The 72,089-nt window shown below is 47.4% G+C and overlaps 1 pseudogene; it reads right to left on the bottom strand.

Moving 5' to 3' along the window:
* Positions 1-30,837: 30,837 nt before the first annotated feature.
* Positions 30,838-60,106, bottom strand: LOC125554763 (annotated as a pseudogene).
* Positions 60,107-72,089: the final 11,983 nt, after the last annotated feature.

The following is a 72,089-nucleotide window of genomic DNA, read 5'->3' as shown; positions in this document are numbered from 1 at the left end:
CAAGCTCCTGGAGGATTGGCGGTTCGGCAAGGAGCCGTACTCCCGCGCCAACCCCCCGCCTGTGGTGAGTTGCCTTTCCTTTCTTTCTTTGGATTGTCTTCTTTCTCGCCGAGTTTGTTTTAACCAGTCGGCTTTGGTCAGAATCCCCTCCTCCAGCCGCCAGCTGGCACCTCGAGGCCGGCCCGCGAGTTCCTCGCCGACCGGGCGGAGAGCGACGTCGACGACCCTGATCTCGGGGCGGCGGCTCTGGAGGAGGACGCCGAGGGAGGAGGAGCAGCAGGCGACTTCAGGCCTTCGGCCACTTTCGCCGACTGGCCTGACGACGACACCGAGGGAGAAGTCGCCCCCCGCCATCGGCCAGGAGCCAGCCAGCCTGGCGCGGGCTCTTCTGCCGCGCCGGGTGCTCCAGGCGGAGGGAAGAAGCGCAGGGCCGTGCCGACCTTGTTCGGTAGCAGGCCGAGCAAGCCCAAGGGTTCGGCTGCGGCGACCCGGCGGGACGAGGCGGCTGCGAAGGCCATCCGCTTCCGTAAGGAAGTGAAGAAGCCGCCATTGGTCTCCGCGTGAGTATTCTGTCTCAATGCTTTATTCTTTCTTTGTGGCTTTGTCTGAGTCTTTTGCTTGCTTCCCTTGCTTCAGGGCTCCCCTCACTCTTGAGAGGGTCACCGCCGCCTCCGTCATGGGGTCAGCGGAGACGTCCGCCACCACTCGGCGGATTGACCCCGCTGCTGACCTCCAGGAGGCGACAGAGCGGAATGCGCAGGAGAAGCGCAACGAAGAAGAGGCCGCTCGCCTGGAGAAGGCGGAGGCCTCCGCCAAGAAAAAACTGGCGGAGGCCGAAACCACCGCCGCGACGAAGCGGCAAGCTGAGGAGGCCGCACGCCGCCAATCGGCGGTGTTCGTCACCCCACTGAACTCTGCGCCGCCGCCTCCGGAGTTCACGGGGCAGACTGGGGAAGCCGGCAGCGAGAACCCCATCATGGAGAGGGAAGGCGGCGACCCCTCTACGCCGGACGTGATTGTTCCGCCGCCGCCTCCGCCGCCGTTTGAAAGTGCACACGGCAAGCAGCCAGCGGACCCTCTGGTGCCGCCGACCGAAGACGAGGCCGTGGCGAGGTTACTCCTCCAAGTCAGCTCGCCAATGCACCGCCGTCTGGAGAAGGCGACTTCGGCACCCCACCCCCTAGAGGCCGGCACCGCCAGCTCGGCGATCCCAGACACCGAAGCGATGAGCCCCGTGACCATTGGGTGGGTGCGAGGAGGTGGCATAGGGCTGCTAAACCAGGCGCTTCTGGACGTCCAGGCGAAGCTTCATGCTGACAACGACGCTCTCCAGAATTGCACCAAGGCATACCTGGCGCCGCGGGCAGCCGTCCGGGTATGTTTTTTTCCTTTGGTCCTTGTTTCCTTGTTCCTCTCTGTGGGGGCGCGCCAGCGCACCCACTGGGTGTCGGCCCGGAACTCCAATTGATGAACTCTGGGTATTAACTTTTTGTCTGAAACGCTTGACGCATGATTACCACAACCTCCGCGTCACTGCCTTCAACTGTAACATTGAAGAGCTGGGCAAGCGGACCGCCGATTTGTCGGAGAGCCGGAGTAAGTCTTTCTTCTTCTCTGCGGGGGCGTGCTGGCGCACCCGCGGGCTGTAGACCCCAAGATTCAGGCCGACTGCTGAGTAGTCGGGCCGGATCTCCCCGGCGATCTTCTTTATTGATGACTTAAGGCCTTCTTTCTTCCTTCTTTTCAGGAGCCAACGCTACTCTTCAACAGCAGCTGAGGGAAGCCAACTCCGCATTGCGCGCAAAAGGGGAGGAGTGCAGCAAGCTCGCCATAGAGCGCGATCTGCTGGCCACTCAATTGGCAGAGCAGAGGGAGCTGCTTGCGAAGACGCAGAGGGAGGCGGAAGAGACGGAAACCGCCCTCCTGGCCGAGTTTGCGAGCAAGCGCTCCTCCTGGTCTAACAAGGAGGCGATGCTGGCCTCCGGCTTCCATGAGATTGAAGACATCATTGATGGTGAGTTTCTTTACTTTCTTTCTTCAAGTTGCCGATTATAAGTCGTGCCAACTCCTGGTTTTTGAGTTGCTTCTTCGTTTCTTCCGTCTTGGCAGACTTCTTTCCTAGGCACTCGCAGGCCGCCATCCAAGCCATCGAGGCTCACCGTGAAGGTCGGAGGGCGGAGGGCGCAGAGATCGCCGCCGACGCCCCCCGAACCCTTAACGAGCACATCCTGAGCATCGAGGCTCGCCTTCGGCCGACTCACCGGATGCTGTGCCGGCTTCAGCGTGTCGGTGCCGAGGCGATTGCCGCCCTGTGGCCGGATATGCTGGCTCCGCGCACCCCAGCCTGACGGCCGACTGGCTGGAGGTCGCGGCTGGTCGTCTTGAGGCCTGGAAGGGTTCCTCGGCCCGAGCTGGAGCGTGCCGGGCCTTGGAGTTTGTCAAGGCGTGGTATCCGGGGCTGGATCTAGACCGGCTGGCCACACTTCGGTCGGAGGCCCAGCCGGAGCTGGCAGCTACGGAGGACGCCCTCGTCAAGCATGCTACGGCCATCACCGAGTACACCGACACCAGCATCTTCATCCCCGAGCGGTCTGAAGACGGCGAGGAGGTACCGCTGGAGTGGTTTGGGATGAACCCAGACTACAGCGTTACAGCGAGGACTTGGCGGAGGTGATTGGTTCCAGCGTCGAGGATGAAGGCGAGGCGGAGGACGGAGGCAAGACGGAGGCACCAGAAGACGGAGCAGACGGCCAGCCTCAGCTCGACCGCGCCTCCAGCAACGAGCCGCGTGTGACCGAGCCGACTGCCGCCGGAGGCGATCAAGCCGAGACTACCCAGCCAGCCGCCCCGACGCCTGACGCCGCCGCCTCCTCCGACCCTCTGAATCCGTCTGCTGCTTCCTAAGTTGCCGCCTTATCTTTATTTTATCTACTTTAGTTGTCTTTGAAGAACTTGTTAATTCGCACAATTCCACCCGCGGGGTGTATTTTGAACTTCTGCTCGAAGATTCGGCCAAGGGCCTACGTTATGTAAATATATTTATCCGAGTTCTATCTTTTCTTGCTCATTGCTCTTTTGGCTTTTTTCCTTTGCCGCTTTCTCTAAGTTGCCTGCCTTGCCAATCGGATAGCCACTCTGCGGACTGCCGCTGGATCAAATGCTTGGCTACTTTGGGAAGGCAAGTACTTAGCCGTTTTTAAGAGTTTTTGAACAAGTTGAATAGAAGGTGGCAATCCGACAGTTCAAGAGTCAGTTTGTGAAAAAAGGCTGGAAGCCGTCTTGAACTATGTTTTATGCTTTGAGTCCTTAGCCATTTTTCATGCGAACGCCCACTCTACCTTACTTTTGCCCACCGTACAGTCGCTCTGCGAGCTGCGGCTTCTGGCAGGAGACGGTTTAGGCGTTTACACACTACTTGTCCGGCTGCAGGAAGCATTTCATAGTGCAAGGCGGCAAGTCCCCGGGCCGACTTGTCGAGCCCGGTGCCAAACGGCATAACAAAGAGTAACATACTTGTAGGCATAATTTTTATCATATAGACAAAAGAGGGCAGTCCCCGAGCTCGTCTCGGGGGGCCCGAAGTCTTGGTACTTTAATACAAAAGGTAGCGTGGCACATACTGCATCAACTGTAAAATCTTCGGAGGAGATTTGCATTCCATGGCCGCTCTGTCTCCTTGCCGGAGTCGTCCCTCTTGCGTGCTCGGGGCTTCTGAGCATCAATCAGGTAGTAGGAGTCGTTCCCCAGTACTTTGCTGATGATGAAAGGGCCTTCCCAAGGCGCCGACAACTTGTGCTGGCCGGCTGTTCGCTGGATCAGCCGGAACACAAGGGCGCCTTCTTGGAAAGGTCTTGGCTTGACCTTCCTGTTGTGGTATCGGCGCAGGCTCTGCTGGTAGATGCTGGACCGGCTGAGTGCCAACAGCTGGCCCTCTTCCAGCAGATCGACGCCGTCTTGTCGTGCTTCTTCTGCTTCCTCCTCGGTGTACATGGTGACTCGTGGGGAGTCAAAATCTATGTCCGTTGGGATGACGGCTTCGGCACCGTAGACGAGGAAGAAAGGCGTGAAACCGGTTGACTTGTTTGGAGTTGTGCGTAGACTCCAGAGGACGGCTGGTAGCTCGTCGAGCCAGCAGCCAGCCGAGCGCTCCAGAGGCTCGATCAGCCGGGGTTTGATGCCGGACAGGATGAGGCCGTTTGCTCGCTGCACCTAGCCGTTTGAATGTGGATGGGCGACGGACGCTAGGTCCATTCGGATGCCTTGTGTTGCGCAAAAACGGGCCAAGGCGCCTTTGGCAAAATTTGTGCCGTTGTCGGTGATGATGCTGTGTGGTATGCCGTACCGAATTGTGATATCGGAGATGAAAGTCATGGCAGTCGGACCGTTCAGCTTCTTGATTGGCTTCGCTTCTATCCACTTGGTGAACTTGTCCACTGCGACAAGTAAGTGAGTTAAGCCACCTCGTGCTGTCTTGAATGGTCCCACCATGTCTAGACCCCAAACTGCGAAAGGCCAGGCAGTGGGGATGGTCTTGAGTGCAGAAGCTGGCTGGTGCGGCTTGGAGGTGAACTTCTAGCACCCTTTGCATTTTGGGACCAACTCCTTGGCCTCTTCTAGGGCAGTCGGCCAGAAGAAACCGTGTCGAAAGGCTTTGGCGACGAGTGCTCTTGAAGCCGCATGGTGGCTGCACTCGCCTTGATGGATGTCTTTGAGAATTGCTTGGCCTTGCTCTGGCTCTATGCAGCGTTGGTAGACACCAGTGACACTGCGCCTGACCAGCTCTCTGTTGATTATGGTGTAGGCTGCCGCTCGGCGTTGTATTTGCCAAGCTGAGGTCTCATCATTCGGCAGCTCTTTGCTTACCAGGAATTTGAGGATGGGCTGGGCCCATGAGGGTGCTACTATTTCTTCGACTGCCAGAATTGCGACTTGGACAAGGGCGGTTGGGCTGGGAGGTGGCGGGTTGGAGTCAACAACTGCTTGCTGGGTTAATGAAGTCCCCAGGCCGACTGGCGCGGCCCTTGGGTCGAGTTCTGGAGTCTTTGAGTCCGCCGCCGGAGTCCCCGGGTCGAGTTCGACTGTGGCGGCTTTGGAGCCATCTGCCAAAATCCCCGTACCGTCTGCCAGAGCTCTGGAGTCGGATCCGACGTCTTCGGGAGGAGCCGACACAAAAATGGAGTCTAATTCTGGTGAAGGCTTGACAGACGGCTTGAGGAGGCGTTGAAGGGTGATGCCAGATGGTATTGCTTGGCTGGTAGAGCCGATTCGTGCCAAGGCGTCTGCTTGGTCGTTGTCATTTCTTGGCACATGGAGGAACTCGCACCCTTCGAAATACCCGCTAAGTTGCTGCACGAGGAAACAGTAACTCGCCATGTTTGCATCTTTCGTGTCCCAGTCGCCAGATGACTGCTGGACCACTATGTCTGAGTCGCCATAACACAAGATCCAGCGGATGCCAAGTTCTTTGGCAAGCCGGAGCCGGTGAATGAGCGCCTCGTACTCGGCGACGTTGTTGGAGGCGGCAAAATGGATTTGCAGTGCGTATTTGAGCTTGTCGCCTTTAGGAGAGGTGAGGACGACGCCAGCTCCCAAGCCGGTGCGCATCTTGGAGCCGTCGAAATGCATCCGCCAATGGGTGGAGTCAGGCGCTGGAGGTAGGTACTGGGTCTCGGCCCAGTCGACGAGGAAGTCGGCCAGTGCTTGTGACTTGATAGCGGTGCGGGCCTGGTAGTGGATGGTGTAGGGAGCCAGCTCTATGGCCCACTTGGCCACCCGAGCAGAAGCATCTCGGCTACCAATGATCTCGGCAAGCGGGGCCGTGCAGACCACCGTGATTGGATGCTCTTGAAAGTAAGGCTTCAATTTCTTGGCAGTAAAGTGTATGCCATAGCACATCTTCTGGTAGTGGGGGTAGTTCTGCTTGGAGGTCGACAGTACTTCGCTCAGGTAATATACCGGTCTCTGGATAGGTAGTGCCTTGCCTTCCTCCTTGCGTTCCACTACAATGACCGTGCTCACTACCCGGTTGGTGGCGGCGATGTACAGGAGCATAGGTTCCTTGGGAGTCGGAGCCGCCAGGATGTGTGGAGTAGTCAGCATCTTCTTCAACTGGAGAAAAGCTTCGTCCGCCTTATGGTTCCACTCGAAAAAAGTGGTCTTCTTCATGAGTTGGTATAAGGGGAGAGCTTTCTCGCCCAGCCGACTGATGAATCGGCTGATGGACGCCAAGCAGCCGGTGAACTTTTGCACATCCAGCAGTCGGCTAGGTACCTCCATTCTCTCAATGGCCTTGATCTTTACTGGGTTGCATTCTATGCCGCATTCAGAGACCAGGAAGCCAAGGAGCTAGCCGGCTGATACTCCGAAGACACACTTCTTGGGATTGAGCTTGATCTGGAATCGGCGCAGGTTCTCAAAGGTCTCCTTGAGGTCTTCCAGTAGTGTTCCACGCTTTTTCGTCTTCACCACCATGTCGTCCACGTAGACGTGGGCGTTCCTGCCGAGCTGCGTGAGGAGGCACTTCTGCATGCAACGCTGAAAGGTGGCACCGTCATTCCTTAAGCCGAACGTCATGGTGAGGTAGCAGAAGGCTCCAAACGGCATGATGAAGGCGGTCTTCAGTCTGTCAGTCGGGTTCAGCTTGATCTGGTGATATCCTGAGTATGCATCCAAAAAACTCAACAGCTCGCATCCGGCTGTGGAGTCTATCACTTGATCGATTCTTGGTAGAGCAAATGGGTCCTTGGGGCAGGCCTTGTTGAGGCTCGTGTAGTCAATACACATTCGCCACTGCTTGTTCTTCTTCAGTACCAGGACCGGATTTGCTAGCCATTCTGGAAAGAACACTTCCATAATGAAGCCGACTGCTAGGAGTCAGGCTATCTCTTATCCGACAACTCTTCTCTTCTCTTCTGATAGGCGGCGCAGGGGCTGCCTGAGCGGCTTTGCATCAGATCGGACATGTAACTTGTGCTCGGTGAATTCCGTCGGTACACCTGGCATGTCTTTGGGGGACCATGCGAAGATGTCCCGATTCTCATGGAGGAAATCGACGAGCTCGCCTTCCTATTTGCTGTCGAGGTTTGCACCTACGATAGCATACCTCTTTGGGTGCTCCGGATCCAAGGGTATCTTCTTTGTCTCTTTGGCCGGTTTGAACGAACCTTCAGCCTCCGACTCCTTCGGGTTGGGTGATACCTCTGGCTGCTTGCCGGCCATCGCCACAACTCGCTCAAGGAGCCGCTTCTCGGCCGCAATTACCAGGGACTCGGCCAGTCGACTGCTCTCAGCCGCGTAGGCAGACGACTTCCGGTAGTCGCCGGCCACAGTCAGAATTCCCCTGGAACTGGGCATCTTCATCTTGAGGTAGGCATAGTGGGGGACCGCCATGAACTTGGCCAAGGCGGGTCAGCCGAGTAGCGCATGGTATGGGCTCTCGAGGTCCACCACCTCAAACCAAACAGACTCTCGGCGGAAGTGATCTTTGTCTCCAAAGAGGACGTCCATCAGGATCTTGCCGATTGGTGAGCAGGAAAGCCCAGGAACAATGCCGCGGAACACAGTCCGGCTGTTCTGAAGCTGTCTTTGCTTGATTCCTAACTTCTCCATGGTGTCCTTGTACAGGATATTGATGCTGCTGCCTCCGTCTATCAAAACTCGCAAGAAACGCGCGGCTCGTCTATCCATAGCGAAGGTGGCGTTCAAGACCAAGGCATAGGAGCCCGGACTTGGCATCACCTCTGGGTGGTCATCCCTGCTCCAGCTGATGGGCTTCTCGGACCAGTGCATGAACTCTGGCGTCTCTGATGCTACCGCATTCACCTCTTGTCGCTGCAGCCGCCTGCTGCGTCGATCATCAGCCATACTGGTAAACACCACATAGGCTCCGTGTTCTTCAGGGTATTCGTCTTGTGCTGCGCCGACTGGCCTGACAGCCGGCTGCTGGGGCGGAGGCGGAGGCGGCTGCCCAGCAGGTGGGGGTGGCAGGAGGCCGTCTCCCTTGGTGATCCTGGCGAGCCAGTGGCACTTCCGGGTGGTGTGATTAGACGGCTTCGTGCCGCTATGGAACTTGCAAGGTTCATCCAGGGTCTGCTCGTAGGAGAAGGCCGGCAACCAGTTTGGCTTGCCGCCTTTCTGTCACTTGGGCGGAGGCTGCCCATCCGACTGCTGGGCTTCAACGGTCGCAACCTGCCGGCTGCTGGAAGCCGGCTGCGGGGCCTTGCGCTTGTGGTCGCCGTACTGTTGTCGCCAGCTGGCGTCTCCCGCCGGAGTTCTTGGAGCTTGAGGGGCCACTTTGCCAGTTGTGCTGATTTGAATCTCCGCCTTCATGGAGGAGTCGGCCGTGGCGTACTTGTCCGCTATGATCAGCAGCTCGTCGAGGGTTTCTGGCTCGTCGCAGAGGAGCTTGTGCTTGAGGAGGGTGCCTTCTCTGCACCTGGCTGTGAAGTACTCGATGACCGGCACCTCGTGCACGCCCTCGCAGGAGTTCTGAAGCTCGGCCCAACGCGTGAGGTAATCACGAGTCGACTCATCGGGGCCCTGCACGCACAAGGAGAGCTGACGAGGCTTGGGAGGACGCTTGTACGTGCTGGTGAAGTTGCGGACGAACGCTTCGGTGAAGTCGACCCAGCTGTTGATGCTGCGGGGCTTCAGGCTGTTCAGCCATGTCCGGGCCGTGCCCTGGAGCATGAGCGGAACATACTTTACGGCGACACGCTTGTTGCCGTTTGCTATGCTGGCAGCCATGGAGTAGTCGACTAGCCAGTCTTCCGGCTTCACGGAGCCGGTATACTTGGGCGTGTCTCTTGGGAGCGTGAATCCTCTGGGAAAGGGCTCGTCTCGAATGCGGGGCCCAAAACAAGGCGGACCCAACTTGTCTTCTTCTTCCAGCGCTAGGGATCGGTGAAGTCGGTCGATCCAGTGGCGGGCGTCATTTACTCCTATTCCCTCTCGGCAGCCAAGGCGGTCGCCGAGAGTCGGATGGTCAACAGGCGGCAGGGAGACTCGCCTCTCCTTGCGAGGAGAGGGAGGCGGACAGTCGTCCCGTCGTTCCACTGCTCTCGGGCAGCCGTCTCGGTCGCGCTCTATGGTAATGCGAGTCCGACTGTGGCTGACAGCCGGATCCTTGTCTCTTCTTCCTCGGGCGCCACCAGTCGGCGTCCGAGACATCGCGCCTTGATCTCGGTGAAGGTCGTCGTTTTGCCGCTGCGGCGCCTCTGTGCGGCAGCCGGCCTCGTTCTACGCAGCAGCCGTGTCGAGGAGCCGCTGGACTCGCTCCATCATGAGGCGACGTTCTTCGCCCTCGAAATTGTCCAGCTCGTCCGCCGCTGCCTGGGCGGCTCGGATGTTCTCCGCTGGTGTAGCGTACACATGGCGGCTTGCCCCAAACAGGTTGGCGATGGCTACGCCGCGCTGCTGGACAGTGCCAAGGCGGCTGGGCCCCGCCGGGGCCGGCGAGCCGCTGACGGCGCGATCCATCTCCCGTTGGTAGGCTTCTGACAAGCGTCTCATGCTGGCCAGCTTCTTCGCGCCTTCAACGAGCTGAAGGTGGCGCGCCTCCAACGTCTCTGTGTCAGCGTCTTCCGGAATGGGCGCAGTTAGGTCTTGTAGCTCCGAGCCGAGTGAGTCGTGCGCTCCTCCGCCGGGGAGCTCGTCATGACTGATGACGAGCACCTCGGTGACGGTTCTTCCGTCGCTCTCCGTGCGAGGGAGAGGTTCGTCGTAGACCACCACATTAGTGGGGAACGCATCGAGCGACACGGTGTCGGAGTCGACCAGCATCGGGTCGGTGGAGCCTACAGACTCTAAGTCTACGGCGGGCTCGCCGGATACGTGGAGTTGATCGAGGAGGCCCGCGAGGAGGCTCTCGGAGCCGCCCATGCCTGCGTTGGATGCTGGTTCGTCGGAGAGGTGAACCTCGCCGACAAGTTCGGCCAGGCAGCTAGCTGCGCAGGCGATGTCAACGCCGCGCAGCGCGTCGGCGCAAACACCAACTGGCGTGCCTGGCTGGCTGCGCTCGCCAGGGAGGAAAAGGGTTCCCGTCCAGAACAGGTCTTCGGACAGTGGTGCACCAGGCCCCACGGTGGGTGCCAAATGTCGGGGGTTAGGTGCGACATATGCCAAAGGATGGCTTATGATGGTGGGGGCGAGTAGAACGTCGCCGGTTCCTGGAAACGGGATGAGGCGAAGACATGCACGCCGGCGAATCTTACCCAGCTTCAGGGCTCTCCGGGGAGATAATACCCCTACTGCTGCTCTGCGGCGTCTCCGCATGATCACTATGGCAAAGTGTTTACACGATTGCTCCTTGAGCTGTTTCCTGGAGGTAGGAGAGGGCAAGGCTAGCTCTCTCCCTCCTATATGATCTGGTCTAGAGCTAATGGGTTCCAACCCTTTGCATGGGTGCCCTGGGGGTTTATATAGGCCTACCCCCAAGGGGTACAGTGGTAATCTGGCTGGACGCGGGCCCAGCCGTCAGTGCCTCTGGCCTCCGTCTTCCCTGCCGACCGCTGGGGCCCGCCCTCTGGTGGGCACCGCCGACTGGCATGGTACGGAGCCGACAGGCCGCGTCCGCCGCGGGCAGGTCTTGCCGGCTGTTGATTACTGTAGCCGTGCTTCTGATGACACGGGCTTGATCATGAGGTCGTGGCAACAGCCCCGCCGCCTGGCGGGTGATCACTATTGCCACTCTCCATCACATCTTGATTAATGGCGCGTGGGCCCCGGGGGAGGGCCCGCCCGACTCCCCGGGGCCGGCTCCCGACGGGTCCGACTGGTGGTCCTCTTGCCGTCTCCTGGGGTCTCACTGACTAGTGCGACCCGCTACCTCTGGGCCGCACAGACAAGCCGTCATGGGTGCAGGATTCGGTCCTGCGGTGCTGATGTCAGGGCCGGCATGGCAACAGTTCCACGCCGCACGGAGATCTTCCGGGGTACGGCATGCTGTGGCCATGCCTGCCCTTGGTAATGGGCGGGAGTGGGCTTCATCGTTGCCACTCCCCTGCCCCGTCCCACTTGATGAGGTCGTGGGGTTTGTTGGAGTCGCAGGCCGACTCCCCAAAGCCGGCTTCTCTGGAAGTCGCCAGTCAGGAGTCGGCTTTCCCTGAAGTCATCCCTGGGACTCGGCCGTGAGTGGTCAGTCGGCCATCTTGCCGTCGACTTCTCGAAAGTGGCTCTTCGTCCTGGGGTCTTGAGGGGCGCAGCCTGCCCTGATGTCTTGAAAGGTTCTGGGCCTCGGGTTGGCCTACCCGTGGCCCATTACTCCGACACATTTAGTTTTCATTTTTTCTTTTATGCACCATGCTGGTATGAGATAGTCCTTGGTTGATTTATAGAATGCTCATTGCACTTCACTTATATCTTTTGAGTATGGCTTTATAGAATGCTTCATGTGCTTCGCTTATATCATTTGAAGTTTGGATTGCCTATTTCTCCTTACATAGAAAACCGCCATTTGTAGAATGCTCTTTTGCTTCACTTATACTTGTTAGAGCGTGGGCATATCTTTTTTAGAAAGAATTAAACTCTCTTGCTTTACTTATATCTATTTAGAGAGATGAAAGGAACTGATCATTCACATGGTTAGTCATAAAATCCTACATAAAACTTGTAGATCACTGAATATGATATGTTTGATTCCTTGCAATAGTTTTGCGATATAAAGATGGTGATATTAGAGTCATGCTAGTGGGTAGTTGTGGATTGTAGAAATACTTGTGTTGAGGTTTGTGATTCCCGTAGCATGCACGTATAGTGAACCGTTATGTAACGAAGTCGGAGCATGATTTATTTATTGATTGTCTTCCTTATGAGTGGCGGTCGGGGACGAGCGATGGTCTTTTCCTACCAATCTATCCCCCCAGGAGCATGCGCGTAGTACTTTGTTTCGATGACTAATAGATTTTTGCAATAAGTATGTGAGTTCTTTATGACTAATGTTGAGTCCATGGATTATACGCACTCTCACCCTTCCATCATTGCTAGCCTCTTTAGTACCGCGCAACTTTCGCCGGTACCATAAACCCACCATATACCTTCCTCAAAACAGCCACCATACCTACCTATTATGGCATTTCCATAGCCATTCCGAGATATATTGCCATGCAAATTCCATCATCATCATATACATGACTTGAGCATTCATTGTCGTATTGCTTTGCATGATCGTAAGATAGCTAGCATGACGTTTTCATGGCTTGTTTGTTTTTTGATGTCATTGCTACGCTAGATCATTGCACATCCCGGTAGACCGCCAGAGGCATCCATATAGAGTCATACTTTGTTCTAGACATTGAGTTGTAATATTGAGTTGTAAGTAAATAAAAGTGTGATGATCATCATTATTAGAGCATTGCCCTAGTGAGGAAAGGATGATGGAGACTATTATTCCCCCATAAGTCGGGATGGGACTCCGAACTTTACAAAAAATAAAAGAGGCCAAAGAAGCCCAAATAAAAAAAAGAGGCCAAAGAAGCCCACCAAAAAAAACAAAAAAAAACAAAAAAAAGAGAGAAAAAGAGAGAAGGGGCAGTGCTACTATCCTTTTTCCACACTTGTGCTTCAAAGTAGCACCATGTTCTTCATATAGAGAGTCTCTTGAGTTATTACTTTCATATACTAGTGGGAATTTTCATTATAGAACTTGGCTTGTATATTCCGATTATGGGCTTCCTCAAATGCCCGAGGTCTTCATGAGCAAGCAAGTTGGATGCACACCAACTTAGTTTCAAATAGAGCTTTCATACACTTATAACTCTAGTGCATCCGTTGCATGGCAATCCCTACTCACTCACATTGATATCTATTGATGGGCATCTCCATAGCCCGTTGATACGCCTAGTTCATGTGAGACTATCTTCTCCTTTTTGTCTTCTCCACCATCATATTCTATTCCACCTATAGTGCTATGTCCATGGCTCACGCTCATGTATTGCGTGAAAGTTGAAAAGGTTTGAGAACGTCAAAAGTATGAAACAATTTCTTGGCTTGTCATCGGGGTTGTGCATGATGTGAGTATTTTGTGTGGTGAAGATGGAGCATAGCCAGACTATAGGATTTTGTAGGGATAACTTTCTTTGGCCATGTTATTTTGAAAAGACATGATTGCTTTATTAGTAGGCTTGAAGTATTATTGTTTTTATGTCAAATGATAGACTATTGCTTTGAATCACTCATATCCTAATATTCATGCCATGATTAGATACATGATCAAGATTATGCTAGGTAGCATTCCACATCAGAAATTATCTTTTTTTATCATTTACCTACTCGAGGACGAGTAGGAATTAAGCTTGGGGATGCTAATACGTCTCCGTCGTATCTATAATTTTTGATTGTTCCATGCCAATATTATTCAACTTTCATATACTTTTGGCAACTTTTTATACTATTTTTGGGACTAACATATTGATCCAGTGCCCAGTGCCAGTTCTAGTTTGTTGCATGTTTCTTGTTTCGAAGAATATCCATATCAAACGGAGTCCACACGGGATAAAAACTGGCGGAGATTTTTTTTGAATATATATATATATATATATGATTTTTTGGAAGAAAAATCTACGTGAGACGGTGCCCGAGGTGGCCACGAGGCAGGGGGCGCGCCTGCCCCCCTGGGCGTGCCCCTGACCCTCGTGGGCCACCCGTAAGGCGGTTGGTGCCCTTCTTTCGCCGCAAGAAAGCTAATTTCCGGATAGAGACCGTGTCAAAATTTCAGCCCAATCGGAGTTATTGATCTCCGGGAATATAAGAAACGGTGAAAGGGAAGAATCTGAGAACGCAGAAACAGAGAGAGACAGAGAGACAGATCCAATCTCGGAGGGGCTCTCGCCCCTCCCGTGCCATGGAGGCCATGGACCAGAGGGGAAACCCTTCTCCCATCTAGGGAGGAGGTCAAGGAACAAGAAGAAGGAGGGGGGCTCTCTCCCCCTCGCTTCCGGTGGCACCGGAGTGCCACCGGGGGCCATCATCATCACGGCGATCTACACCAACACCTCCGCCATATTCAACAACATCTCCATCACCTCCCTCCCTCTATCTATAGCGGTCCACTCTCCCGCAACCCGTTGTACCCTCTACTTGAACATGGTGCTTTATGCTTCATATTATTATCCGATGATGTGTTGCCATCCTATGATGTCTGAGTAGATTTTCATTGTCCTATCGGTGGTTGATGAATTGCTATGATTGATTTAATTTGCTTGTGGTCATGTTGCTGTCCTTTGGTGCCCATCATATGATTGCGCACGTGGATCACACCCTAGGGTTAGTTGTATGTCGATAGGACTATGTATTGGAGGGCAAGAGTGACAGAAGCTTCAACCTAGCATAGAAATTGATGCATACGGGATCGAAAGGGGACCAATATATCTTAATGCTATGGTTGGGTTTTACCTTAATGAACATTAGTAGTTGCGGATGCTTGCTAATAGTTCTAATCATAAGTGCATAGAATTCCAAGTCAGGGATGACATGCTAGCAGTGGCCTCTCCCACATAATACTTGCTATCGGTCTAGTAAAGTAGTCAATTGCTTAGGGGCAATTTCGCAACTCCTACCACCACTTTCCCACACTCGCTATATTTACTTTATTGGTTCTTTATCTAAACAGCCCCTAGCTTTTATTTACTTGCTCTTTATTATCTTGCAAACCTATCCAACAACACCTACAAAGTACTTCTAGTTTCATACATGTTCCAGGTAAAGTGAACGTCAGGCGTGCGTAGAGTTGTATCGGTGGTCGATCGTACTTGAGGGAATATTTGTTCTACCTTTAGCTCCTCGTTGGGTTTGACACTCTTACTTATTGAAAACTGTTGCGATCCCCTATACTAGTGGGTTATCACTGATGCAGTCCGGGCAAGACTCCTGCTTCTCCGAATCATTGAACGGGCCCGTGCCGCTTCTGGCCGCTACCGCCATGCCGCCAAAGGACGGCGTCGCCGGTGGCGCGAACCTCGCCTTCTTGTTGCTCGGGGCACCTGGCCGGATCTCCATCTCCGTCTTCGTTGCTGGGTTCGCGCCGCCTGTGAGCATCGCTATATGTGTCATGGATCTGGAAAAGGCTAGGTCTTTACTGCGAGCAAATCCCACGTGTGAGGAAGGTAGGGGAGGGGACGTCGACCAGTTGGACGACAACTATAAATTATCTTTTTCCTTCACTATTGTGGAAGAAAACAAAGCACGGTCTTTTTCCTTCACTATTGCGGAAGAAAACAAAGCACAGTCTTTTAGATACAGAACACACTGTCCTACATGCATCGGACGCACACAAGTCGACCAAAGAGAAAAGAGCACGGCTCTGCTTTACATCGCCGTTCTCTGTACTATAAGCAGTTACGGCTTGAATCGAGTCTCCCCGAATTCAATAATTTTCGCTGACATGAGCACTCCGTGAGCAGTGCCATTGAGAATAAACAAACCAGACACACGGTACTGCCTCAGTGATCCAAATGTTTTTCGCGAACATCATGTCTACATTGTGAGGCACGGTGCTTCCACGACAAGCACGTCTCAATTTCCAGTAACAACACTGTAATGAATCTACAGGATGCACAAAAAACCTAACTGTCTTTACGACCACTCGCGTCTTCTCTCTTCCATGCTCATCTTTAACTCTCACTTGGATCCACCCGCGGTGAAGACCTAGCCGTCTTTCCAGATCCACGCCACAAATATTCGCGCTCGTAGGCGGCGCGAACCCAGCAATGGAGACGAAGATGGAGGTCCACTCCGGTGCCCCGACCACCAAGAGGGCGAGGCTAGGGCCACCGATGACGGCCTCCTCTGGTGGTTTGGAGGTAGCGGCTAGAAGCGGCGGCCGGCCGCAAACTGATTCCGAGGATCAGGAAGAGGAGTTTGCTCCGGACCGCATCAGCGACCTCCTGGACGCCATACTCGGTGAGGTCATCTCCCGTCTCTCCACTAAGGAGGGCATCCGCACTCTAATGCTCACACGTCGGTGGCGCCCTTTGTGGTGCGCCGCTCCTCTGAATCTGGACTGCCTTGAGATCCCTGTCCCACGTCTTTTTAACCCTCTAGATCAAGTACATTTCGAGGTTATCACCGCGAACTCCGCCACACCGGAGGAACTCATCCGCATAACATACACTGAAACTTTTTTTAGAGAAGAACATGTCGGTGAAGATGATTCGTACGTTCCAGAGGCCATCCTCTCGGGCCGTGAGAGCGCAGTTCACTGCCTCTGCATTCCGGCGAGCTACCTCCACTGCAGACACTCCACAGTCGACGCCTGGCTTCAATCCCCAAGACTGAACAATCTCCAGGTGCTTGAGTTTTACTACCTGTTTCCACCATGTTTGAGACAACATGACATAGTGCCATTCTCATGCCCTTCGCTCATGCCATCACCACCAGCATTCAACCCTCCGATTTCCTCCTCTCTCCAAACCGTCGCCTTTGCTCTTTGAAAGTTACTAGACAATTATGTACGGGCGCTTAAACTACCTCTGCTCAGGAGACTTTCGCTAGTGGATGTTGATGTATCAGACGTCTCATTACAAAGCATCATTAGCTCTAGTTCTCCTACACTCGAGTCTCTGCTCCTTGTTTAGACAATCAGGCACCATTGTAACAGAATAAACTCACCTAACCGTATAAGCATTGGCATTTGTGGTTCCTATGGGAAAGTTGTTATAGAGGATGCCTCCTCACTTCAACGGTTGCTTTGTGATGGTCATAGCAAGAACTTGCGGATAGTTATCACCTCTGCACCTAAACTGCAGATCATGGGCAAATTTTCTTACATTTTCTATGAAACCAACATTCCAAATGACCGTATAATTATTCCGGTACCTACTTTCAACAATACTTTCACCTCCATTCGTTCGTACAAACAAGTTCCATGTAATCCAACCTTTGTTCTAATAATATTATGTTTTATTATACATGAAGTGTTTACCGATAGTCAGCACATCAACAACAGTTCATTCTATCAAGATGTTATCTATCAGCATGGATTATGACATGCATGCAGTCTTTGCCTTGGTGCAACGCTTCCGAAGCTTGGAGAACTTGTATATCAAGTGACGCTTCTCACAAAAATTGTAAACACATACCATGCATGGTGTAGAACTCCATTCATAAAAAACGTCACTTACATTTGTATGTAATGGACAAAGTTTTATATGGTCATGGACCAGTATTAGGCACATCTATGTGTAGACAAAACTAAAAAAAAGCTTTTATGACAATGGAGGTTATAGAATTATTCCTTCACTTGCTCTCCCAACAGAATCACTCTTTATGGAGCCTAACCATTTCAAATCTTCATGTTTAATTAGGGAAGAGCCTGTAATGGAGAAAGTCTTACGAACGATTGTTCTTGTAAGCACAATCACGATGTTCGTTTGAAGTGACTGACGCTAGAAAGCTATGTACAATGCGAGGAAAGCATTCGATTTGCGACATTCTTTATTCTCAACGCAGCACAGCTGGAGACTATCAGGATCAAGTTTCTTCTTCAAGAAGACTTCATGGAACAATTCTACACACAACAACAAGAGGTGCTTCAGTGGGACAAAAAGGCTTCTAAGCATGCTTGCCTTAGGTTGTCGCCAAGTTGCAAGCACGGGAACTTGGATCTAAGGCACGCATGCATTGAGCACCTGGATTTAAAGGATCCATTCACTTGTAAGTGCTGAAAACAGTGCTGGGGTGAGATGTTGCCGCCACTTTCTTGTTTGGGTTTTACATAGGTGTGGTGAAACAATGCCCATATCTTTTTGCTCAATCTGTAACCTTGCCAACTGTGAACACGGTATTTCGGTCTCTGGCTAAACGTTCTTTTGCTCAAGCCGTACATTTCATTAGCTAAACGAGCTTGAAGTCTCTGCAGCCACGGCTATGTACATTTGTGACTTTCTGTGATTCAGTGAAAAGGGTCACATACACGGGTGTCAAATCCACAAAGACATCGTGTGGTGTTATATAGAGTCATGTTTGCTTGTGTTTGTTTTCTGAATGATTCCGTCGACTCGTTCAGATGGAGAGGCACGGACGAGAATCCCATGGAGGCATACTTTAGTATTAGGCAGAGTCACGTTCATGCATTTATTGCGCAAACCGAACAGAATTGGGTTCTGATATGAATACTCGCTATTTACTTTGTGAAGCAATGAGTAGCAGATTCGAGAGACGCTGTTTTTGAAGCGCTCAAAAGGCATGGTCGATGGTATTACATGGAGTCATGTTCACGGAGATGGACGGGCGTTTAGCCCACAGAGCTGAACCTTTGTCTTACGCACAGCCACATGCGTTTACTCTGTGGGGCACGGAATAGCCTATGTGAGATACACTGTATTTAAAAGCTTATTTCCTTGTATTTAAAAGCACGGACGTGAACTCCCTACGGACACGGTTTCGTATTGAGTTACGTCATGCTTCTTTCTTGATGTTACGTATATTATTCGATATGAAAGGCGTGGACGTTCATGGATGTCTGTGTTTCATTGTTAAGGGTCACAATCACGGACATAAAGCCCTTAAAGGCATGGCATGCTATTATACAGAGTCACACACAAAGGTTTTCTGCTTGTATTCCGAATGAATCGGTTGACTCGGTCAGAAGGATAGGCACACACGTGACTGCCACAAAGACATGGTTTGTTCTTACCCGCAGTCATGTTTGTGCGTTTATTACGGAAGCCTAACAGAATTGGATTCAGATGTCAACACTTTTTGTTTACTCTATGAGGCACGTAATGGCCAATTGGAGAGACAGAAAGAGGCACACATTTATTGGCGCATTTCCACATGACTGGCGACTACGACATAAAGTAGCATAAACATAAAAAGACACGAAGGTAGATTGATTTCATCAGTTGGAAGCTCCTTCGTGGCTGCACACAGCACAAAGACAAACAAATCCCACAGACAGTGCAAAGAGTACAACGGTTGTTTGACAAGATTTACACAAAATGCGAACACAAAAAGTTTACAACAACAAATAACTCCCAAGAACTTGACCAACCAACTCAAGACCTATTTTTAGCATGCACATCTGAATGGATCCGTCAAATCCAGATATTTCACACTTCTGCTTTCTAATTCCGGAAAAGCGTGCCTGCAACTTGATGATAACCTAAGACGAGCACATTTAGAAGCCTTTTAGCCCATTTGAGAACCCTTTGATGCTCTCTGTAAAATGCTTCCGTGAACTTTGCAGGAGGCGACCGAAACTTAATGTTGATGGTGTCAAGCTCCTTTGCACTCAGAACAAAGAACCTTGCAAATTCAATGTTACTCGGCAAGGTATCGTAATCTTCCAGCGTTACTGTCTTCAGGAAAATGTCATGATGTTTGAGAAACTGCCCGTGCTTAACACGCCATTTGTTTTTTACACCATGACGAATGCATCCTCCCTAATAATATACATGAAAGCAGCAAATACCTGGCATGTATAAAAAGAGATAGCCCATCAAAAGACCAACTGAAACACTTAATTCTACCAACTTCATCCCGAAAAGCTTGTCATACACTTGTCAAGATACGGGTGTAACGATTCCAGTCAAATGTAACACAAGGTTTTTGAGACGAAAGGAGTACTACAGTACAAACATTTATGAAGATAATCACCTGGATAAACAAGTTCTACAGATTTGGAAACAACTGCAACAAGGGGACAACCAAGTTGACTGTATAAGGCATGAGGATAAATAAGGTCTTGACAGAATGCCGCAATTGTGTTAGCCCGAATGCCCCAAAACCCTTCATGAAAATTAGCAGAAGATGGATCACAAAACTAATATAAGAAAGGTTGGATCACATAAAACTTGTTTGTAGCTGCAAGTATTAGGAAAACTCAGTACCGCAAGGCATGACACACCCCAAGCATCCGTGAATTTATCAAGGATAGTTGCAGAGACACCAATTTTCACCAAGTCCTCCATCTCCGTGAAGCATAAAACATAGATCATTCAGATTAAATAGAAACAAAGACCCAAACAAGTACAACTGAAAGTATCATGGAAAGTCAGTACCTCAATAAATTTATTGACTTTCACAAACACAAATTGACCCAACATCTCTAGTTTAGGTGCAGAGACGACGGTTATTGAATATCGTGGATCAACCGTCGAAGCAAAGGGGCATCCTCAATAATGAGTTTGCCGTGTGCACAACGAACACCAATGCTTACAAGGTTAGACGAGTTTATTGTGATCTGATGACCTCCTCCACTGCAAACAAGTAGGAGAGTCTCAAGTGCAGGGCAACTAGAGTGGATTATGCTTTCCATTGAGATGTCTGATATATCAACCTCCACAAGCGTGAGTCTTTTCACCAGTGGTAGCTTAATCTTCCCTACGTAATTGTCTGGTAGTTGGCAAAGAGCAAAGGTGAGGGTGTGCAGTGAGGAGGAAAATCGAAACACGGACTCAGGTGCTGAGGGCGTACATGAATTGCATACATCCAGTAGTGTGACCTCTTTCGTCAGGAATCCTGGGAACATGTAGTAGAACTCAAGAACCTAGATATTGTTGAGCTTTGAAGATTCGAGCCAGGCATCAATGGTGGAGGATCTGCATTGCAGGTAGCACGCTGGGATAGAGAGGCGGCTAACCAAGCCAGCATGACTGGACATGATGCATTCCGGAAGACTGACAACATCAGGGAAACATTTTGGAGAGCACCGAGTTCCAGAATAGCATTTATGGACGCGCTCCTTGGTGAAGGTAGACATCCTAGACGTAGTCTCGATATGAACTGTTTCTCCATCGTTAAAAAGATGAAAGACAGGGATCTTGCGGCAGTCGAGATTCAAAGGAGCGGTGGGCCATAAAGGACGCCACCGATGAGCGAGGATTCGAGTACGGATGCCCTCCTTGATGGGGAGATGAGAGATGATCTCACCTAGGACGGCGTCGGTGAGATTGCTGATGCGGTCCGCACGACATCCCTCTTCTTCCTCCTGGGATCGAGAGGGAGCACGGTCGCCGCTTCCATCCCCTCCGACCACCAGCACACCACCAGAATGCGACGTCACCGTTGGCGCCACTCTCGACCTCTTGATGCTACGAACAGCACTTTCCATCTCCACCTCCGTTGCTGGGGTGGCACCGCCCACAACCAGTGCTCACTGAGGTGGATCTGGAGAAATGGATTACATCATGTCGACCCACGAAACGACTTAAATACCCATGACGGGGAGCGAAGGGGTCCAGATTAATAACCTGCTTTTTGACGCGAGGGTTCGGGTTAATTACTACTTGTAACAAGTAAATGGTAGGTGGCTGCTTGAAACATTAAATAGAGCATGACTTTCAAGGTACGAGATGCACAGTTGAACACACATACCAGGTATGGGTGTGCCCCTCCGTGTTTTAATTAATTATTTACGACACACATTCAATAGAAGAATCTATTCGACGCTGGAAACACGGTTGTATAGTCATCTTGCCTCTGCGAGCGGCAAAATTTTCCATGGGCACGTTGACAATTAAGTCACTAGAAGATTCAAGGCTGTGGCTTTGCTTTGCAGATGATTCTGCTAAAACGCTCACGGACAAAACCAAGGAAGCGAAGTGATGGCAGAGGCACGGCTTATCACATACCAGACACACGGTCCTGCCTTCGGCATTGTAACGCACTGTTCTACATGCCACACAGGAACGACCGTGATTCCACATGCTTCAGTAGCATGTAAAGACATGATTCTCTCACGGGAAACACCGTGAACCTACTGCCAGGCACTATATCCATTTGTGAAATAGAAACACAAACACAACCGTGACCCGTTGTGTTTGAAATCTTTGCATGACAGAAGCATGGCGTGAAGGCACATGGGGCACGGTTGGACACGCATCGCAATCAGGGTTATGTGCTCTATATTTCAATTACTTACAGACAATCATTGATTCCAGAAGAACAGCCGTGAGAACACGCGATTCTATAATTGCTTCAATTATATTCGTAAACAAATGGTCATTAAGTCCCGCAGAGTGACGAGCGACTGTCTGTGTTACAATTGTTTTCGTTTGGAGATTTTAACTCAAATGCACAAAGGCTACTTTCTGTGTTTAGTAGCATCACGGTCCTTTACACATGAAGGCGACTTTCTGTGTCTCAGAGTTTCAGGTCACAGGCACAGTTCTCTAGCCCACAAACGCATTGACCTGTTATTATCCAGTGTCACGTTCGTGTCTCTTTGTGTTCCAAATGATTCCGTTGACTCTATCACCAGGAGAGGCACGGTCGGGAGGCCTAGGAAGGCCTTCTTGCATTTTACACGGAGCCACGCTTGTTCGATTATTGCGGAAACCCAATGGCTCGATGGGCGTCTCCTCGTATTCGGGTCTGAACGCCACGTCGCGCCGCCTCGGAAAACCCAAGGGCCCGACAGGCGTCTCCTCCGGTGGCTCTGGCTCTTTGCCCGAGGCCAGGCTCCGGCTATTTAAGCCGGGCAGAATCTCGAAACCCTAGCCACACACTCATCCCCCCTTTGCCCGCCGCCAGGCCATCCATTCCTCTTGCTGCTCTCCATCCTGACCCTCTCCGCCATGGATGGGCAGGAGGAGACTACTGCGGAACCCCGTGTCCAGACACTGCAGAAGATCCAGGCTGGCGAGGGTTCCTCATCTGTAAGTTCACTCTTCTTCCGCTTCATTCATTTTTCCTTTCCTTCGGCTACTTGATTTAGTTGTGAAACGTGAGTAAGCCAGACGGAGTCTCAAAACCCTAGCCACATCCCCTTCCTCCATTTGTCCGCCTCCAGGCCATCCAGTCATCTTGCTATTCTCTATCCTGACACTCTCAGACATGGCTGTGCATAAGGAGACTACTCTAGAGCACCATCTCCAGTCGCAGGAGGAGATCTCGACTGCCGACGCTTACTCAGCTATAAGTTCGCTCTGCTTCGGCTTCATTCGTTTTTTCTTTCTTTCAACTACTTGATTTAGTTGTGAAACATGGATTATTGTGGTGAGCTTCCTCCTAAGTTGATGAGGGTGTGTCTTGCCATCAATGTGACACCTTGTCCTTTTTCCAGGTGAAGAACCTATTCAAGACTGTGGAAGCTCACCTATCCAACCTCGTGGAGATAAAAAAGAAGTTGAATGACGAGAACAAAGCCATCATTGCACGTCTTATGGATGAGAAGGCGCAGATCGAAGTTCAGTGTGACAAGCTGAAGCTGGAATCATATGTTATGAAAAAAATAGATCGAAGAACTTCGCGCTGAGCAACCAAAAAAGAAGTCTCGCCGGACTAAGTAGACAACAGCGACCGTGATCTTTGTATCTGAAGCTATTAAGCAGTGCACAAAAGGTTTCTTATTTTGTCTTGCGTTACCTCGTGTTGTCAGTAACTTTAATAACAAATGAGTTTTGGTTTCCTGGGTCACGTTCATTCCAAGTTTATGGGTACAGATGTGAGCATTAACGTAATGGACGATTCGAGAGACGCTGTTTTTAAAAGAACGGGCGTGAAGTCTCTGCAGCCAAGGTTCTTTGAACCAACTAGACTCATGTCTTGTGAACTGATGAAGGCGTCGACGTTCCTGCCTTTCCTTGTTTCAGTTTAAAATGATTCTGGCACTGCTTCTCTTACACACAGCCATGGGTGTTTACTCTGTGAGGCACGGAATGGCCTTGTGAGAGACACTATTTTTAAAAGCTTATTTCCTTGCATTTAAAAGCACGGACGTGAACTCCATATGAACACGGTTTCATACTGAGTTGTGTCACGCTTCTTTCTTGATTTTACGTATATTATTCGATAAAGGCGTGGACGTTCGTGGCTATCCATATTTCATTGTTAAGGGTCACAAGAACGGGCATACAGCCTTCAAAGGAATGGCGTGCTATTATATAGAGTCACGCACAAAGGTTTTCTTTTTGTATTCCAAATGAGCCGGTGGACTCGGTCAGAACGAGAGGCACGCACCTGATGCCCATGGAGGCATGGTTTTTCTTACCCAGAGTCACGTATGTGCGTTTATTACGAAAACCTAACAGAATCGGGTTTAGATGTCAACACTTTCTGTTTACTCTATGAGGCACGTAACGACCAATTTGAGAGACAGAAAGAGGCACACATTTATTGGCGCAATTCCACATGACTGGCGACTATGACATAAAGTAGCATAAACATAAAAGACTGAAGGTAGATTGATTTCATTAGTTGGAAGCTCCTTCATGGCTGCACACACCACAAAAACAAACAAAGCCTACATATAGTGCAAAGAGAAAAATAGTTGTTTGACAAGGTTTACACAAAACGCGAACTCATAAAGTTCACGACAATAAATAACTCCCAAGAACTTGAGCAACCATCTCAAGACCTATTTTTCAGCATGCACATCTGAAATGGGTCCGTCAAATCCAGATATTCAACACTCCTATCTCTTAAATACTGACGCACGTGGGTGCAACTTGAATGTTGATGCTCTCCAGATCCTTTGCACATAGAACAAAGAACATCGCAATTTCTTCGTTACCCAGGCAAGGAATATAATCTTCTAGCGTTACTGTCTTCGGACAAATGTCGTGATGTTTGAGAAACTGCTGGTGCATATGACACCATATGTTTTTTTGACAACGACGCCTCAATCGTCCCTAAAATATGACCAGTGCTCAGTGAGGTGGATCTGGAAAAATGGATTATGTCCTGTCAACCCACGAAACGACTTAAATACCGAGGGGCACGGGAGGGGTACAGATTAATCACCTCTCCTTTATTTTTTCTATAAATGGTAGATGCCTGCTCAAAACATTTAATAAAGTCACGGCTTTGATTATACAAGATGCGCTGTTGAACATGCAAACCAGGCACGGGCGAGCCCCTCCGTGTTTTAATTTTTAATGACACACATACATTAAAAGAATCTGTTCTATGTCGGAAGCACTGTTCTACAATCATCTTGTCTCTGTGATATATGAAGTCAATGGAATTTGATTCAGATATATTCATATTCGTATTGATGCAGAGAAGCACAGAAAGATCCGGAGTAGCATACATAGAGATATTCATAAATAATTTCATAGTACCACACACATTGATTCTCATTCAGATCTTACAAAGAACACCACTTATACATAGATAGGAAGATAGATAAATAGATAGATAGATACATAGAAAAAACAAATCAGTCATAACGCTGGAAGAAACGATCCCAGTTTGCCCGAGTAGCTCGATGAGGAGCCATGACTGCTCTTCTCCTCACCCAAGCTGCATGAAGCTCCTTCCGCTTCCATCACGGAAAACAAGCTCGAGCTCTTCATCGCTACACTTCCACATCACCTTATCGGAGAGCCGGCGGTTGTACTCTTGCTCCTGCTTATCCTGGGCGGCCACCTCTTCCCTCTGCATGTGCCTCCTCCACCTCCTCCTCCTCCTGCTCCACTGCTGTGCTGCCGGAGGCCTCACCTCCATGGCCTCTCCCTCCTCCTGTGTTACATCTCCCAAATTAGGATCAGGATCCATCTCTAGGGTTTGATGTGGGTGGTGGCTGATGGAGTGGCTGGGAAAGGGTGGCCGGTGTGGGGAGGCATTTATATTGACACTGGTGAAGGGATGCAATGATCCATTCCAGAGACGTTGTTCTTAAAAGCACGGGTATGAACTCTCTACAACCATGGTTCTGTATCAAGTAGCCTCATGACTTGTGGACTCATGATAGCGTGGACGTTCGTGGTTGCCTGGCATTCTGTGTTTCAGTGTTTCAGCTCACAGGAACATGTGGAAAGCCCACAAAGGCATGGTGTGGTATTATATAGAGTCATGTTCGCTTGGGTTTGTGTTCCAAATGATTCCGTCAACTCGTTTAGACGGAGAGGCACGGACATGAACCCGTGGAGTCATGGTGTGCTATTACATAGAGTCACGTTCATGCGTTTACTGCAGAAACATAACAGAATTGGATTCAGATGTGAACCCTCACTGTTTACTTTGTGAGGCAATGAATGGACGATCCGAGAGACACTATCCTTAAAAGCACGTGCAAGAACTCTCTACAACCATGGTTCTGTACCAAGGATCCACTGTCAAATGCATGGAAGTCAAGCAATGAGGGCCACACTTTTAGTAGTAGAAAAAGCACTTTATCAGCTGGCGTTGCTCCTTTGTTAGGCGCACAGTAGGGTGGCTGTGGAAGGCATGTTTTTCAAGCACAGAACGAACAACATGATGCCACGACAAGGTCAAAAGCATGGTTGCGAGTCTGCAGTCTCACGGCTAGAATCCTCGAGACGCATTTGGGTGTGGCCTGTTGAGTAGAAACTCGGTTGTGCGGTCACCAGAGGCACTACGTAACGCCCCGCAAAACATGTTTGGTTGACCTGTGTGGTGGCTGTCTATGATTTTAGCTCTTTTCATCTCTCCTGTGTTACAGCAGAGACGCATGGTTGTATTCTTACACCATCCAACTTCATAAAGAAAGGGCTGTAAAAATTTACAAGCAAACCTATCGCCCTTATAATATTTTCTCAGCTGAGTAATAAAAATACCTAAACAAGCAAAATCCGTTCTGCCTAAATTTATATTGTTTCTACAACTGCACCAAATAAACTTACAAGCCGTTTTTATAACCACAGTATGAGGAGCAGAAACAGTGCATCGGCTCAAATGCAGCTCCATCAGTGCAAGGCTCAACTGCAGCTCCTAAGTGTGTATGGCAGGTACATACGAGAAGCACTGCTCTACCTGCAACATAGGCACAGTTGTGCATGCATTCTGTGCATGACAGGTACATACGATAGGCACTGTCGTACATACAACACAGGCACGGTTACACATATAGCGTGCTTCTCTCCACTGAAAATTAAATCTACTTATATCTTTTAACCTTGGTGCCACAGCATTTTATAGTCCTTCGGCCCGTACAAAGCCGCAAAACCCCACATTTCCTTCATGGCTGCATGCAACACAAAAACAAACAAGCCTACACATGGTGCAAAGAGTACAACGGTTGTCTGATAAAGTTTACATAAAACCCTAGCTCAAAAGAATGCAACAACAAATAACTCCATACACCTGGACAACTAACACAAGGCGTGATTTTAGCATCCAGACCTGAACGGAACCGTCAAATCTAGGTATTCAACACTCCTCTTTCTTAAAAGCTAACGCGCATGGCTACAACTTGATGATAATCTAAGACGAGCACGTTTAGAAGCCCTTCTATGCCACTCCAGAACCCTTTGTTGCTTTTCGTAAAATACTCCCGTGAACTCTACGGGAGGGGAGGTAAACTTAATGGTGATGATCTCCATATCCTTTTCACTAAGAACAAAGAACATCGCAAATTCAGTGTAACTCTCGGAGCGAACACAATCTTCCAACGATACTGTCTTCAGACAAACATCGTGATGTTTGAGAAACTGCTAGTGCTTACGTCGCCATTTGTTTTTTTCACCACGACAAATCAACGATCCCTAAAATATAAATGATAGGTTGAAAATACTTAGTGTCTATAAAAAGAGATACAGACCATCGAAAAACCAAATGAAACAATTAGTTCTACCACCTCCGTAATAAGAAGTTAGACATAGACTTGTCTATATATGGATGTATCCAACAATAAATCATGTGTATATACGGGTGCATCAATTCCAGTCAAAATTAAGACAAGCATTTTGAAATGGAACGAGTACTACAGTATGCACATTTCTGAAGATCATCACGTCGACAAACAAGTTCTCCAATTTTGGAAAGCATTGCAACAATTCAACAACGATGTCCACTTTATAATACATGTAGATAAGCAAGGTCTTAACAGATTGACGCATTGTTGTTAGACTGACTGCCTCCAAACCCTTTATGAAAATTAACAGAATATGGATCACAAAACTAATAGAATAAAGGTTGGATTAAATAAAACTTGTTTCCTCAGAAACAAAGTGAAGCTGGAAGTATCGTGACAACTCAATACCTCAAGACACGTGATACGACATGGATACGGTTCAGGCGCAGAGACACCGGTTACCTCCAAGTCCTGACTCTGCATGAAGAATAGAACATAGACCATCAAATTAATAGGAAAAAACATCGGAACAAGTGCAGCTCTGTTCCAGTATGAAGGAAATTTAGTACCTCAAGACACGTTGAGGGAGACACGAACCGGAATTCACCCAACGTCTCCAGTTTAGGTGCAGAGACAACAATTATCGAACAGTCGTTGACCAGACAATCAACAATCAACTGTGGAAGCAAAGGGGCATCCTCAATAGCGAGTTCTCCGTGTGGACAACAAATGCCAATGCTTACAAGGTTAGACGAGTTTATTGTGATGCCAATGCTCTATTGCAAACAAGTAGGAGAGACTCAAGTGCAGGGAAACTAGAGTGGATTATGCTTCGCAATGAGGCATCTGATATATCTACTTCCAAAAGCGAGAGTCTTTTCACTAGTGGTAGCTTAAGCATCCCTACGTAATTGTCTGGTATTTGGAAAAGAACAAAGATGAGGGTGTGGAGAGAGGAGGAAAACCGAAACACGGACTCCGGTGATGAGGGCGTAGATGAAGAGCATAGATCTAGCAGTGTTACCTCTTGCGTTAGAAATCCTGGGAAGAGGTAGTAGAACTCAAGAACCTGGATATTGTCCAGCTTCCAGGATCAGAGCCAGGCATCAACGGTGGAGGGTCTGCACTCGAGGTAGCATGCCGGGATAGAGAGGCGGCTAACCGAGCCAGCATGGCCGGACAGAGTGGATTCTGGAAAACTGACAACATTACCGATAGGATTTCTACAGAGCCGCGTTCAGGAATAGCATTTGCGAACGCGCTCTGTGGTGAAGGCGGACAGCTGAGATATGGTCTCGATATGAACTGTTTCTCTGTCGTTCAAAAGATGAGAGACAGAGATCTCGCGGCAGTCGTGATTCAGAGGAGCGATGGGCCACAAAGGACGCTAGCGACGTGCGAGGATTCAAGTACGGATGCCCTCCTTCATGGGAAGACGAGAGATGATCTCACCTAGGATGGCGTCGGCGAGATCGCTGATGCGGTCCACACGACATCCCTCTTCTTCCTCCTCAGATCGAGAGGGAGCACGATCGCCGCTTACATCTCAAGACTTACATCCCCTCTGACCACCAGCACACCACCAGAAGGCTGCATTGCTGGTGGCGCCACTCTCGACCTCTTGGTGCTACGAGCAGCGCATTCCATCTCCAGTTCCATTGCTGGGGTGGCGCCGCCCACGACCAGTGCTCAGTGAGGTGGATCTGGAAAAATGGATTACAACCTGTCAATCCATGAAACGACTTAAATACCCACGACGGGGAGCGGAGGGGTCCAAATTAATTACCTCTTTTTTAGCACGACGGTCCGGGTTAATTACTACTCGTAACAAGTAAATGGTCGGTTGCTACTTGAAACATTAAATAGAGCCACGACTTTCAAGGTACGAGATGCATGGTTGAACACGCACACCAGGCACGGGCGTGCCCCTCCGTGTTTTAATTATTTACCGCACACATTACTTTGAAGAATCTGTTCGGCGCCTGAAGCACAATTCTACACTAATCTTGCCTTTGTAAGCTGCAAAATTTTCCACGGGCACGTTGACAATTAAGTAACTATAAAGACCGTTTCAAAGTTAAGTAGATTCAAGGCCGTGCCTCTGCCTTGCAGATGATTCTGCCAAAAAGCTCACAGACAAAAGCAAGCAAGTGAAGTGATGGCAGAGCCACGGTTTGTCAAGAACCACACACATGATCATGCCTTCGTAGGAAAGTGATATGAGACGCACTGTTCTACCTGTCACACAGGCACAACCATGGCAGACGCATGGTTTGCCACGTACCACACAACGGTCATCAAGTGATATGATGCACACTGTTCTACATGCCACACAGGCACGCCCGTGATTCCACGTGCTTCAGTAGCATGTAAAGACGTGATTCTCTCATAGGAAACTCCATGGACCTACTGCCAGGCACTATATCCATTTGTGAAACAGAAACACAAACACAACCATGACCCGTTGTGTTTGAAATCTTTGCATCATAGAAGCACGGCGTGAAGGCACATGAGGCACGGTTGGACACACATCGCAAGCATAGTTATGTACTTTATATTTCAATTACTTACAGACATGCATTCATAATAGAAGAGCAGGTGTGAGAATAGGCGAGGCACTGTTACCATGAAAGCCACGGTTATGCGGCCCCAGAAGCACGACCCAGATTCTATGCTTAAAAATGTTTTCATTCCATAACGGTGGGCATGACCATGCAACCATGAGAGTCACGGTTGAACACTCACCAGTGGCATGGCCGTGGCTGCCTGTGCCCATCAGTTATTTTTATCTCTCTGTCACGAAGTAGAGAAGCATGCTTGTATGCTTACAACATCCACGTTCAAAAATCGACGCGGCTGCGGAAAATAACAAGGAAACATGTGCCTTTGATATTTTTCTCCGACGAGTAAAAATACATAAAGAAGCAAAAGGCGTTATTATTTAAATTTGTTTTGTTTCTATAACTACAGCAAATTAACTTACAAGCCATTCTTATAACCACAACACGAAAAAAATAAAGAATCGACACCCGCCCGCCCTCCTCACCGATCGCTTGCTATCTCATCGCTCCATCTGTGGCCTTGTTCTTGAATGTTCAGCGATCCATTCTTCCTTGTCCACCATTGTGCAACCCCACCCTTGTGCATAGCTATTCAACCTATTTACCTGTAAAATTAATATACATACATAAAAACAAAGCGAAAGATTGCGGTCATCACTGTTTTTTGCTTATGTCCTGTTTAAGTTGCATTATTACCTTTTAATTTTTCTATTCGTACTATTCTCCGGTACCAAAAAGTCACCACTTAGATCTTTCCTTTCTGGAAATGGACTACGCAGATTCCGTGCCTTGTCCCGGGCTTCCCTATGCGCATTCTGTGTGCCTGGCTTGTGTGATGTTCGATTCTGGCGTAGATGCAAGACTTTGGTAAATGCTCCCTGTTGTCAATGGGGTCGTTGGAGTTGCTGGCATCTGACATCTTCCTCTTGGGCTTGGAGTGCATTCTCCTGAGCCGTTTGATGTCCTCGATGGTGTTGTCGGTGTTGTCGGCCATTTCATTGACCTTGCCCTATTCTCCTGCTGCGATTTCCTCTTCTCCTGTTCAATCCTCATCCTCTCCTGGACTTCTAGGTTTTCCTGGCAGTTTGTTTTCCTGTGACCCGTTACTCCACAATGGCCGCACTTGGATGCGGCTTTGTTGCCTTTTGCTTTCTTCTCAGAACCAGCTTTGATTCGATCTCCTTTTTTCATGCCCTTTGAGCCACTCATGGGAGGGTTCTTGAGTGTTCCGGCAAAAATGCCTGTGTATGGTTCCTCAGCAAGTGCCGCCATGACTTTTATTTTCATATCTAGTGTACACTCACGCAACACACTGTATGCCTTCTCTTTTCTGCAAGCATTTGAACAGATATCCGACAACTCAGCGTAAGCGAGGCCAAATCTCATAGTTTCATTGTCTTGTGCGGTCATGCTATCACCTTGACTTGTAGATAGAACTTTCAGACTCTCTGATAGATTCCTGGTCCATCTGAGGATGATGAAGGATTTTGGAAGTTGATCGATCATGCCTGTTTGGTCCATCACCTTAAGCACATGGCAGCACTGAATGCCATCCATGCTTATTTTCTTGCAGCTGCAACTGTCTATTTCATTTTGCTCATCCACATCTACCCTAAACTCAGACCTATCAAATTCCTCGCCCGGATATGGTTTCCACTCTTCTGTTCCAGGCTCAATAATCCTTTTTTTTAAATACTGCCTCCCCTTTGCCAGGTCAGAGCACTTGTAGTATGTCCGGTTCCGTAGCTCCAGCTGGAATTTCCTGAAAATTTCATTCGTGTATACTTCACTTGCTTGTCTCTCAATCGGAAAACCCATCTCTAGTGATAGCATTTTCTCAACTGTTCGGTGTCTTTTCCTGTCAAGCGTCGTGAGGCAATTTTGCTGAATCATGTGATATGCACCAACAAACCTTTTTATAGTGTCCTTGTGGTCGACGTATGTAACATCCCAAATTTTCAATTTGGAATGTTATTCATTAGATCATCATGCATATCATATTTTTTTTTTGCATTTTGGTTGATCCTAGAAAATTCTACGCAACTCAATGACCCACGGAGAGAGTTGGGGATTTCGTTATTTTCATATTTGAGTTTTCTCAAATTTTGAGAATAGGATCATTTGATTTTATTTATTTTATCATCAATTATTTCTATTACAAAAATATGAGAGAGGGAATAAAATGACTTTCCCAAAATAAAGAAATAGTGAGGATTTAATAATAAAATCAAATAAGATTTTATTTCGGAGTTTTTCGGTGTTTTATTTGAATTTAGGAAAAATGTGCGTTTTTCAAAATTTATTTTAGGTCCCAAATAAATGTTCACCTTGTGCGGCTTGATTTTAGAAGCCCGTGAAAATTTATTTCGGAATTTTTGGAGTCCGTTTAGTATTTCTTTTTATTTTTCTTCCGAGCGGAATAATTTAAAAAAAACGAACCGACCTAGGGGCCGTGTCCGACCCGGACTCCCGGCCCACTAGGCTTTATAAGCCGGGGGGGCCCAGCCGAAGCCAGCCACCCGCGCCCCAACCCTAGCGCCGCCCGCCGCCCCAGCACCGCCGCCGTCCCCCGCCGCCGCCGCGCCGCCGCCCTCCGTCGCCCCACGTCGCCCGAGGTCCGCCGCCGCCTCGTTTTCCGTGCCGTCGTAAAAAAAATCGGCGTTCGTCGTTTTTTTTCTTTTTCTTGGATTAAATCCGCGATATTTCTGATCGCGATTTCTGATCCGATTTTCGTTTTAGTATAACTTTTCGCTCGTTTATCGGAATCAGGCGATTCAAGCGCCTAGAGTTTTGTCTCGAAACCCTCTATCCGTTTAACCAACTTAAACAAGATTTTGCTTCTGTAAAATTTGCCTTAGATCCAGATTACTAGAACGATGTTGTTTTCTTTCGCTGTTTGACTTTCGTTGCTTCGTTTGATTTGATTCTTTTTGCCAACCGGAGTTCTTAAGTTGAACCTTCTGGTTAGATCTCTTATTTTAGTTTTACCCGTGCATTAGATGAGTACTTCTTGTATGCTTGTTTGTTTGTCTGCGATAGAATACCCGGAGTGCGCCGCCTGTTACTTCGAATCGTTAGCTTTCGTGGATCATCAGCAAGGCAAGTAACACTTTGATCATACCTTTTCTACTACCCAGTTTTATTGCATTAGATCAATCCTCACACATTGCATGATTAGGATCTAATTAAATTGTGGGATGGGAAGTAGATGAGGTAGTACCTATTACCTGTTATTATCAAACCTTTGGGAGTTACTTCTGTGTTTGCTTATTATGCCATGCTATGCTAGTAGACGTGGATTGGGTGAGTGATATCCATGACAGATGTGAGATTGTTAATTAATGGTTTTTCTAAGGTGGCAACTTAAACACACATCTGGGTGGATTGAGGCACCTGGGTATTCCAGGACTTGCCTGTTTTCTTTTGGACCACCACCCAGGTTCAAAGGGATCATGAGACTATTCATACTAGAAACTTCCGTGTGCAGCCACAAGCTATTATGGGCTCTAGCATAATTGACTAAGTCATGCAAACTCTTACAGTGGTAGACTAGCAGATGTAGGGGATGTAGGTGGTATGGTCTACCTGATCGTAAGGTGCTAGCGCTTCTGAAGGACTATGTCTCGGTCATCCGTCTTCTCAAACACCATGTAGTGCGAGAAACCAAACGGAGGCGATCGAGTCTTGTGGGAAAAAGTGCGCAAACCTCTGCAGAGTGTAATAAACTAATCATGGTTAGCCGTGTCCCCGGTTATGGACATCTTGAGTATCTAGTACTTGGATTATCATGTGAATCTCAACATGTTACTCTAAATTAATTTTGTTGGGTTATGTTTAATGATGATGCTGTAACACCCTCGATGCGACTATAGCTCCCACATGTCGAGGCACGACTTAGAGACATAATCGCATTGAAGGCATATGTTGCAAGTTAGGCAATCTTCGCAACATCCCATGTAATATAATAATGAAAGGGGAGATAACATAGTTGGCTTACACTCGCCACGTCAATCAAATACATAAATAACATTACATCATCCAAACACTCAAGGCCCGACTACGACGCCAAAATAAAAGATAACCCAACAAGCGACACGGTCCCAATCACCCCCAACTGGGCACCACTACTGATCATCGGGAAAAGAAACATAGTAACGTTGAGAGTCTTCGTCGAACTCCCACTTGAGCTCAAACTCGTCTCCTGGAGCGGAATCATCAGGCCCTGCATCTGGTGTAATAGTAATCTGTGAGCCACAGGGACTCAGAAATCTCGCACCCTCGCGATCAAGACTATTTAAGCTTATAGGTAAGGCAAGGTAAAATATGAGTGGAGCTGCAGCAAGCGACTAGCAAGTATGGTGGCTAGCTTATACGCAAAAGAGAGCGAGAAGAGGAGGCAAAGCGCGAGCAAGAAACTAGAGAACAACCTGTGCAAACATTACTCCAACACTGTGTCCACTTCCCGGACTCCGCCGAGAAGAGGCCATCACGGTAACACACTCGATTGATTCATTTTAATTAAGTTAAGGTTCAAGTTATCTACAATCGGACATTAACAATTCCCATCTGCCCATAACCGCGGGCACGGCTTTCGAAAGTTCAAATCCCTGCAGGGGAGTCCCAACTTAGCCCATGACAAGCTCTCACGGTCAACGAAGGAATAGACCTCCTCCCAAGACGTTCCGATCAGACTCGGTATCTCGGTAATTCAAGACACTTCGACAGGTTAAAACAAGACCAGCAACACCGCCCGAATGTGCCGACAAATCCCGATAGGAGCTGCACATATCTCTTTCTCAGGGCACACTCAGATAGGTCAAGCTACGAGTAAAACCAACCCTCGAGTTTCCCCGAGGTGGCCCCGCAGGCTGCCCGGTTCGGACCAACACTCAGAGGAAGCACTGGCCCGGGGGGGGGGTTAAAATAAAGATGACCCTTGAGTCTGCAGAACCCAAGGGAAAGAAAAGGCTAGGTGGCAAATGGTAAAACCAAGGTTGGGCATTGCTGGAAAAGCTTTTATCAACGCGAACTATCAAGGGGTTCCCATTATAACCCAACCACGTAAGGAACGCAAAATCCGAGAACATAACACCGATATGACGGAAACTAGGGCGGCAAGAGTGGAACAAAACACTAGGCGAGAGGCCGAGCCTTCCACCCTTTACCAAGTATATAGATGCATTAAGATAACAAGATAATATAATCATATCCCAACAAGTAAATAAATGTTCCAACAAGGAACGGCCTCCAATGTTCACCTGCAACTAGCAACGCTATAAGAGGGCTGAGCAAAGCGGTAACATAGCGAATCAACGGTTTGCTAGGACACGGTGGGTTAGAGGTTTGACATGGCAATTTGGGAGGCTTGAAAGAAAATGGTAGGCATCGTAACAATGGCATAGCAAAAGAGCGAGCAAACTAGCATATCAAAGATAGTAGTGATTTCGAGGGTATGATCATCTTGCCTGCACAGTTGTCAGAGTTGACTGGATCCTCGAAAGCAAACTCAACGGGCTCCTTGTTAGCGAACTCGTCTCCCGGCTCTACCCAAACAAGACAAACAAGCAACAAGGATACAATCAACCACGTGCAAGGATCAAGCAATATGATACAATGATGATATGCTATGCGGGATGCGATGCGGGATGCAAAATGCAAGATATGACAGGAAATGCATGAACCTGGCCTCAACATGGGAATCCAAGTGTGCCACTGGAAAGATGAGATGAAATCGCTTGAAAACGATATAAAGAACGCCGGAATCGGAGTTACGGTTTGGAAATGGCAAGCGAAACAAAAATGACTCCGATATCTAAATGCAATGAGATGAACATGCTACAGCACCCAAACATGACAACAAAATACATGGCAGGGATGCATAAAAGATGCTTAACAAAAGTCTAGCACTGAGCTATGGCCAAATCATCCATTAACAGGTTCAAACAAGCATGGCAAAAATGGATATGACAAACAGATCTCAGACTTAGTGAAATTAACACTTGTCTGGAATTTCAAATCAGGTAGCCCTCTTCGGAGCAACAAAACTACATGCTACAGGACCTGATCATGGAAAAGTAAAGCATGGCATGGAGATACTCAAAGATCTTAACAAAAGTCCCTTAGTGACCTTGAGCCAAAAGGGATCAAAAAATACAATTGCAAGCATGTGAACATAGCAAAAACATAATCAGTTTTCAGACTTAGTGAAAAACTGACACATGCTGAAATATAACTCAAGTAGGCATGTTTACGAGCTCGATGCACTCACTACGGTGCAAGTCATGGAAAGACAAGAATACATCCATCAAGAAGGAACAAAATTCAATCTAGACATGGCAAGAACAATAGCATAGCATGCACGGAACAACTACAACATCATCGGCAAAATCGCAAACAAGTTGACAAACTGCCCAGATTCACAAAGTAGCAAAAGTAGAGCGCGATTGTCTCAAGCTAGGGTTCTCCATAATTGCAAAAAAATACATGGATTGGTATATCACTACAAGATTAACAAAACATCCTTACTGATCATCCTCAAAAGAGGCACGGATCACTAGGAAACAACATGAACATATGGCAACATGAGATAAACAGATCAAGGACTTAGTGGAATTGCTAAGTCCCTGAAAACAGAATTACTAAGTGCACCACTTTGCAAGCTTGCACAAGTCACCACACACATCACAAAAATACATGGGTTGCACCTCTGGAAAGATGACAAAACCCTTAACAAAGCATATGTAGAACTCAAGGGCATATCATGCACACATTAATCATGGCAAAAATGACAAAAACCTAAATGGAATAGCAGATCTGACAATTATCTCAAGTAGCCCTCTTCTAACAGCATTTCGGGCATCAATATGAACTCAAATGAAAATGATGCAATGGAATGAAATGATGTACTCTCTGAGATGAACATTTTGATATGCTATATGCATGAATCGCAGCTACGGATGCAAAGTTACGGGGCTACGAACAGGAGCACTTGGATCTGCAATTTCAGGACTTGGAAGAAAAAAATGACCTAGGGTTACTGTTCACCCTGATCCAGATCTGGATCCTCACGGTCACTGTAGCGGCGGCAGCGAGCCGACGAAGAACGGCCGGCGTTCGAGGTGGCCGGCGACGAGGGAACTCCGATCCGGCGAGGGGGGACGCCGGATCCGGTGCGGCAGGAGGCGGAGGCGGCCACGGGTGGACGTCGAGGTGGCCGTGGCAGCCTAGTGCGGCGGGGCGGCGAAGGCGGGGCGGCGGGACCGGCCGGTGAAGGGGGGCTGAGCCCGGCCGAGCTAGGCGGCGGTGGATCGGGGCGGCGCCGGCGGCCGTTGATGGAGGAGATGGCGGCACGGGCGGTGAGGCGTCTCGGCCAGGAACGGTGGCGGGGAGGGCCGGAGATGGGCTCCTGGGCCTGGCGGCGGGGACGGCGGGCGCAGCCAACGGGGCGGCGACAGGAGGAGGTGCAGTTTTTGGGGTTTCGGGGAGGAAGAAGATCCAAAAACGGAGGGGGTCTTTAAATAGCCATAGAGGGAGCTAGGAGAGTCCAAATGAGGTGCGGTTTTCGGTCATGCGATCGTGATCGAACGCTCTAGATGATGGAGCAGAGTTAGGTGTGTTTTTGGGCCAAATTGGAGGGGTGTTGGGCTGCAACACACACGAGGCCTTTTCGGTCCCTCGGTTAACCGTTGGAGTATCAAACGAAGTCCAAATGATACGAAACTTGACAGGCGGTCTACCGGTAGTAAACCAAGGCCGCTTGGCAAGTCTCGGTCCAATCCAGAAATGTTTAATCCCCACACATGAAAGAAAGCTAGAAAAGACCACCGGAGGAGAACGAAGCGCCGGAATGCAAAACGGACAACGGGGAAAATGCTCGAATGCATGAGATGAACACGTATGCAAATGCAATGCACATGATGACATGATATGAGATGCATGACAACGACAACAACACACGGAGACAAAACCTGAACCCAAGGAAATAAAATAACTTAACGCCGAAAACGGCAAGAGTTGGAGTACAAATTGGGAAAGTTACATCCGGGGTGTTACAGATGCTTAATTGGGATTGAGAATGCTGTCAACCATTCTCAATGTTTAACAAACACCATGCTAGTTAAATAAATTTATTCCTTTGAAGTAGGGAAAAATTGGCTTTACGCAAAACTGTAACCATAGAGCTTTCCACCAGCCAAATATGCATATAGTATAGCTGTTACATTCCATTACTCTCTATGTGTTACCTTGCCAGCATATTCCATGTGCTGACCCATTTCGGGCTGCAGCGTTAATGTTGCAGACTTTTCAGACGATGATTAAGGAGTTTTAGGTCATGGTTCTATACTCAGTGATGCCGTTGGAGTTGATGGACTCACTTATCTTCCAAGCCTTCAGCTGTTATCTTTATTAGATGGCCTTAAGCCATATTTGTTGTAATAAGTTCTCTAATGAGACACTCGATGTAATAAGTGTGTGATCGCTACTCTGCAATAAATCCTCCGAGTACTATGTGGTGTCAGCATTACTGATCCAGGGATGACATCGGAGCACAGAGATCAGACTATTTGAGGTCTGGTCGCTACAGAGATGGTATCAGAGCACACGCTGACTGTAGGACATGACCACTAAGCTAAAGACCTAGATCACTATTCACTCTCTCCTCTTCTGACCTCTCATCTTTTCTACTCTTTTAGGATGGCGGATGCAAGGAACAAGTTCACACAACTGGATGAAGATACACCCTTTGGACGTCACTTGAAGGAAGTCACTAGATACCTGAACATAGGAGTACCAAGCTTCACCGGAACCTACAACGCCACTTTACCTGAAGAAGAGCGCTGGATGATTCAAGTTCAAGTTCCAGGAAGGACGTTCATGCCAGTCACTAAGCCCATAGAAGTTTCTTTTGATGCACCAACTTGGAGTCTAGGAAAGAGCATGGCAGCTCACATCGCCATGGGACGCATTGGAGAAGTCTACCGCAATGACCTCAAGAATACAATCTACCAGATTTGTGGGCGCCGAGATGAGCACTGGGAGATGATCAACACCCGGAAGGATAGATCAATTCCAGCTTTTATCCAGGAGTTAAACCAGCACATTCGACGACAGGAGAACCAGATGTGCGCCGACATGATAGATCTGAAGAAGGCTAAGACTAGAATCAAGGAACCGGAGGAAGAACTCAAGGCTACACGTGAAGATTATGAAGAGGAAATTGAAGTATTGGTGGATAAGAATGCCGACCTAACTATGAAGCTAGAAGTATTTATGGGAGGCCCTATGCCAGTAGATGAAGACGCAGAACCCCAGGAGATTAGCCCGGAAGACTACATCATCATCGACGGCACCGACTCGGAACCAGATAGTAGCGATGATGACTATGTTGATGAAGCTGGAGCAGATATCATGGAGTCTGCAACCGAAGAATATTTCTAGTAGACCACCTCATCAGTAGTAGTAGTCCACCATGTAAATACAATAGTCCGAGCACTTTTGCGATAGTTAGATCGATTGTATGCCCTTGTTTGATTGATTGAAGTGAATTGTTTGCTTTTGCCTCATGTGCATATGGGTTGTGTTTTCTCTTTAGACACCCTCTATTCTTATATCTCATCTTTTCTAAACCCTCAGATGCCTCCGAGACGTGACCCCGGATTTGCCTTTCCACCGGAGCTCACCCAGTTGATCCAGTAGCAGAACACATTGATGCAGTTACTAGTCCAGAATCAGAATCAAGGGAACAACAACAACAACAACCCACCACCACCACCACCTGTTGATCACTTAGCCCGTTTTCTTAGGCTGAATCCGCCGGTGTTTTCCAGTAGCACCGAGCCGATAGTAGCAGATGATTGGCTCCACAAGACAGCTAGAGAGTTGACCACAGCAGGATGTACGGATGCGGAGAAGGTGAAGTTTGCCGCACGTCAGCTTGAAGGACCCGTAGCATCATGGTGGGAGAATTTCACAGCCACCTTCCCTATCGACACTGTCACATGGGACCCGTTTCAGCAGGCTTTTCGTACTGCACATGTTTCAGCAGGAGCTATGGCCATGAAAAAGCGTGAGTGTCGCAACTTGCGCCAAGGAGGATGGACAGTTGGCCAGTATGTGGAGGACTTTAGTAAGTTAGCACGTTATGCCCCAGATGACGTCGCTACGGATGCATCTAAGCAGGAGAAGTTTCTGGAAGGACAGAATGATGAGTTGAGCATGCAGTTGATGGTAGCCACCTTCAACAACTACCAGGAGTTGGTAGATCGTGCTCTTATGATTGAAGGGAAGCAGCAGCATATTGAGAATCGCAAGAGGAAGTATGGACAAGGAAAGTACACTTCAGGAGCTCAGCATAAATCACGTTTTACCCCTAGACCGGGAGGACACTTTCAGCATACCCATGGAGGAGGTAGCTCGCACAATCACAATGGCACCAAGAATGGTAATGGCAACGGAGGAAGCAACGGCCAGAATCGCACCAACCCCTCAACCCCAGCCAAGAAGGACTTGAGCCAAGTCACTTGCTTGAAGTGTTCGAAGACCGGACATTATGCCAATGAATGTCCTGAATTACAAAATGGAAATAGCAATGGAAGTTCTGGGAAGAAGCCGAACCCTTTTAACAGGGGACAAGTGAACCACGTTAGCGTGGAGGAGGTTGAAGCTCAGCCCGATGCAGTAATAGGTAAGTTTTTGGTTAAGTCATTTACTGCACTCGTTCTTTTTGATACTGGTGCATCGCATTCATACATCTCAAGGGGATTTGTGGATAAGTATAACCTACCAACCCAAGCCCTTAGGTCACCCATGTTAGTAACCTCGCCCGGAGCAGAGTATGTGGCTAGTCTATGGTGTGATCGGTTACCATTAAGGATTGGTAACTATGTTTTTCCCTCAGACCTAATAGTATTGGAATGTTAAGGATTGGATGTGATATTAGGCATGGATTGGCTATCAAAGTTTGAAGGGAATATTGAATGTGCTAGTAAGTCAATTTTTCTTACCACCCCAGAAGGGAGAAGGATCAAGTATGTATCCCGGCATGTGCCAAAGAGGACTCAAGTAAATTGCTTAACAGGAGTTGTGCAGGAGGAAGTACCAGTGGTAAGGGATTTCCCTGGTGTATTTCCATAGGAGTTGCCAGGCATGCCACCGGATAGAGATATTGAGTTTTTGATTGAGCTATTGCCAGGCATAGGTCCAATATTACAGAGACCATATAGGATGCCAGCAAAGGATTTGGTGGAAATTAAGAAGCAGATTAAGGAGTTACTGGATAAGGGATATATTCGCCCAAGTTCTTCACCTTGGGGATCGCCAGTACTTCTAGTGGAGAAGAAGGATGGATCGTTAAGGATGGTTGTTGATTATCAAGGATTGAATGAAGTAACGATCAAGAACAAGTACCCACTACCAATGATCAACAATCTATTTGATCGATTGCAAGGAGCTAAGGTATTTTCCAAGATCGATCTGCGATCAGGATACCACCAGTTGAAGATTCGAGAATAGGATATTCTGAAGACAGCTTTTACCACCAGGTATGGGCTGTATGAGTATACCGTTATGTCATTTGGTCTGACTAATGCACCTGCCTATTTTATGAACATGATGAACAAAGTGTTTATGCAGTTTTTGGATAAGTTCGTCGTAGTGTTCATTGATAATATCCTGGTTTATTCAAAGAATGAAGAGGAGCATAAGGAACATTTGCATTTGGTACTTGGAAAGCTCAGAGAACATCAATTATATGCCAAGTTCAGCAAATGTGAGTTTTGGTTGAAGGAAGTAGGACTCCTCGGACACGTTATATCTAGAGAAGGTATAGCAGTTGATCCCACTAAAGTTGAAACCGTGACCAAGTGGGAAGCCCCAACAACAGTTGGAGAGATCCGGAGTTTTCTTGGACTCGCAGGATACTACCGGAGATTTATTGAGAATTTCTCAAAGATTGCGAAGCCTATGACTGAGTTGTTAAAGAAGGATACCAAGTTCATATGGATAGAGGAATGTGAGGCTAGTTTACAGGAGTTGAAGAAACGTTTGGTTATCTCACTAGTGTTGATTTTGCCAGACCAGACCAAGGATTATGAGGTGTATTGCGGCGCTTCACGTCGAGGACTTGGAGCAGTGCTTATGCAGGAAGGGAGAGTTGTTTCATATGCCTCAAGACAACTGAAGCCTCATGAGTTGAATTATGCTACGCATGATTTGGAGTTAGCAGCCGTAGTGCATGCATTGAAGACATGGAGACATTTCCTCATTTGAAATCATTGTGAGGTGTACACGGATCATAAGAGTTTGAAGTACATTTTCACACAGAAGGAGTTAAATCTCAGACAAAGGAGATGGTTGGAGCTTATCAAGGATTATGATATGAAATTGCATTATCATCTTGGAAAGGATAATGTAGTAGCGGACGCACTAAGCCGCAAGAGCCATGTCAATACGTTAATGACGGGAGAAATACCAAGGGAGTTAGCCTAAAATCTTCGTGAACTATGTTTGGAAATAGTTCCGAGAGGCTATGTAGCAGCATTGGAGATTCAGTCAACTTTGATGGATAGAATCAGAGAAGCTTAGAAAGCTGACAAAGAGATTGCCGCTATAAATGAGAAACTGAGCAAAGGAAAAGCTAAAGGATTTTGTGAGGATGAGCACGACACCCTATGGTTTGAAGACCATGTTTACGTGCCCAATGACCCGGAGATCAGGAAGTTGATTTTGCAAGAGGCACATGATTCACCATATTCGATTCACCCAGGTAATACCAAGATGTATTTGTATTTGAAGGATATTTTCTGGTGGACCGGAATGAAGAAGGATATTGCGGAGTATGTAGCAGTTTGTGATGTATGTCAGAGAGTAAAGGCAGAGCATCAGAAGCCAGCAGGATTGTTACAACCATTGCCGATACCCGAATGGAAGTGGGATAAGCTGGGCATGGATTTTATCACAGGATTACCCAGGACTCGTTTAGGCTATGACTCGATTTGGGTTGTAGTTGATCGATTGACGAAAGTAGCTCATTTCATCCCAGTAAAGACCACTTATACCAGTGCTAAGTTGGCAAAGATATACATGACCAGGATCGTATGTCTGCATGGAGTTCCAAGGAGTATCGTATTAGATAGAGGAACCCAGTTTACCTCAAAGTTCTGGAAGCAGTTGCACGAAACTTTGGGAACCAAGCTAGAATTCAGTACAGCTTTTCATCCACAGACAGATGGACAGACTGAGAGAGTCAATGAGATTTTGGAGGATGTGCTGAGAGCTTGTGCGCTAGATTACGGATCTAGTTGGGACGATAATTTGCCATATGCAGAGTTCTCTTACAACACCAGTTATCAAACCAGTTTAAAGATGGACCCTTTCGAAGCTTTGTACGGAAGGAGGTGCAGGACACCGTTGTCATGGGACGAAGTTGAAGACCGCCAGTTGTTTGGACCTGACTTGATTAAAGAGTCTGAACAGAAGGTGAAGTTGATTCGCAATAGGCTCAAGGTAGCCCAGTCCAGACATAAGAGTTATGCGGATTCTAAACGCAAGGAGACAGTTTACGAAGTTGGAGATAGAGCTTATCTTCGAGTATCACCACTTCGGGGAACATAGCGTTTTGGAGTTAAAGGGAAGTTAGCACCACGAGTTGTAGGACCATATCGAGTTTTGGAACGTATGGGAGAAGTGGCCTACAAGTTGGAATTGCCCGAAGGATTGTCAGGAGTTCATGATGTGTTCCACGTTTCTCAGTTAAAGAAGTGCCACGCGGAGATGGCTGACATACCGTTGAGAGACATAGTGCCATTGGAGACTATTCAGTTGGATAACGATTTGACCTACGAGGAGAAACCAGTTAGGATTCTCGAGTTTGCCAGTCGAGTCACTCGCAGCAAGGTTATCAAGTTTTTCAAAGTTCAGTGGAGCCACCACTCAGAGGATGAAGCCACCTGGGAGCGAGAGGAAGATTTGCTCAAAGACCACCCTCACCTATTTTCTAGCCAACCCGAATCTCGAGGGCAAGATTCATCTTAAGGGGGGTAGGTTTATAACATCCCAAATTTTCAATTTGGAATGTTATGCATTAGAACATCATGCATATCATATTTTTTTTGCATTTTGGTTGATCCTAGAAAATTCTACACAACTCAATGACCCACGGAGAGAGTTGGGGATTTCGTTATTTTCATATTTGAGTTTTCTCAAATTTTGAGAATAGGATCATTTGATTTTATTTATTTTATCATCAATTATTTCTATTACAAAAATATGAGAGAGGGAATAAAATGACTTTCCCAAAATAAAGAAATATTGTTGATTTAATAATAAAATCAAATAAGATTTTATTTCGGAGTTTTTCGGTGTTTTATTTGAATTTAGGAAAAATGTGCGTTTTTCAAAATTGCTTTTAGGTCCCATATAAATGTTCACCTTGTGCGGCTTGATTTTAGAAGCCCGTGAAAATTTATTTCGGAAATTTTGGAGTCCGTTTAGTATTTCTTTTTATTTTTCTTCCGAGCGGAATAATTTAAAAAAAAACGAACCGACCTAGGGGCCGTGTCCGACCCTGAATCCCGGCCCACTAGGCTTTATAAGCCGGGGGGGAGGCCCAGCCGAAGCCAGCCACCCGTGCCCCAACCCTAGCGCCGCCCGCCGCCCCAGCGCCGCCGCCCCGCCGCCGCCGCCGCACCGCCTCGCCGCGCCGCCACCCGCTGCCGCCGCCGCTGCACGTCACCCGAGGTTCGCCGCCGCCTCGTTTTCCATGCCGTCGTAAAAAAAATTCGGCGTTCGTCGTTTTTTTCTTTTTCTCGGATTAAATCCGCAATTTTTCTGATCGCGATTTCTGATCCAATTTTCGTTTTAGTATAACTTTTCGCTCGTTTATCAGAATCAGGCGATTCAAGCACCCAGAGTTTCGTCACGAAACCCTCTATCCGTTTAACCAACTTAAACATGATTTTGCTACTGTAAAATTTGCCTTAGATCTAGATTACTAGAACGAAGTTGTTTTCTTTTGCCGTTTGACTTTCGTTGCTTCGTTTGATTTGATTCTTTTTGCCAACCGGAGTTCTTAAGTTGAACCTTCTGGTTAGATCTCTTATTTGAGTTTTACCCGTGCATTAGATGAGTACTTATTGTATGCTTGTTTGTTTGTCTATGATAGAATACCCGGAGTGCGCCGCCTGTTACTTCGAATCGTTAGCTTTCGCGGATCATCAGCAAGGCAAGTAACACTTTGATCATACCTTTTCTACTACCCAGTTTTATTGCATTAGATCAATCCTCACACATTGCATGATTAGGATCCAATTAAATTGTGGGATGGGAAGTAGATGAGGTAGTACCTATTACCTGTTATTATCAAACCTTTGGGAGTTACTTCTGTGTTTGCTTATTATGCCATGCTATGCTAGTAGACGTGGATTGGGTGAGTGATATCCATGACAGATGTGAGATTGTTAATTAATGGTTTATCTAAGGTGGCAACTTAAACACACATCTGGGTGGATTGACGCACCTGGGTATTCCAGGACTTGCATGTTTTCTTTTGGACCGCCACCCAGGTTCAAAGGGATCATGAGACTATTCATACTAGAAACTTCCGTGTGCAGCCACAAGCTATTATGGGCTCTAGCATAGTTGAATAAGTCATGCGAACTCTTACAGTGGTAGACTAGCAGATGTAGGGGATGTAGGTGGTACGGTCTACCCGATCGTAAGGTGCTAGCGCTTCTGAAAGACTATGTCTCGGTCATCCGTCTTCTCAAAACCATGTAGTGCGAGAAACCAAACGGAGGCGATCGAGTCTTGTGGGGAAAAGTGCGCAAACCTCTGCAAAGTGTAATAAACTAATCATGGTTAGCCGTGTCCCTGGTTATGGACATCTTGTGTATCTAGTACTTGGATTATCATGTGAATCTCAACATGTTACTCTAAATTAATTTTGTTGGGTTATGTTTAATGATGATGCTTAATTGGGATTGAGAATGCTATCAACCATTCTCAATGTTTAACAACCACCATGATAGTTAAATAAATTTATTCCTTTGAAGTAGGGAAAAATTGGCTTTACGCAAAACTGTAACCATAGAGCTTTCCACCAGCCAAATATGCATATAGTATAGCTGTTACATTCCATTACTCTCTATGTGTTACCTTGCCAGCATATTCCATGTGATGACCCGTTTCGGGCTGCAACGTTAATGTTGAAGACTTTTCAGATGACGATTAAGGAGTTTTTGGTCGTGGTTCTATACTTAGTGATGCCGTTGGAGTTGATGGACTCACTTATCTTCCAAGCCTTCCACTGTTATCGTTATTAGATGGCCTTAAGCCATATTTATTGTAATAAGTTCTCTGATGAGACACTCGATGTAATGAGTGTGTGATTGCTACTCTGCTATAAATCCTCCGAGTACTGTGTGGTGTCAGCATTACTGATCCAGGGATGACACCGGAGCACAGAGATCAGACTGTTTGAGGTCTGGTCGCTACAACGTAATTCTTCCACATCGAATGTGTGCTCTCACTGTGAGTGGTTGTTGACGAGAAAGGATAGAAGCAGTCCTTGAAGTAGGCCGGCACCCAGAAATTTCGGAGTTCCCATAGCGTGTTCAGGTGTTTGTTGCCATCCTCCTTGTGCACAGAAATTGCTCCTTTCCAGGAACGCTTAAACTCGTCTTGATCTAGTGAGTTTTTTGACGATTCGAAATAAATCATCAGACATCCTTGGGTGCTGCGCAAACACCGTTACGTTATTTTCGTTGATGTTCTTCCTAATATGCCACCAGCAGAACCCGTGCCTTGTTCTCGGAACAGCTTCCTTTATTGTAGTCTTCATCGCCTGGTCCTGGTATGTTATTATGTATTTTGGCTCTTTTCCTCCCATTGCCTCAACAAATGTGCTTAGGAGCCACTTGAATGACCCTATTTTCTCATCCTTCAAAAGGCCTACTCCAAACAGGACGGTCGACCCATGGTTGTCGACACCTATAATTGGTGCAAATGGCAAGCCATATATATTGGTAGAGAATGTTGTGTCAAAAGACACGAAATCTCCATATAGCTCATAATTCATCTTGCACAAGGAGTCTGTCCAGAACAGGCTCCGCACTACATTGTTCTCTGTCTCTTCCACATGGTGGAATCCCGGCCTCCGCCTTTGTATATCAGCAAACAGTTTCATGGTGTCCTCAATATCAGTACTGCGCTCTCCAGCCCTATCCCAGCATGCAATGTTTCTTATGTCAATCATGTCGAACATAATTTCTCGCCTCAGTTTCCCCATGGCAGTAAAAATCTGCATAACCTTCCTTGGTTCTAACCTCGCCTTCTACATCACTTGTATAAAGAATTTCTGCCGAGGTGTCATCTTCTTATAGCATCTCATGAACTTCAGCATCCAATCAGATGGGTGAAGTTGGTGGTTGTCCTCTAGGCGCACGTTCTTCAGATGCCATTTCCTCCTATTTGTATCCCTCTTGGCTGTTATTTGGACTGGGCAGCTTTTCCGGATCAAGCAGTTGCTCCTTCTCTCCTTAACATGTCTCTCAGTTGTTTTATTCTGCCATTCCTTGGTGCACTGAAACACCTGCTTGTCAAGATGCCGATCATATGTCGATCTTCTACTGGTTGATCGCTTGGAAGCAAAGCCAACCCTTCTTGCATATTTGCATAAAAAGAAAAAGCATTCATCCAATGATCCGAATGCCATACCACCCTCTGGTTCGAGCGCTTCGGTGACCTCTTGAATCGTTGGGTATATGCCTTCTTTGAACACGTCGTCCATTTCTTTCTCTACAATGGTCGGCAGTGCCATGATAATTCTGTCTATCGTGTCTTTGTTCGTCTGATCGCATTCACTTCTGACGACATCAGTTTCATCACCAGCCATAGGTCCACTTACAGCGGAGCTGCTGCTGCTCTGTTGTTTGTCACATGCAACATCGTCGTTTCTGCATGGCACGGTCAAATCCATAAATGATTCTGCTTCTCCACTGTCACATTGTGCAATGCTGCTCCCTGTTTCCCTAGCACTCGTGCATCCAAGGGACTGTGCTGCTTCTACCATGCAAACCGTGCTGGCGCTGTACACTACTTGCTGCTGTGAACGTTGTGTTCCCTTCAAAATGGATGGAGAACTATGATATTTCTTTGCCTCATCTATTATCCCCTCCGCCAAGTCCTGAACACATGGCGCGAAACAAAATTAGATGTCCAGAGCAGCATATGCATTTTTTTAAATTTGTAAACAAAAGATTTATATGATTCATCAGGGCTCATCTGGTCTACCAAAACCAGACCCGTGCCTCTTCACCAAGCATAAGTGGTATACTAGAGGCACTGTTCAAATTATACCCAGCAGCACGGATGTGACTATGCTACACATACATTTGGACTAGAGGCACAACTATGCTTCTGTTTACACCATACAACAAGAGAGGCACAACAATAGTGCTTCTTGTTGCATCCTATATAGGAGAACAACTGCACATACAGCCATACCAGATAGATAGCCGTCCCCCTGTTTTGCACTTTACCCTGTCCTTCCATAAAACTCTCTGTGTGTTGAACTGAATAAGCATAGTTCCAACATCACCTTTGTTTTCCGATGCCTCTCTTGTCCAGCAAAACTTGGCGACAACCTTCGTGCATTGGTGATTTCGCTGACGATTCTGAATGCCTTTGGAGATCATTTGGAAGGACCCCTCATGTTGAACGCCACAGGTAATCCTTCCAAAGGCCCTTGACTTATGTTTTCATTGAACTATGGATTACCGTGATACTTGCTTCCTTGCTCGTACAACTGCGTGTGCAAGATACTATAATTTAAATATACTGGGCGAAAACAAAGAAAAAATAGCTCACAAAAAATATACATTTACTTTAAATGTTGTCGCGCGTTTGTATTTGCTATCACCTGTATTGCTTTCTGGTGCTGCTGTACGGTAAGGTTTATTCCTCCTATGGTTGATTTTGTCGTTGGGCTCTTCTTGTTTGTGCAAACCATACTGAATCCTTGAACACCAATGCTTTTGTTGCCAATCATCCTTCTGCTTGCATCAAAGGAAATTCTGTTACCTTGTACCTCTTCATTATGACCACCTTCAAACTTTGAGCCATCATAGCTCTGGCTCCGTGCCTTTGTGGACATCTGTGTCTTGAAACCATAAAATAATTAGAGGCACGCGCGAGTATAACGAAGAATTAGGACATAAAACTTCCACCAATGTTCAAAATCAGCGTTTCAATTTTTCACCGTTACCTGCATAGTCTGCTTAGTGGAGTCTCTGATGCTTATAATACTCCTCTTCGCAGGTGTCTGTTGAACACCATGCTCTTGGTTGGGACGTTTGCCAAGAACTTGCATCCCACTCTTGACTCCAATTATTCCAGCCCACATGGCATGTGCTTGTTGGAAGGCATCTGCATCCTTGATCTTCTTCTTGTTTTGTAGTAATTTTTTTCTTCCACCTCTCGATACTCAACTTCAGAGTAGATGCACAGGATAAACAGATATTACAGCATTCATCCAGGATATATTAATCAATTTTTTTGTTAATGATCTACTCTTTGGTGCTCAGTGGTGGCACCTTGACAGCAAACGTTCCAGAAATGAAAAACCAAATAACCACAAACGCTAATGTTCAACTACCTTACTATTACCTTCCTCCCATAATCGTTGCCAATATCGTTCAAAGACCAACCGTCCCTGTTATCCTGATCAGATGATGCAGTCTTGAACATCTGCCGGAAAAAGAGACATAATAAAAATAAAGGTTACACACCAGCAGCATCAGTGTTGTAACTTTTCCAAGTCGATCTCAATCGTTCTTACTAACCTTCCACACTTACCACACAACAACGATATATTTTTAGTTCTATATAATTGAGATATATAAATATATACATATATTAATTTTTAATTAAACTGCAACCTCAACCAAAGTGAGGTCCTTTGATGCTAGTTTGCTTGTGCAACACTTAACACAAAGATAACCATGAATCCCCACCACAACGAATACATCAACAACGTACAACCAAGTAGTTTTGTACTATGCATTCCAACCTCGGATATTTCATTAGCACCGTCACAGTGATTCTAAGAAATAACAACTACCGAAAAAAAATTATGTCTGCAACTTCCCGAGGACCAACTTAGGCAGTAACATCATAATACTTTTCAATAGAAGCGCAATGTTCAATTAAGAACCACACTACCTCCCGCCGGAAAAGAAGGACTCGGCAACTGAAAAAACCATCCACCATGTAGCATGACAACAAAGATACAATGAAGTGAGGTTTTGGCATAGACCCAAAACCAGCATCGTGAAAATTGAATCTCGTGTATCAGGATTTTTTTACTAACCTTTGATTGCCGAATCTTATGCGCTGATTTTTTGGAAGTCACACCTTTCGAATTTGTGGGGGGATCTACTGCCCTGCAGTCTGTCAGCGATCTCCTTGGATAATTTTGAATCTGGGAGAGAGAGAGGGAGAGAAGGAGAGAGAAAGAAAGAGCCTGCTTCGATTTTTTGTGTGCAGGAAAAGAATCACCTGATAGGTGGGGTAAGTTTTGCGACGCATGAGAGATGCACATGTTTTTCGGCGTGACGAGATGTGGTAGGTCGACTTCCCTTGACCGTCGAACTGGCAAGTGGGCTCTCAATTACTAATTCCCCTAAGTCTCTCACTAACTTGTGGGGTCGGCCGTATTGAGTTCTAGGAGGAGTACCTTCATCTGGCGTGAGAAGATGTGGTAGGTTGACTTCATAGTCGTACTGACATGTGGGCTCTCAAATAGTTCCTCTAAGTATTTGACTAACTTGTGGGGTCGTCCGCAGATGAGTTCCGGATCTCTCTCCATCTAGCATCGGTGGCAACATGTGACTAGCTCTCCAAAGGAAAACCTACAGTCTCATCCTGATCCCTCCGCAGAGCTCGCTCGTCACTGAATAATTACTAGTCTCCTTCATCTTACTCACCGTGGATCTCCTGTTCAGGTAATCCATTGCTTCCTCAGCATGATTATGCTACCGATTCAACGTTTGAACAAATTTTTTTTACTGGTGCTAACAATTCCACGAGCTGCGTACACACCGCATGTGCGCAACACAACAGGTGGGGCGCGATTTAAATATTTGTTCCGGATCCAATTATCTTCAGCTGGTCCGTGCTCAGACTGTTGCGCCGTCTTAATGGGAGAAGGGTTATGGATTTAAAATAGGACTCAACTGACCTCACTTTAATCATGCCAACTGCATGCTTGCGTCGTGGTTTTGCTAAGTTGAGTTATATCTCCAGCCATGCAAAACTTAAGCACTCTCATGACCACATATTATATTAGTTGCAGAGGTCAATGAAACTACAGTCAAAATTCACTATCCCGATCCCTAACATGAGGTCACAGGTCAAATGATTGTATAGATCTGCAATCTATAGCAGGGATCCAAAGGACTTACGTTCGTTTTTGCAAAGCAATTGCTAACTCAGACTTAGAATCCGTCTTAGCTAACCAGGCTGTTGATGATGGTCTCACATGGACTGCTAACAACTGTCTTACATAGCTGACCTGGTAATAATCATCTCTCATGACCTCTTATGTAGAGTTTGATGAGATGGAATCCACCCCACAGCTGTCAGAGACTCAGTCTCAGTCTATCGATGGCACAAAGATTGTCACCAAAGATTTCAGGGTTCATGACCAACTAGAGACAGAGAGACTAAGGATCGAGTAAAAACGTGCAGCGCACAAAAAGCTTGTTGAGGAGTACAGGACAAAGAAGTAGCTTGCTGCCTTGAAGTAGGTGTTTTTGGTCATGCATCTCGCGTGTGTCGTTGAAATTTCTTTGGAAATCAATGCCTCTCATTCTAGCTGCATTTTTAATCACGACTTAAATATTTGTCTCTGTTTTGCTAACTCGGCGTTTATATGTAAGCTTCTCCCAGAAAAGCATGTGGTTCAACAATACATTTGTTAAAGGTCATTTCTTATCTTTGTCCACAGAGCTGTTACAGTGGGTGAATATGAAGAAGATTTCAACACAAAACTTAGCTTGTAGAAATTCATTACTGTCTGTGAGAGGCTAACAGAACCACAAAATCACTTGTCAGTGATATTGGTTGTGGATACGTTCTAGATCTGTGCTGTTGCGAGCTTCCAAGGTGTTTCGTTTGCTGGCTTGTCCGCTATTTTGATTGCCCTTCCAGGTGTTTCATACTGCCTAGTGGATACAGATTTCTTATCAACTCATACACCGTGCACCGGATCTTAGGAATTCCACTGGGCGGCCAGATTATCCCTAGAAAATGCTCAAACGCTTTCAGATGTCAGGTTAAGTCTGAAACTCGTTGTGCTAGGCACGCTCCAAACGTTAGAGAGTTAACTGATCTCATAACCCCGGAGCTGACAGGATAAGTGTTTCAATGGGTTTTCGTGATGTTTGCAACAACGGTATTTCTATGCCCAATGACATATGATTATGTTAGCCCCGACTACTTAGCCGCTCTAGAAGGACCAACAAGTAACATATCATCATATGATTGGTCCAATGATGTCACAGAGAAACTGGTGGCATCACTCCAGACCTTCAAGGACAAAGGATTCACAGGCGCCCTGTGTGGCTGCCTCCTGATTCCAGTGGTTCATTCACTAACTTGTACATTTCTTTATACCCACAAGCATCTACAAGAACATGATTCATTTTTACCTCTTCCCCCCTTGCAGATAACGTATTTTGAGTACCTGGATACGAAGATTATGGACCTGGAACCTGGCACTCCTGCAAGACTTGTCATGTGGGACACAGAGGCCATTAAGAATTATGCTAACATAGACAGCCTGTCAACAGTGGATGGAATTTTTGGGAAACACACGGTGAGTCAATTTTTCATCATTTTCCTTCGTCAAAGTTTTTGACTCAACATAATGAGTTAACTTCCATGTATTAATTTGACTTGATTGTAATTGTTTTCTTCCGCATGGCAGCTCAAAGACATTAGGCGCATGCCTCTCCAACTACCGCCTGGCTTTCAGGCACCATTTTTCCAAACGAGTCCCAGACTAGAGGCCTACATAGAAGAATTTGTGCCTCAAGAAAAACTTTGTTCCGTAAGTGATTTCCAACTTCTACACTTGATTTTATGTTTGAAATGATGTTCCTTAAGTTTTTTCGAAACAGATACATGTCCTCCCTGCATTAGGTAATGTGTGTTGCCATGATGCTTTATAGCTCAACTTCACCGCGGCGGGTTACAAATACATCACAAAGTAGGTTACGAGTGTTCATCCAGACAGTTTCCTATAGTATGTTTGTTGTGCCTTTGTGTTAAAACTAGAAGTGCTTCCTATAGTACGTTTTCTGTGCCTTTGTGTTAAATATAGAAGTGCTTCATATAGTACGTTACTGTGCTTTTGTGTTAAAACTAGAAGTGCTTCCTATAGTACGTTAGCTATGCCTTTGTGTTAAATATATAAGTGCTTCCCATAGTACGTTAGATGTGCCTTTGTGTTAAATATAGAAGTGCTTCCTATAGTACGTTAGCTGTGCTTTTGTGTTAAAACTAGAAGTGCTTCCTATAGGATGTTAGCTGTGCTTTTTTGTTAAAACTAGAAGTGCTTCCCATAGGACGTTAGATGTGCTTTTGTGTTAAAACTAGAAGTGCTTCCTATAGGACGTTAGCTGTGCTTTTGTCTTAAAACTAGAAGTGCTTCCTATAGGACGTTAGCTGTGCTTTTGTGTTAAAACTAGAAGTGCTTCCCAAAGTACGTTAGATGTGCTTTTGGGTTAGATATAGAAGTGCTTCATATAGTACGTTAGCTGTGCTTTGGTGTTAAAACTAGAAGTACTTCCTATAGTATGTTATATGTGCTTTTGTGTTAAATATAGCACTGCTTCCCTACGGTGGTAGGTCAACCATGCTTCGTACAGTACGTCGGGTGTGCTCTTTCAAGGAATGTGTTGACCATGATTCATGGACTTTGTTAGCCGCGCTTCCCGCAGCACATCATGTGTGATTCTGCGCACATTATTCCATGCCTTTTCTGCAATTCTTGACAGAACATATACAGTAGGTCACAAGATATTTTTCATTTTCGGTATTAATTACTTCTTTTCATTTTCAGTATTAAAAATTTCTGATGTTTTTTTTCAATTCTAGGCCAAGGTGAAAATTGCCAAAGTTATCAATGAAATGTACACAGAACTTTTCTCGCGGTTTTAACCAGTTCTCGAGCAGAAATTGGAGAAGGTCCTTTCACTTGGTAGGGATCTTAGTGCAAAAGAAGCCAAGACATGCGATCGGGGCATTTATTGTAACTTGCAACAGGACAACTCGAATGAAAAAGAAATTTTTCATCACTCACTTCAACATATTCTACGCTTCCAAGTTCTAGCACGACAAGCAGTCAAAGTTCTTCTAGTAGTGGCTCGACCAGTGTCCTTCACGCCAAATCATACTCCCTGGAAAATTTAAAGGGTTGTTGCGATACCCCTGACCCAGACTCCCAGAATCTGTACGACAAAGAGCAGTCCCAAATGTATCTATCTTCATGCCAAAAATCATCAACTCAGATTAAGTTGCTACTGGAGGTGAACGAGATCGATCACAACAAAGAGGACATTGATGAACAAGCCAAGATTGATCTGGACAAAGTGTATAACCATCTGCACAACTGCCTTGATGGCTTGCCGGTTCATGAGCCCTTCGAGCCAACATCTGAGATGCTAGAGAGCGGGGCAATTATAATGACAGGTGAAAATTCGTCTGAGTGTTCTGTACCGACTGAAACCCAAAATTCTGCTGGAGGATCTGCAGACCACAAATCTCTGACAAACCCACTGGAAAAACTGTTGGAGGAAACAACAAAACCTACTGCAACAGAAACATCAACCTCGCCCTCTGCGTTTCACAAACAATTACTGACTGGTCCAATCTCAACCGATACACTTGGAGCACCTTTTTATCACATTGGGAAAACGTCACCAACTACAACACGGTCCAGCGGTTCTGATAGCGCTCACAACAACTCTTCAACCAACACAAAGAGCCTCACTGTATCCCAACCTGCATAAAAGTTAAACAATGTCACTAGACAATGTTCTTCTTCACTGCTGGAAGATATGGTCCATCTTGTTTCAACTTTGAGTGATGAGAAGAACATTGCTGAAATAGAACGCACAAGAGCTACTTTCTCCCTTGCTCCTACAGTAGAAGTCCCCAGTGATTCTGCTAGCGGTTCTGGCTCAGTACTGGACATGGGAAAAGCAAATCCATCCACTAGTGATGCTCCATTGGTTGCTGCCGCATCTGTCGATGTGGAAGAAAATAACATTGCAGAAGAACATGAATAGTGTACCAAGCAACCACGTATTGATCCCATACACAACGTCCCTATTACCACAAGCGCAGATCCGCCATAACCGGAAGCACAAATGGGAGCTCACAAGAGGTCCTTACAGCAGTCAGTAGATCTAGGAAAAGAGAGTATGATGCCTCCTAAGAAAAGAGTTAGGATACTAGAGCCTCCTCATAATTCAGTAGAAACTGCAACCAATTAGTCTCTACATGCTGACAATAGAAGAGCCCTCCTTGATTGTGGATTCATTGATGATGATGAAATATGGTCTGACCCATCTATCTATGAACAACTTGACAGAGTCATTGAAGAAAAAAAGAAGCAACCCTTTCATAACCAAGTAGCATCCTAACAACGCTAACCTGACACTGTCAACGCACTTGGCCAAGAATTCAAGCTCGTTAGCGAGATCTTCACTTTCTAACTATCCAGAGCCACCTATACCCAGCAGATCAGGATCAATGTCAGGCGGTAGCCACCTCTCACATGCTTTTGATACGTCATACTCTACAGGTTTAACTCAAACCGTCTTGTCCCAAAGTTTGCCAGCAACTCCTTTGTCCCAACACTACCACCAACCAGTTCCTAGTATCAAAAACCACTTCTACCGACCTCCCGGTGCTCAGAATAACGGCGGTTCAAATAGCAGCCAGCGCTCACCTTATACAATGAACAACCAAAGTCACAAGCAGTACCAGCAACAAACCTCTGTCCCTAATGCCCACTACCCCCAACACAATGATGTTCAGAATAATAGCAATCCATGGTGCCAACAACGCCAACACCAAGAGCAGAACCATCAGCAACCACGCCGAGGCGAGTCTCATGCGCAAAGTTACAGTGCCTTGCAACAAAGTTCAACATCATGCGGTATTCCGGCCATCCTCTGCAACATCTTCCAACAGATATTCGTTCGAGCTCAACCAGTGATCCAACCGTCAGAACATTAGAACTGCGCATGTAGCACCAACCACAAGGTGTAATGGTCCAAACTCTAAAGAAACAACAATTATAATGAGGGTCATCTGCAACTTAGTAATGTCAAATGAACTCTGGTGGTCATGTCTTCCAGCCTCATCAACATCATTCTCAGCTAGAACGGACTCGATTCACTGACCAAGGGAATGACCATCAAGATCACTGCCAACTTTTGGAAATAAGAGATTCTACAATGGAGGAGAAACAAGTGTATGAAACAATCGTCGACAATACGCCAGGCGTCAGTCAAAATGATAGGTAATGAATTGGTTGTTCCTATTACAGTAAAGTTTTGGTCCCTTCTTTTACCACTTTAATGTATTCTGCCTGAAGCTCCCATATTCAAGTGTTTCGGCTCGATTCTTCTACTATTGTAATTTAATACTCATCACCTCTAATGTTAAATAAGAAAATCATACGATTTAAAATCCATTTATTTTTTTAGCAGCAAGAAGATATTCTTCGTCGAACGACGTTGGGCCGATCATCAAACTTTAGGTTTGTCAATGAAGGTATACAGATATATCAACTTGTTCGTTGTTGACGCTTACTTAGCGTTGCTGATGAAAGAACAATTCTATGCACCGCCAACATTTGTGCACAAGCATATAATGTAGATGGACGCTTCTGTAAGTTCTTGCTTCTCATAAATAGTAATAAAAAACCACATTTACTACTACTACCACGCTGAGTGACACAGCTTCAATATTCTGCAGGATAAATTTCAAGTTCTAGGAGCAAGCACTGAACTACTCAAGGAACACACTATAGAAAAAAACTATTGGGTACAGGCTGCCCAACAAATGTAACATCGTGAGTTCACCCTACTCACTCTATCTGTCCAGTGTTCGTCTTCAATTCTACCAGTTTTTCCTGTTACAATGACATTATTCCCTGTTAATTGTTTTAGGTCTTAATACCTATGAGAAAGAAACCGCATTTTATCTACCTCATCATCGTGAATCTTGCAATGCATCACTTTGAAATTCGATGTCCTTATATCAATTGCGACGGTATAAAGGAACACGCGGACATTGTCATCGAAAACTTCAAGAGAGCTTACCATTTTGCTTAAAACAACCATCCTCACACCATGGCCTCCTTTCATGTCAAACCTGTGAAGAGTGTATGTAACTCAGACAGAGAATGAGTTTCTTTTAACTATGCCTCATTTACACCATGCACTTTTTGTTCCACTACACATCCCATATCTACTGTTCACCTTCTAATCACTAACATTAATGCTCTCAATTTTCAGGGATGACAGTGCTATTTACACCATGCATTTGATGCCGCTAATTAATTTGAATAATAATTCATTTTTATCAATAATGTAAGTTCACTCTCATTGACAAGACATCAACATACATTCATCCAAGCCAGCTGAACATTATGTTTTACAATACATTTTATTAGTTTGTACGCTTATGTGTTTGCAGATCCATGTGAAACCAATGAGAGAAAAACTATCTTTCAAAATGATAACATCCAACTACAACACATGCCATGTATTTGAGGCACTGAGCATCGTCCTCGACAAACACAATATCCGGCACGAAATAAGACGAGCTGGAAGAAGATGACTACTGCTTAACTGTGCCTTAATTTAGCTGCAGCCATCTGAACATTGTTTCAGCCATATCGACTCATGTAATCACTACAGTGTTTCAGCTATTTTTGTATCGGTCCAAGATATAAAAATGGATCCCATTAAACACAGCTGTGCGTTCAAATGTTGGAAACATGATATTTTCCCAAAAGTTGGAAACATGATATTCAAAAGACATCAAACAATAAAAATAAAAATCATATTTTCCCAAAAGTTGGAAACATGATATTCAAAAGACATCACTTCCTTGCACTAGAACACCACTCACTTCGAGTAGTAGACATAATAAAAGAAACAATTGGAACATAGAGGAACAACACTATCTATTTGTAAGAATCTGATGAAGGAGCTAAATGACTCACCTCCAGTAATGTTGGTCACAGAGGCATGACAGTGCCTCTTATCCACATAGAACGTGCCTCTCTTACCACGGACAACTAAGCTGACACAGACGAGTGCGCCACCAGTTAACACAGGACCGTCCCCTCGATAGCTTAACACCGGTCCCTCTCCAAGCCAATGAGTCATGGAAGCACGACCGTGACTCAAGTTAACGAAAGAAGATTCATACTCCGGGATAGACGACTAAACTAAAAAATACCTCACAAGTTTCACCGACGAGCCTCTTTGAGCAAAGCAGTGAGAGCAAACATTTCGAAAGAAAAGGCACAACCGTGCCTTTGAATAACATCGTAGATGTGCCTCTCCGAGCGAACGTGTCAGAGGAAGCATTTGCAAATGACAGACACAACTCTGGCTCAACATAACATAGGACGTGCCTCCACTAACTAGACAAACGTGACTTCACTAGCATACTAACTAGAAATATTACAAAACATACAACCACGACAGTGACTCATACTAACATAACACAGTGCCTCTACGAATTTAGTACCCAAAGGAAGGATAACGCCTCTGCCAAACATACGATAATGCATCCAATACCTTCACGGCCATGCCTTTCCCAATCAAAGTACCACCACAATAATTGGAACATAGAAACGCAACCATCGCTAAAACAATACTCCCACAGCAACTCTCACACTGGATTACCGTCCCTAAAACAGACAACATATATTGAAACAGACAGCACAGTGAGAAAATCTAAAGAATCTTAAACACATTCAAGCTCTGCATAAAAACAATTCAAACACACAACCACAACCGTATATTCGATATAAAAACAACCGTGCCAAACATAGTACAAACAAAAAGTGAAAGTATTGCCCCTGCCTGAACGTCCGGTTCAAAATAAAACCACTACAATTACAAATTCATCAGTCGATGTAGTATTACCCCATACAATAACAATCAAATAACCAATTCATCACACAATCCATCTTGGCAGCACTTTCACCTGCACTCCTCCTCAGAAACGTCCTCGCCATCTGAGATCAAGAAGACACCGGCGATGCAGGATGTCCCTCATCGATAGAAACCGGCAGTATAGCTCATAGCTCACATACCCTTCCTGAAGGAAAAGCAAATGAAAACATAAATATACAAAAAAACATATTGTTCTTGCAACAAAGGCAGAAACTAACGAAAATGAAATTGTTACTTACAGTAGCTCCATATTTCAGGTGATCGAAGGTAAGCGACTTCCAATCCCAGTAGTGAAGAAGAAGTTCTGGATAAGAGGACTCCAGCTTCGAGTAAGATTCGTCAATGATGGCTCCTGCTAAGTCCTCCATGGAGTCCCTTTCTTCGCCGCCTTTGATCATGAACTTCTCTTGGATGTCGATGTGGTACTCTTCTGGAATTCTGATGAAATCTTGAAAAAGAGCATCTCTAACATTCCTGACACCCACACTAGAGAAAGTTATACCTCTATTCTCAAGGAAATCCTTCAGGGTAGGGCACTCCGTCCTAGCGTTGCAGAAGTGATAGACCAAAACATGATTCCGCATAGCCAGTTGCATGACGGCAACTTTTCTATGACCATAACAATCCTTTCGTGTGTACTCCATGCCAAGACCAACAAACTTGTACTTCTCCTCCCGTAACCAGTCCTCGTACAGGGCAATGGTCTCCTCCACCTTGCTAGGCTCGTTCATGTACCACACATCGAGCTTGGTGTTACCATCGGCAACTATACGATGGTACCCAGTGGTGTTCAAAAATGCATCCATGGCAGCGAGCAGCAAGGTGCAAATGGAGATTCCTCAGACCCTGCGACGAGGTTGGGGAGTGGTGAGGACGGTGGGAACTGCCTGATGTTCTGTGACTACAATACGACATGGAGACCTCAGAAACACGGCTAGAATTTAACCTTGGCGAGGGACGTTTGAGTTACCATGCATGTTAACGTGTGAACTAGGAACAACGAATAGACGGTTGTGCTTCTGCAGCTTGTGGAACCATGCACTTCCTAAAGTCACAGCTGTGCAAAAATATTTGATGCCCTGGAGAAATCGAGGAGCCTCTAAACTTTATTTTACGGTAACTGACACACTGAATAGTCTCATCGAACAGCCGCCACATCGGTCATCAATTCCTCCTTTGAACAAAGACCACCGACGGAAGAATCCAATGAAGCAAACGAACAGCCTGCCGTACAACTTAGATCCGAAGGCCAAAACTCATCCGTGCCTCATCTAGCTAGATTCACACCACCTGTCCCTCGATAGTCAAGGTGGGTTTCACATGAGGCACGGGTATGTACGCACAGGACGCACATATGTGTCTATTCCACAGGCACGGGTGTCGGTGTCAAAACCGGCGGATCTCAGGTAGGGGGTCCCGAACTGTGCGTCTAGGCCGGATGGTAACAGGAGGTAGGGGACACGATGTTTTACCCAGGTTTGGGCCCTCTTGATGGAGGTAAAACCCTATGTCCTGCTTGATTAATATTGATGATATAGGTAGTACAAGAGTAGATCTACCACGAGATTAGAGAGGCTAAACCCTAGAAGCTAGCCTATGGTATGATTATGTGTTATGGTTGTTGTCCTACGGACTAAAACCCTTCGGTTTATATAGACACCGGAGAGGGTTTGGGTTACACAAGGTCGGTTACAAAGGAGGAGATATCCATATCCGTATTGCCTAGCTTGCATTCCACGCCAAGTAGAGTCCCATCTGGACACGAGACGAAGTCTTCAATGTGGTATCTTCATACTTATAACAGTCCGGCCAATGGAGATAGTCCGGCTGTCCGGAGACCCCCTAATCCAGGACTCCCTCAGTAGCCCCTGAACCAGCCTTCAATGACGATGAGTCTGGCGCATGGTATTGTCTTCGGCATTGCAAGGCGGGTTCCTTCTCCGAATACATCACAGAAGAATTTGAATACGAGGATAGTGTCCGACCCTGCAAAATAAGTTCCACATTCCACCATAGAGAGAATAATATTTTCGCAGATCTAGTTTGCTGGCTTGTTTTGGCAGCATGACGTTATGTCATGGCCCGGTGATTATTCGAACCGTTTCCTTCAACTAGCCCCGCACATAACGCGAGGTAGTTTTTCGACACGTCTTGTAAAAGCAGAGATTGTGTCCCCTTATTACGGGATTCTCATCAATACGGGCGTGGGTAACCCAACCGCGCCATCAATTACGACGCTTGGGGGATAAGCCAGTTTTACCAGGCAAGTGGGGACGCTTAGCTTCGTCCGCCCATATAAAGGGATAAGGATTCACCTTTCTATCCACGCCTTCTTCCTCATTTGCTCATCCGTTTTTGCACACTCGAGCTCTAGCGCCCAAGTCCTCACTCCCCACCTCAACCTTCTCCAACCATGTCCGGAGCGGGAGGCAGGTGGATGGTCTCCTCCGTCATGGAGGGAGACATCAAGAAACTAAGGAGAGCCGGATATCTGCCCAACGACATCACGCACCGGCTCCCAGATGAGGGGCAGCTCATCCCCACCCCCAGGCCCCATGAGAGGGTAGTGTTCCTCACCCATTTCCTCCGCGGACTGGGATTCCCTCTCCATCCATTCGTCCGGGGGCTCATGTTCTATTACGGTCTGTATTTCCACGATCTGGCCCCGAACTTCATCCTCTACATCTGGGCGTTTATCGTCGTGTGCGAGGCCTTCCTCCGCATCAAGCGCCACTTCGGCTTATGGTTGAAGACCTTCAATGTCAAGCCGAAGGTTGTGGGCGGGCGCCAGGCGGAGTGCGGAGGCGCCATGGTAGGCAAGATGCCCAATGTAACATGGCTCGAGGGCTCCTTTGTGGAAACCATAAAGGGGTGGCAATCGGGGTGGTTCTACATCACCGAGCCGCGCGACCCTGCATGGGCAGCGGCCCCCGAGTTCCGATCTGGCATCCCCACGCGGCTCACTTCCTGGAAAGAGAAGGGCCTATCCTGGGGTAGTTTGGGAGAGCTGACCGGACTCCAAACATGTATTCAAAACATGGTAAACAAGAAGCTCAAACTTGTCAACGTGGTCCAGGTCATGTTCCACCGCCGGGTCCTCCCGTGCCAACAACGGGAGTTCAATTTGTGGGATTTTGACCGGACTCCAAACATGTATTCAAAACATGGTAAACAAGAAGCTCAAACTTGTCAACGTGGTCCAGGTCATGTTCCATCGCCGGGTCCTCCCGTGCCAACAACGGGAGTTCAATTTGTGGGAGTTTGACCCGGCGCAGCACCGAACTCTGAACAGGCTCTTCGACACAACTCACAAAGATGCCTGGAGGGTGCTGTTCAAAAGTGTCGAGGTCCCCCCTCCTATTACTGAGGATCGCGGATTCAGCGCGAAGCGCCAAGCCAATGCGGTAAGCCGCATTACCTTTCACAGAATACTTATTTTTTTATAGATTGACTCCATGCGGGATCTAAACTACCATACCTTTGACAGGACTGGTAGAAGACGGCCGGACAGATCGACTGTCCGACACCTTTGCCAGAAGGCCCCGTAGACGCTCTTCTGGCGAAGATGTTGATTCCGGCCCCTTATACGGTGCCGGAGAAGACCAAGAAGGCCAAGGGAACCCGAAAGAGTTCCCGACGTCAGGCGTCGTCGGACTCACCGTCCGATGACTCTGCGGCGCACTCTTCCCCCGAAGACGAGGAAGAAGAAGAAGAAGATGCTCCCCCACCGGCTGGGGGAGACAAGAAAAGGAAGGTCGCCCCAACTGGTGGGCCGAAGGGTCCAAGATGGGAAGGACTCTCCTTCCGGACAGTTCCACTGCCGCCAATGAAGGCGAAGACGAGTGGTTGCCCAGGGCCAAGCCCCCGGGGAGATCGTAAGTATTCGGATACCAGAGTAACTCATAGGATTCCTTTATCGCACTGCTTTCCCTAACGCCGAACACAATTATGCAGGCCTCCACGAGCCAGTATCGATGTATCGTCGGATGGCTCCCTGGGCTCGTCGGACATGGATAGCGATCCAGTCCCGACCACCACCTCCCCTCATCCTGCCGACGACGCCGAGGTGTTGTCTCAAGAGGCACCGGATTGAGGGGAGACAGTCCCGGAGGCACCTCAAGGCGACCTTCCGGACTCCGGGAGACGAGGGGACGGGGCCCCTAAGAGCTCCGAGTTCGGCCCTCAGCCGAACACCGCGCCGGAACCTCCAGCAGTTCCAGGCTCGGGCAGGCGGCCTCTTTCTAAGACGGGCAAGACACCTGTGCCCGTGACCTCTGTCCATCCAGAGGCGCCAGACAATCTGCTGGAAGTGCTTCGCAGCACTATCATGAGTGCGGTGATCCAGAAGGTTTAGTCCGCCAAGAGCGGATTGACTGAAGCCTGTGCCATCCTTCTAACAGGCTTTGAGGTAAGTGTTTTAAAATGTTGTAGAAATATTACCACATAGACAGTAGCCCCTGATGCTTTGTTCGGTGTTCACAAAGAAAAGCCGAACAGAGAATCAAATAATATCGCAGGAGTCTAATATAAGTATGTCAATATGCATATGCAGGCTTCGCTGCTGGCGTTCGCCGTAGTGACTGCGGAGGTCACCGTACTGAAGCAGGACCTCGAGGGGTCCAGGAAAGAGCTCGGCCTTGCCAAGAGGCAGCTCGAGGAGAACAAGGGTAAGTAATACCCTGTCTATAGATATGTATATATAAAAGAGGACGCGATTGCAAAATGACAGGATCATCGTATGTTTGCCAGGGGCCACGACTGAGGTGGCGACCCTGAAGCAAGCGCTAACCAAAGCTGAAGATAAAGCGGCCAAGGAGCGAACCGAGTGACAGAAGCACGAGGCTCGTGTGGGCAAGGTGCAGCAAGAGCTCCAGGCTCTTGTGACGAAGCACGAGGCATTGGAGCTTGACTCAAAGACGCGGGAGTCCGAGCTTGCCGCGGCCCTTGAGAGTGCAAAAAGTGCCAAGGCCGAAGCCGAAAAGGCCCTCCAAGAGATCGACACGATGAAGAAGATAGCAGCGAGTAAGGCTTTCTATATGCAAAGCAAGCATGTAAAAGTAAATTACCAATTACTTACCCGAATCCGGAGCTCTGCAGGAGCATTCGCAGATTTTCCCCGCAGTGTGTCCGATGCCGCACAATTTTACCAGGCCGAGGATGGAAGCTCGACGGAGAATCTATTCTGGTCTCAGTATGCTGAGGCCGGACATCCGGTGCCAATGAGCGACCAACTGAAGCAGATGGTCGAGCTACATAAGGCGGCCGATCAGGCCATGAAGGGCTTTATAGTCCAGCTGTGGCCTGGCGACGCCCTTCCGAACAGCTTCTTCGGCCTGGTGAGGCGGCTTGTGGATGCCCGCCCGCGGCTGGAGGTCGTCAAGCGATCTGTCTGCATTGAAGGTGCACGCTGGGCTTTCGCCCGTGTGAAATTGCAGTGGGTCAAGCTAGACGCCGTGAAGCTGATCAAGGAGGGGCCGCCGGAGGGCAAGGAGCACCGCCACCTCGAGATGTACTACGAGGGTGTTCTGCCGGGTGCCCATCTCATCGCGGATGAGTGTTCAAAAGATGTAATATTTGAGTGAGACTTGCTCGTTTTATCCTGTATTTATGAAAACTTGTTTCATATGTGCTATGCAACGCTTGTTTGAATTTAAAATATTACCTTCTGTTTGTCTGTTTATCCAATCTGAGAGATGGCTAGTCCTCGGCTTCTGCCCCCATGCCACGAGTGCTAGGGTGCTCGGGATAAACCTGAGCACTCTTGTTCCCATGTTTGGGTCCTTCGAGGGAGGTGCTTAGCACAGCGAATAAGGCAACCAGACTAATAATGCTTTATCACTCTCACTTAGCCATAGAATTCTATAATTTTAAATTTCGGCGAGCCCCTGGTATTCGGAAGGCCGAATTTGGGGCGCGTTACATGCCTTTAAGCCGGACAGGGCTGGCCCCTCGCTCTAAGCGGCATAAGTCTTTAGGGACTCGAAAACCTTGCCGAACAGCGACCAGTCTCTCGCCTTATCATGACAGTCAGTTTTAGCTTTCTCTACTGAGGTGCCGAACCCAGCAGAACCGGGGCACAATCGCAGTAGTTCTCCTAGCGCTACCTTAGCCGATAGAGCGGAACGTAAGGTACCAAAACATAGGAGCCGGGCAAACCCAACATTTTACCAAAGACATGATTCGGAGCTGATGCATATAATGCTATGAGTTCGGGGTGCCGCACTTGTGAAAGTGTTCGGACTTTTCACACCGCATTGTGGGGTACGTAAGCCCCTGGTGTATTGGCCATACCGAAGTGTACGGTTGCATGGCGTCATTAATGAACACATAGATATATATATATATATATATATAACAAGAATGCAATAATAGTCGTAATTTCATGCATTGTTTAAAAAAATTGCGTTAAGGCAGAGTGATACAGCTAGTGCGATAAGAAAGAGTAGGACTATGTCCCTTCCAAGGGCAAGCTGAGGAATGATACTAAATTGAATATTTTGCTCGTTACTGTAATCCACCTCGGAATTCCGTGGTATGACGTAGCTGTCTGCCTCCTTGGTTGCTGCATCATGTGTTCGGCAATAGTATTGTCGGATAGTGTTTCCAGAGATTAAGGTCCTGAAAAAAAAGAAAAATAACCAAACGGGAAGCCCCTAGTGCGGTTTAAGCCGCGTCTTGGGGCGTGCCACAGTTGTGCCCCCCTCCCCACCTATGCCCATGGTATTTTTAATGCATAATTATGTACGTGCGGCACGAGTTTCGCCGCTGGGTTGGGATTGGGGTGGCCGCCGTATTGCTATGCGAGCTCAGATCGCGCCAGGTGGTCTATTTGCCGATTGCTCCGAGCGCGCTTGAAGGTGTCCGGGCTTTGAAGCGCCGAACTGGTTGATTGCCTTGAGAGCATGCTTTGCGCTTCTGTTGCGAGGGCTGCGGTGTGCTCCTCTGTTCGGAGGGAGCGCTCTGTGTTTCCATTCACTGTAATAACTCCACGAGGTCCTGGCATCTTGAGCTTGAGGTATGCATAATGCGGTACCACATTGAATCTAGCAAATGCAGTTCGCCCGAGCAGCGCGTGATAACCACCGCGGAACGGGACTATATCGAAAATTAACTCTTCACTTCAGAAATTATCCGGGGATCCAAAGACCACTTCCAGTGTAATTGAGCCTGTGCAATCGGCCTCCACACCTGAAATGACGCCTTTAAAGGTCGTTTTTGTGGGTTTGATCCTTGAGGGGTCTATACCCATTTTGCGCACTATGTCCTGATAAAGCAGGTTCAGGCTGGTGCCGCCATCCATAAGGACTCGAGTGAGGTGAAATCCGTCAATGATTGGGTCTAAGACCAGTGCGGCAAATCCGCCATGACGGATACTAGTGGGGTGGTCCCTGCGATCGAAGGTGATCGGACAGGAGGTCCAAGGGTTGAACTTTGGGGCGACTGGCTCCAACGCATAGACGTCCCTGAGCGCACGCTTCCGCTCCCTCTTGGGGATGTGGGTTGCGTATATCATGTTCACTGTCCGCACTTGCAGGGGAAACCTCTTCTGTCCTCCGGTGTGCGGCTGCCAGGGCTCCTCCTCGTCATTGCTATGCAACCCCTTGTCCTTGTTTTTGGCAATTAACTTGCCATCCTGCTTGAACACCCAACAATCTGTGTTGGTGTGACTGGCTGGCTTGTCTGGGGTGCCGTGTATTTGACACGAGCGATCGAGTATACGGTACAAGCTGGACGGACCCGGTGTACTTTGTTTGAATGGCTTTTTCCGCTGACCGGGTTTAGAGCCTTTGAATCCGGCATTGACTGCCGTATCCTCAGTATTTTCGCTGTTAATGCGGCGCTTATGTTTGTTGCGACGTGACCTGCTATTGCCGTCCTTGGTATCTGAGGTACCATGGTTCTTTGATATGTTATTACTGCGAGCCAGCCAGCTGTCTTCTCCCGCACAAAAGCGGGTCATGAGCGTCGTGAGAGCTGCCATAGATTTCGGCTTTTCCTGACCAAGGTGCCGGGCTAGCCACTCGTCTCGGATGTTGTGTTTGAAAGCCCCTAAGGACTCTGCATCCGGACAGTCGACGATCTGATTTTTCTTTGTAAGGAACCGAGTCCAAAATTGCCTGGCTGACTCTTCTGGCTGCTGAATTATGTGGCTCAAGTCATCGGCGTCTGGTGGTCGCACATAAGTGCCCTGAAAGTTGTCGAGGAGTGCGGCTTCCAGATCTTCCCAACAGCTAATGGAGTCCGCTGGCAAGCTGTTAAGCCAATGCCGCGCTGGTCCTTTGAGCTTTAGTGGGAGGTATTTGATGGCGTGTAAGTCATCACCGCGGGCCATGTGGATGTGGAGGAGGAAATCCTCGATCCAGACCGCGGGATCTGTTGTGTCGTCGTATGATTCAATATTTACAGGTTTGAAACCTTCTGGGAATTGATGTTCCATTACTTCGTCTGTGAAGCATAAGGGGTGTGCGGCGCCTCTGTATTGGGCTATATCGCGGCGCAGCTCGAATGGGTCTTGCCCGCTGCGTTTGGCCCGGCCGGATTTGTTTTTATTGTATCCGGCGTGACGTTTATCGTCTCGCAGAGTGGTGCACCATCGTGATCCGTAGATCGATCTTGCATGCTTTGCTTTGTCCTCCAATATGTCTCGCAGGTCTGGTTTATCTCCCCATGCCTTTTTATTTGAATGGCGTCGGGGTGGAGGCTGAGCTTTGGGCTGGAATGCCTCTCTATCGCGGCCACAAGGTGGCTGATCAGCCGTATCATACGCTTCTTCCTCTAGTCGGGGTAGTAACCTGCACTTTGGGTAATTCTTGGAGGGGCACTCGAGTTTATATTCCTCCGCCGCGAGGACTTTAGTCCATCTATCAGCTAGCAGATCTTGATAAGCTTGAAGATGCTGCTGCTTTTTCTTCAGGCTATTTGCCATGGCCATAAGCCGGCGCTTGAAGCGCTCTTGTTCGACGGGATCCTCTGGTACGGCGAATTCATCGTCGCCGAGGCTTGCCTCGTCTTCGGAGGGGGGCATGTAATTGTCATCCTCCTCCTCTCCGTCTGCCGCTCTCTCAGGAGAGCTGGCTCCTCCATCCTCCTGCTCTAAATCTTGCTGGAGGGGATTGTTGTTGTCTTCGGCACTATCCAGAGTGTTATTATCTCCTGCGCCGGTATCACCACTTTTGCTTTGGCGGGACTTAGAGCGGCGCCACTGACGTCGGCGCTTGGGTTGCTTCTTGGATGGGTCATCCTCCACTATCTCGTCGCCATTGCCTTCGTTGGTGTATCCACCATGTATATGTCATATGACGAGGTGGCTTTCCAGTGCCCTATAGGCGCTGGTTCATGTTCGTCTCCTACATCATCATCCATACCGTCGATGTCTTTAGAGTCGAAGTCAAGCATGTCGGTTAAATCATCGACAGTGGCTACGAAGTGGGTGGTGTGTGGGCGTCGAATATCTTCGTCGTCCGCATCCCAATCCTGTTGGCCATAATCCGGCCAGGGCTCTCCTGACAAAGAGAGAGACCCTAGTGAATTTAGAATGTCGCCGAAGGGCGAGTGCTGAAAGATATCCGCGGCGGTGAATTCCATGATCAACTCCCAATCGGATTCGATTGGCAGGGGCGCGGATGGTTCGGAGTCCGGCACCTTGGAGTCATGGGCTGTGCAGAGGGTTAGGCTGGTGTTCGGCTCGATCGCCGTTGAGACTGCAGCCCCTGAGGCGGTGTCTAACCACCCGTCCTCGATTGGCGTAGTTGGCTCCGAGCTAAGGGTCGGAGCTGATGCGGGCGCGGCCTCTGGGGTACTGTTCGGCGGCAGAGCTAGGTCATACCCATCGTGACAGTGTGGCGCGCCCGGCTGTGGCTCGAATCCGTCGAAGATCAAGTCTCCACGGATGTCGGCCGTGTAGTTCAAACTTCCAAATATGACCTGATGGCCAGGGGCGTAGCTTTCAATCTGCTCTAAATGGCCAAGCGAATTAGCCCGCAGTGCAAAGCCGCCGAATACGAAGATCTGTCCCGGGAGAAAAGTCTCACCCTGGACCGCATTGCTATCGATGATAGTAGGAGCCATCAAGCCTAATGGCGACGACACAGAGGAACTCTCAATGAAAGCACAAATGTCAGTGTCAAAACCGGCAGATCTCAGGTAGGGGGTCCCGAACTGTGCGTCTAGGCCGGATGGTAACAGGAGGCAGGGGACACAATGTTTTACCTAGGTTCGGGCCCTCTTGATGGAGGTAAAACCCTACGTCCTGCTTGATTAATATTGATGATATGGGTAGTACAAGAGTAGATCTACCACGAGATCAGAGAGGCTAAACCCTAGAAGCTAGCCTATGGTATGATTGTATGTTATGGTTGTTGTCCTATGGACTAAAACCCTTCGGTTTATATAGACACCGGAGAGGGTTAGGGTTACACAAGGTCAGTTACAAAGGAGGAGATATCCATATCCGTATTGCCTAGCTTTCCTTCCACGCCAAGTAGAGTCCCATCTGGACACGACACAAAGCCTTCAATCTTGTATCTTCATAGTCTAACAGTCCGGCCAATGGAGATAGTCCGGTTGTCCGGAGACCCCCTAATCCAGGACTCCCTCAATGGGCATACGGCTTTTCGAGACCTCGGCCGGTATCACCAAAGGCACGTAGAGTCACATGCAGCAACTCGCCGGAAACACGTGAATGCAGGCAATGGAGGCACGGAAACATAGCCTCTACAGGCACGTGGTTTCGGCTTCGCGAGGCACGGATATGGCCTTGCAATTGATGTTCTCGAGCCACGGCTACAAATCCTATGGGTGCACAAAAGTGTGGTGGCAGAGGTATCAGTGAGAATACACAGATGCAGAAGCACGATTGAGAAGTCTATAGGGGCATAGACGCGTGACACCTCAGGCACAGGGAGAGTCATGATGTGTCTCACGTGAGACAAATGGATATAAGCAGTGAAGCCATGGGAGAAGTCAGGGAGCAACAGTTATACACTATCCTAAGGCATGGGCGTGTAGCACCACAAGCACAACGAGTCACAGGCAGCGTGTCGCCCAATGCACGTGAACGCAACTAGTGGGGCATGGAAGTGAAGCCTATACATACATGGAATTGCGGCTTCTCGACGCACAGGTACAGTTTTGGAATTGGCATTCTCGAGGCACGGGTACAAATCCTCTGGATGCAAAAAAGTGGGGTGGCAGAGGCATCGGTGAGAACACTCTGTTCGAGAGGCACGGTTGCAAACTCTCAAGAGGGACAACCATGTGACATCGCAGGCACATAGAATCATGACGTGTATCACGCGAGTTACATCAATGCAAGCAGCAAATCAATGGGAGAAGTCTGAGAGCCATAGTTTTAAAGTCTCCTGAGGCACAGGCATGTAGAACCATAGGCACAACGAGTCACAGCCACCGCATCCCCTCACGAACGGGCGTCTGGCACCACAGGCATGTAGAGTCACAGCCAGCGTGTCCCCCGAGACACGCCAATGCAGGTACAGGAGACACAAAACTGAAGCATATACATACATGGAATTGCGGCTTCTCGGCACACATGTACGGCTTTGGAATTGGCATTCTCGAGGCACGGGTACAAACAACCTGGATGGACAAAAGAGTGGTGGCAGAGGCACGGTGTGTAGTCTCAAGAGAAACTGCCGTGTGACACCAGCACATAGAGACATCACATGTGTCACGTGAGGTACATGAATAGAGGAAAAGAAGCCACGGGAGTGAAGCCTCCACAGACACGGATGACGGGCTTCTCGAGGCATGCTACCTCTTGAGCACTGCGTTGGTTTTCCATTGTAGAGGAAAGGGTGATGCAGCAAAGTATTGTAAGTATTTCCCTTAGTTTTTGAGAACCAAGGTATCAATCCAGTAGGAGACCAACGCGACAAAGGGGATGTCAATCCCTTCACGGCCACTTGCAAGAGTGAGATCTGATAGAGATAATAATGATAAGATTAATATTTTTGGTATTTTTATGATATAGATTGAAAGTAAAGATTTGAAAATAAAATAGATGGAAACTTGTATGGTGGAGAATAGACCCCGGGGCCATAGGTTTCACTAGTGTCTTCTCTCAAGATAGCATAAATATTATGGTGGGGAACAAATTACTGTCGAGCAATTGATAGAAAAGTGAATAATTATGAAAATATCTAGGTATGATCATGTATATAGGCATCACATTCGTGGCAAGTAGACCGACTCCTGCCTGCATCTACTACTATTACTCCACACATCGACCGCTATCCAGCGTGCATCTAGAGTATTAAGTTCATAAGAACAGAGTAACGCCTTAGGCAAGATGACATGATGTAAAGGGATAAACTCATGCAATATGATATAAACTCCATCTTTCTATCCTCGATGGCAACAATACAATACGTGTCATTTCCCTTTCTGTCACTGGGATCGAGCACTTCAATATTGAACCCAAAGCTAAGTACTTCTCCCATTGCAAGAAAGATCAATCTAGTAGGCCAAACCAAATTGATAATTCGAAGAGACTTGCAAAGATAAACCAATCATACATAAAAGAATTCAGAGAAGATTCAAATATTGTTCATAGATAAACTTGATCATAAACCCACAATTCATCGGATCTCGACAAACACACCGCAAAAGAAGATTACATCGAATAGATCTCCAAGAGAATCGAGGAGAACTTTGTATTGAGATCCAAAGAGAGAGAAGAATCCATCCAGCTACTAGCTATGGACCCAAAGGTCTGAGGTAAACTACTCACACATCATCGGAGGGGCCATGGAGTTGATGTAGAGGCCCTCC

This window comes from Triticum urartu, chromosome 4 (assembly GCF_003073215.2).
Source record: "Triticum urartu cultivar G1812 chromosome 4, Tu2.1, whole genome shotgun sequence".
Lineage (NCBI taxonomy): Eukaryota > Viridiplantae > Streptophyta > Magnoliopsida > Poales > Poaceae > Triticum > Triticum urartu.
Note: the sequence above shows the minus strand (reverse complement) of the source record. Positions and strands in the feature narration are given on the sequence as shown.